At 33.0% G+C, this 72,089-nt stretch overlaps 5 protein-coding genes and 2 non-coding genes across 7 annotated transcripts in view; 3 read left to right on the forward strand and 4 right to left on the reverse strand.

Annotated features, from left to right (window-relative positions):
• Positions 1 to 26,960: 26,960 nt before the first annotated feature.
• Positions 26,961 to 28,384, forward strand: LOC145574898 (uncharacterized protein At5g01610-like). Its single transcript, XM_081632779.1, has 2 exons — positions 26,961 to 27,517; positions 28,116 to 28,384. Exons 1-2 carry the CDS (start codon positions 27,076 to 27,078, stop codon positions 28,166 to 28,168), a joined length of 495 nt encoding a protein of 164 aa, XP_081488905.1. The 5' UTR covers positions 26,961 to 27,075; the 3' UTR covers positions 28,169 to 28,384.
• Positions 28,385 to 33,070: 4,686 nt separating this feature from the next.
• Positions 33,071 to 38,555, reverse strand: LOC145576823 (uncharacterized). Its single transcript, XM_081634529.1, has 4 exons — positions 38,003 to 38,555; positions 36,312 to 36,459; positions 33,762 to 33,855; positions 33,071 to 33,652 (listed from the first exon to the last, which is right to left on the reverse strand). Exons 1-4 carry the CDS (start codon positions 38,350 to 38,352, stop codon positions 33,351 to 33,353), a joined length of 894 nt encoding a protein of 297 aa, XP_081490655.1. The 5' UTR covers positions 38,353 to 38,555; the 3' UTR covers positions 33,071 to 33,350.
• A 6,924-nt stretch (positions 38,556 to 45,479) lies between these two features.
• On the reverse strand, positions 45,480 to 45,586 carry LOC145577203 (small nucleolar RNA R71). Its single transcript, XR_014098674.1, has one exon. It is a non-coding gene; the product is annotated as a small nucleolar RNA R71 (small nucleolar RNA).
• A 7,868-nt stretch (positions 45,587 to 53,454) lies between these two features.
• Positions 53,455 to 59,897, reverse strand: LOC145576824 (mRNA cap guanine-N(7) methyltransferase 1-like). The gene is made up of 13 exons (XM_081634530.1): positions 59,661 to 59,897; positions 58,839 to 58,978; positions 58,689 to 58,757; positions 58,525 to 58,596; positions 58,315 to 58,416; positions 58,083 to 58,139; positions 57,660 to 57,798; positions 55,897 to 55,961; positions 55,713 to 55,763; positions 55,212 to 55,274; positions 54,493 to 54,613; positions 54,213 to 54,274; positions 53,455 to 53,875 (listed from the first exon to the last, which is right to left on the reverse strand). The coding sequence occupies exons 1-13, from the start codon at positions 59,725 to 59,727 to the stop codon at positions 53,780 to 53,782; spliced, it is 1,104 nt and encodes a 367-aa protein (XP_081490656.1). The 5' UTR covers positions 59,728 to 59,897; the 3' UTR covers positions 53,455 to 53,779.
• Positions 59,898 to 61,024: 1,127 nt separating this feature from the next.
• On the forward strand, positions 61,025 to 61,097 carry TRNAA-UGC (transfer RNA alanine (anticodon UGC)). Its single transcript has one exon. It is a non-coding gene; the product is annotated as a tRNA-Ala (tRNA).
• Positions 61,098 to 61,721: 624 nt separating this feature from the next.
• LOC145576825 (putative beta-glucosidase 41) lies at positions 61,722 to 66,417 on the reverse strand. The gene is made up of 13 exons (XM_081634531.1): positions 66,092 to 66,417; positions 65,921 to 65,987; positions 65,684 to 65,742; positions 64,465 to 64,540; positions 64,189 to 64,260; positions 63,905 to 63,992; positions 63,535 to 63,790; positions 63,144 to 63,259; positions 62,835 to 63,058; positions 62,706 to 62,737; positions 62,502 to 62,604; positions 62,282 to 62,390; positions 61,722 to 62,198 (listed from the first exon to the last, which is right to left on the reverse strand). Exons 1-13 carry the CDS (start codon positions 66,233 to 66,235, stop codon positions 62,000 to 62,002), a joined length of 1,545 nt encoding a protein of 514 aa, XP_081490657.1. The 5' UTR covers positions 66,236 to 66,417; the 3' UTR covers positions 61,722 to 61,999.
• A 3,862-nt stretch (positions 66,418 to 70,279) lies between these two features.
• Positions 70,280 to 72,089, forward strand: part of LOC145576826 (organelle RRM domain-containing protein 2, mitochondrial-like) — a 7,857-nt gene continuing 6,047 nt past the window's right edge. Inside the window, exon 1 of the mRNA XM_081634532.1 lies at positions 70,280 to 70,530. Within this exon, the coding sequence (XP_081490658.1) occupies positions 70,386 to 70,530 (145 nt within the window). The 5' untranslated portion in view covers positions 70,280 to 70,385. The remainder of the gene's footprint in view (positions 70,531 to 72,089) is intronic.

Consider the following 72,089-nt stretch of genomic DNA (forward strand, 5'->3'; position numbering starts at 1 on the left):
ACTCTAGCTACGTCTAAACAAGTGAGAATTTTTTTATTAATCTTAGATGTGTTAGATTAAGACCTAGAGAAAATTATATACGTAGTAATACTCCCAAAAATTTAACAAAACCTCGCATTGGATCATTCGTAAAAGACAATTGGACAAAACATATTCAATAACTAGAGGACTGGGTCACTTCACATGATTCAAATTAATTATATTGATTCAAATCAAAAAATTAATAAGAGTATAAAAATTTAATTATTTGTTTGGTTAAGAAAATTATACTCTCTCCATTACATATTACTCGTAATAAAATTGTATAATTTTTGAGACATAAAATATTCCTTTGTAGCGAGTAATATGTGACCGAGGGAGTAACATGAAAATCAAAGTAAAGAATGGCTTTACTTCACCAGACCACCTTGTTAAAACATCAATGTTGATTGCGATATTTGGGCCCATCAAGTTGGGCTTACTGACGCCTTGTTGATGGCCCAACATGAAACAATGTAAAATTTCCTCACGTGCGGAGAAGAATATTTAAAGGGGGTGTAACGGTCAAAGGCAAATCCAACTCAGAAGTCACACGTGTTTGTGTTAAGTCATGTCATTGTGGGAGCTGCATGAAAATGAACCATAGCTTTCAATTGAATAGAAATTACGTATTCGATCTTCATAAAAATAATGAAACATGGGGGGAACGGATAGGGAAAACACAGTTGTTACGAAAGTGAATATGAAAGTGAATCCGACACATATATTACTCCGTACGTGAATTGCTACCCAGTATCCACACATTAATCCGAGACATATATATATATATATATATATATATATATATATATATATATATATATATATATATATATATATATATATATATATATATTTGGTTCGCACAAGATAAACAAAATGAAACCTAGAAAAGAAAAAAAAATAACACTGGTTCATCCGAACTATTTGGTTATTATGTTATTGAATTGAACTTAACTATATACTTAACAAATTTCTTTGAGATTGTTAGGTTTAATGTATATTATTTTCGTTAGTATTCTATTGGATAGTTGTATTTGGTGAAAATTCAGGTTTAATTTACTAGTTTAAAGGGTATTGAGTGAGTTAATTACAAATTACAGTAGCACATCATGAATCATCAAAACTACATTTATAACTCATTAGAAATCCCTTTTAAATTAAAGATTGAAATTTTGTTAGCATATTCGCACAAATACAATAATGGAGAATGGGTGGAAATGTGACAAATGTTATAAAACATATAGTGTTACTATAAATCCGATAAATATTAGAAGGGACATAATGGTTCCTTTATCTAATTTGTTCTTTATAAATATTCAATAAATTAGTCATAATACGTAAGAAGGAGAGTTTGGCCCTATGTAAACTCAATAAATTATAATCTCTAAATATATCCTTCCTAAATGAGGTATTTTAATTGATAATTTGTATTACTTCTTTGATAATCTGGATTATGTAAGAATGTACGTATCAATGTCATAATTTAAATGTAAGCCCGGTTCTTTAGAGCTATTATGAAGCTCAAAAGAACAGAATTGTATTCCACTTTGAAAAACACAACAATGTTGACTGAAGACTGTTGATGATAAAGAGTCATGGGCCCAAATTGGGCCAAGCGGCCCAGTTGAGGAGCCCGACAGGGAACCAAAGCAAATGATCCTCACGTGCGGGGTGAGCAGATAGAGCTTAATCCTTATTCATTAATGGTCGTCAGAGTCAATCCAAAAACACCTCAGGAGCCACACGTGTTAGTGTTATGTCTTGTCAGTGTTCGAGCCACTTGTAACCTTCTAAGTGACTTACCATATAGTGTCCCTTTTTCAATAAAAGTTTTCAAAAAAATCCAAAATATTTTCACCGTGTTTTAAGTTGCATCAATTTTATAATTACGGTCTTCTTTACAATTTTTTAAGTAGAGAGAAAGAGTGAAAAAAAATACTACTTTTATTTTATATTATTTACAACGATTTGACATAAAAGTAAGTTTAGCCCCAAGACTTGAATGTGACATTATTTTTTGTGGTTCCCATTGAAAATAATGTCATCAAATTCTTGTTAAAACTCACTAAAACTTGTCCAAATTTATCACTTTAGCCGTAAGACTCAAATATATGACATATTTTTTTTTTATCTCTTTATATATTCTATATAATAACAACATTAATGAATAAAGTGTAAAAAAAAAAAAAAGGATAATAAAAATAAAATTGAGGTGGGTCCCAATCTCAAGTCTTAAGTTGAGTCTTGGTATTTCAAGACTCAACTTGAGACGACTTGCTTGAGATTTAAGAAGTAGGGGAAGTCTTAAACATAAGTCTTAAAATTCAAGATGATGATGTCACCCCAAGTCTTAAGACTTAAGACTTGAGGCTAAACTTGAGGAAAAATATATAATCGTTGCAAATAATATGAAACGGAGGTAGTATAAAAAATCTCATGTAATAGGAGAGATTGAGAAGATTTATTAACTACAAGGGAGTTTGATGCATCTAAATTAAAATTTTTATTTTTAAAATGTAATACATCTAATAAAAAAATAGAGGAAGTTTTTGACGTTGTTTAAACAAAAATCATATGGAGTACAATAAAAACTTACCTTAAACTGATTGGAGCAAATAACTTATGTTAATTCTTAGTCTTTGTTTACTCTTTGGTTTTGCCTCATTTGAATAAAAAGAAAAAATACCCCTTAAACTGATTGAATCAAGTAAATTAAGAGTTTAAGACATTCACAAATTAAAAGTGATATTAGTGTGCAAATTTCCTTTCTTTAAGATTAATACTTGTCAATGTTGACCAAGTCACTAGTATACACTATACACTTCTTCCGTCCCTTTTTGTTCTTTATGTTTAGAATTTAGACTGTCAATAATTTATTACACCAATTACTCGTGAATTGTCAATAAATTTCAAACTTATTAATACAGTCATAGAGGCTGTGTACAACATTACCCGTAATTTAATATAATGAGAGAATATTCTAAATTACTCTCAATATATACAACATAAAATGTTGGGAATTATTTGATTTGTCTCAATAAGTACATAGTTTATTAATTTTCCATTGTGATATTTTTATATTAATGTGCAACTCACGTATGATTAAATTAAAGTAATGTATTGACATATGCGCAGTTAAGAAGAGAAGAACTTTTAGGAATTCTATTTACGAAATGGGACAACACTAATGAGTAAAATATTGGGTAAAAAAAAAATCATTGGTTGTACATCGAAATTTTTTACAAATACATACCTTTAACTTTTTTAGGTGAATTATAAATTAAACGACTTACTATAATTTTAATGTAAATAGGCTATATAAGTATAAGTTTTATAGAAAGGATGAGAAGATATATTGTGTGAATCCTTTGAGGTTTTCTCATTGTGTACGTTTTGTCGTTCCGCTAGCATAGTGTCATTTAGAGGTGTCAAAATCGAATCGACTCGAAAAAAATTACCCGTTTCGAATTGTAACCGATCCGATTTGATTTGAGAAAATCAAGACCCAAACTCGATGTGTAACCGAACCGAACTCGACCCGAATCCGAACTTGACCCGATCTGAACTTAACCCGACACCGATTTGATCCAAACTGAACACAACCCGAATCTGATTTGACCCGACCTGAACTTAAATCGAACCGATTTTACCCGACCCGAGCTCAACCCGATCCGAAATTGACCCGAAAAATAACCGATTTAATCCGATCTGTTTTGACTCGAACTGATATCAACCTGACCCGATTTTAACTCGATTACCCGATTCGAATTTAACCTGACCACAATTAATTATTGACTTTTTTTATTCCAGTTCTTATACTACTATATTTACTAATTATTAATAAGTTCACTTATTTTACTACAAATAAATAATCCGGAGTAACAAGTTTACTTCATGTACATACCAATTACTACGTATATAAAATTACTCTCAAAGCTTTATATTCGTCTCATCTAAAATATGACATTGAAGATTGTACAATTGAAGATTTATAATAACCTTAAAAAGATGACATTCTTATTTGTATGCTATATACCACCATATGTAACTATCATTTGTCAATATATCACTAGCTCATTATTTATCGTTTCACTTATATAGGTATGATAAGTCATCGATAATTATTCAATTTTAATTTGCCTCAAAGATAAAAATTACACATAACTTGATCAAATGAGAAAACTAAAATTTCGTAATTCGTAATTAAAAATCAAACGATAAAAATATATGATACGACTTGATATTAACCCAATAATAAGGCAATAACTCAATAATAACTCTAGCTTAAAAATAACCTTGTTTGGATATGAATTTGGTCAACTCGACCAAAATCCAGCCAAACACAACAAAGGAATTGAATTGAAATTGAACAATAATGAATCAACGGTACGGATCAACCTTATCTTAATCAAACCGAACTTGACCGAATTGAAATCATCCGAACCGAAATCGACCTAACCCAAACCCATCGGACCCAAAATAACCCGGTTAAACCCGTTTTGAACCCGATCTGAATTTATCCGAATCGAAAGTGAACCGATCTGCAGTTGACCCGACCCATATTCGACCCGGAACCGATTGACCATGACCCGGAATCGATTGACCATGACCCGAATTTGACCCGACCCGACCCGATCTGAATTAAAAGAATAATTTTGACCCGAATATATCCGATTCGAACAGATGCGACCCGAATAGACCCAACCCAAATTCCATCCGGTGATCCGAATTGATACCTCTAGTGCCATTATAGTAGGTATTGATGGTTTGGTTGTAGCCTTGCATGGTTTTTGTAACTTTAATTTTTGTTGAATTGATTGGATTTGAGGTATAGGCTAGAGTGCGAATATGGAAATGGAGCAATATTTGTTGGGATAACGTTGCCATTTATTAGAGCCTGATATGAGGTTCAAATTCATATTAGTCATTGTCTAGCTAGTAGGCTTTATTAATGGGTGAATTTTGGATTTATCAATACCTGAACTTCAAGTCTCTACATTTTTCTTGGTTCTTGCAATTGTATGAACTCCGAAATCTGTACGTAAGAGTTTATTAAGTTGTAACAATACTTAGGAAACCTTACATACGTAGTACTCTCTCTGTCCCTAAATTACATGAGAAGTAGGAATGTAATTTAGAGCAACTCCAATGGTTGTAGCTAGGGATTTGCTTGCAATTTCAATAATTCCCTAACTACTAGCTTGACCATTGGAGCTAAAAAATTCAATTAGCTTGGCTAAGCATATTAGCTTTGCCAAGCTAATTTGCTTGGTAAATAAACTTGCCAAAATATAATGCGCATTGCACCAATTAAACTCTTTCCATGTATTTTCTATCCAACAACTAGTACTAAGCTAATAGCTAACCATTGGAGCAAAAAGTAGCTAAAATGATAATTAGATTAAAAGTTTATGTGGCATGGCAAGTTAATTTGACAATTAGCTTACTATTGGAGTTGCTCTTAGGGACGGAGGGAGTACATAACATGGAAACTATCGTAGAGAACATTATCAATATACATGCATGCTTTACATATCAGTCAAAAAAAAAAAAGTTGTCAATGTATCCCTATCGTGAAAGTCATTGAATAGCCCAGAGAAGGCATAAAGAACACGAACTTATTAAGTGTACTACAATTTTCTCACGAATAAACTGCATCTTGTATGTGAGTATGTCCACTTCACATGTTATTCACGTTGATGGTGCATTTAATTTGGTGCATTTAAAGATAACATAGAAAAATCAGCTAATTTAGCATAGAAAACACATACAAGAGTATTATAACATATAAGTGACCAAGTTTTTTAACAGCCAGTCTCTTTGATTTTAACAAAAATTAGCAAGAGAACTGGTCTGGTGGTTGATGTGGCTCGATTTATCTATATATCTAAGAGACTTGTTGTATGCTACAAGATCGAGGTACACAACAAGTCTCATTGTTACCATTTTTTTTTTTGGCGGAATTGTACCCCTATATACCCTTAGATTTGCCACTGCAATATAGTACAAGTAGGGATGCTCAATGACTAATCTGAACCAAACAAATTGGATTGAACGACGAAACAATTGATCTGATTTTCATGTCGAATAATGTATTCTTTTGATCTCTAGCTAGTTCTTTTGGTCCAAAATCCTTTGAGTGGACTAGATCGACGTTTTACTTCAAAATGCTAGGAGCCTAGGAACATTTACAAGTATATTATAACCCATCTTATGCTATGCTTTTAAACAAGGGTTCAAAAAATTAGTTTTCAATTCTTTTTTCCTTTATTTTACAAAAATAGATTTCAAAATATAATAAGTGTATATTCGCAGATTGACTTGATGTGAAATGATATACCAATGGTCTAAATTATGTCTTTGTTCGTTTCCTTACTTTAAATAAAATAAAAAATTTAAAAAAAAATCACAACACTTCTTATTCTACTCCTATTCTTTTCTTATACTTCCTCTGTTTCTTTTTAGTTGACACGTTTCTTTAGTCATGTTTGTCAATGCACAAATTCAATCATTAATACGAGTATCTTAAATACCGATAAACAAAAATTATAAAAAGTTGATATTTTAAAAATATACATTGTGACGAATCTAACAAGATCTTAGTTGACCATATTTTTCTTCACATATAAATCACAAAACAAGGTCGAAAAGAGGTGTGTGAATAGTGCTAAAGTCAAAACGTGTCAACTGATAAAAAATTGAGGTACTCACAAAACGCGTCATTTCCATATCAATTTGGCATTTTATTGATGTTTAAATTATAAATTCCTCTTATAATTTGGAATTTAGTGTAAATTACTTGGGTAGTTACTAATAGTTAGAGTGATGCACACGGTTTAAATTATATAAATAAATAAGTTATGTAGTTGCATATGGTTATCCTTGTCTTATTTGTTAAATACATTGATGTTGGATTGATGACTTGTTATACGTGTTGATAATTGCTACAAGAGTCCCTATATTAGGATTATTAAGTTTGTCGATGGAAAAAAAAAAAAGTTTAAGATCATATGATTTGTATCACATATATTAAGAAGATAATTCTTTTTTGAGTATGCAACAGAATATATATATTCTCTATTAAAAAATCACACAAAATCAGAAGACAAATAAATTAATTTAGTACGAGTATAAAAACTAAAATATACTTCTTTTTTATTTTTTGGGAAATTCTCAATGGTAGCTATTTACTTTTGCACATTCTCATTGGTAACAAAATATTTGGCTAATTCTCTCAAATAGCATTATTTTTTATTAGTTTCTCTGAATTGACAATATTTTTACATTAAGTAACTAATTAGCTTAATTATATGATTTTTTAAAAAAAAATTAAAAAAGTTGTGCAATACTCTTCACCAGCCATCCCACACCACCGACTATCCACCGGAACCCATCACCACCAAGCTCGCCTAAACCCCTCCGAACCCACCCCCACGCCGCGACTAGCCACCAGAATCCATCACCACCAAGCTCGCCTCAAAGAACCCTGCGAACCCTCCACCAAGCTCGCCTAAACGGACCTGCGAACCCACCCCATGCCGCCGAATAGCCACCAAAGTCCACCACCAGAAAGATCGCCTAAACCCCTACGAACCCACCCACGCCGCCGATTGTCCACCAGAATCCACCACCACCAATTGCACCTGATGAAGATTGTCAATTGGGGAAAAATCGAAAACCCTTAAAATTTGAAATAAAAATTTCTAGGCTAATGAGGAATCAATTCAGCAGAGGAAAGGGGAAAGGAAAATGAAGGAAAGGGTGGGAGGTTCAGGCGAGTACAGTTGTATGAATATCGAAGGTGATGGTGGGTTCTGTTGGGTTAGCGGCGACGTGGGGTGGCTGGTAAAGAGGGGTCTGTACATTTTTTTTTACAAGATTGTTAATTAACTGTTAATTATTGTTTAATTAAGCTAATTAGTTACTAATTATAAAAAAAATGTCATAATAGAGAAACTAATAAATAATAATGCTATTTGGGAGAATTTGTGAAATATTTTGTTACCATTGAGAATGTGCAAAAGTTTATAGCTACCATTGAGAATTTCCTTTATTTTTTTAATATGGAGTATAATTATGAATGAAAATATAATATAGAAGAAAATTGACAAAGGAGATGAGATCTTAACTAAGAATTTAATTACGAGTACATAATATGAATTTCACAATAAGAATGAACTTCGAGAATCGAGAAGGCTCCTCAAAATTAAAGGAATACTCCTAGCTTTCTAGCAACAAGATGTACGAGAGTAATATACTTTGAATTTACCAATTACATACTCGCATCTTTTTTTAAGAAAGGTATTATTTTTAATATTAATTTTTTTTTTCCCCGTAAAAAAAATATACTAACTTTTTTTTTCAAACATAAAAAAATAATATTGTATAGGAAAAATTAATGTTATATTATATTGATTACTTAAAAAAAAAAATGTTATGGAGTAGTATTAAAGGTGTTTTCTTTTCCCTCTTGATGAGAATCATAAGATTGTTTAAATATCCAACGAATTGTCACTGATTAGTCTCGTTTCGAACCTTTAGTCCAAAAAAAAAAAAAAAAAAAAAAAATCCTTCATTTCGAACATTAGGGTTAAGTCAACAAAATAAATAAGCTAAGGTAAGGCTTCAATTAAAAAAACAATATATATCACTCGTTTAAAGATAATTTCAACTTAAAACTTAGAATTAAGTAATTTCAACTCAAAACCTTAAAAATTATAAAGTTAACTATAAAAGAATTAATGAGAGTGAGGGAATGAGGGATAGCTCAAGTGGTTAAAAATTCCCTTTTGATTTTAGGAAATCCTGTGATCAATTCTCATCATCAGTCTTTGTGGCTTTCTAACCAAAAAAAAAAAAAAAAAAAAAAAAAAAAAAAAACCCAAATATATGTTTAATAATTCGTACTTCCTATTTGGCATTTTGGTTGATCACAATATTTTTTTTATGTACATATTTTAACAATTTTTGTAATTTTTTTTGAGCATTAACAATTTTTTTTTTTTTTTTTAATTATAACATATAAGAAGCTATAAAAGGAACTATTGAATAAAAATTAACATTAATTATACTGATCTATGCGTGATTTTATTGAATCCCAACTTAATTCCATTTTAGGAAATATATTTAATGTTTATACATAACCTAAGACCTACATATATATTATCGATTGCAACAGTTTAACTAGCACATGTACTATTGCACAACTTTGCCTTTCAATTTCTGCAATTGTATATTAATAAGGGGAAAAAAAACTGATTTAATAAAATTATACATAAAGACTAATTTTAAAACATATTATATTGACAATAATTTTTGTCAGATAATATAAACTCCTTCATTAGAGTGATTTCCATTGATCAATATTTATAGGGTTACAATGAGAAACCTAATCATATTAGGTAACTATAAGATATGTACAGATATCAAAGATAATCTTATACAAAATATATCCTAAACCTAAGATGATAATATTCTATGGATATTCTCTATCACACCCCCGCAGTCAGAGCGGGAGAAAATCGGATGCTCAGACTGGATCTGAATCACGCATCGAGCGGTAAGGATAATATGGTAATCCATGATCAAAAGAGAAGTAGTAGACATGTGCCGGTGATGACGATGAGAAGCAACAGCCACGACCTACATACAGTAGAGATAAGCACTGCTAGGCCGGAGGAGAAGGAGAAGAGCCGCACACAGACTTGGGCTAAGTTGCAGATCCAGAGAAGAAGAAGCTAAGGGATCAAACCATCATCAGGGAGAAGACACAACACTACTACGTGAAATCACAGTTGAATAAAAACAAATAAAATAGCGCAAGAAAAGATTAAATTTCACCGCTTGAAATTAATCTCAAAAGAGAAACCCAGGTAGCAAGAATCAATACTCCACAAAGATTCCAAGTGCTGCAACAATAAGAGGAGCCAACTTGATAGCAAAAGAGATCTGCAAAAGTAGTTGACCTTATTATGATATACGACCACCAAAACAAAATCTATGTGATTATGTGTAGAAAAACCAATGGGGCAATGTAAGAATCATTATTGTTGGTCATGAGGAGGTGGAAATAGAGTGCGGCACATGGAGAAGGTTAGCAGATGCGGTTACTGCCAGTAGTGGGAGGCGGTAGTGTATGCGATTGCCACCAATGATGGAGGCGGCTTTCGCGGTTGCTACTGTCGGTGGGAGGCGCAAGGTTACATAAAGATTCTAAAAAAAAACTTTGAGAAAAGGAAAAAAAAAATTTATATGTGTGTGTTTGCGGAAGCATAAAAAATTTGTGTATATTCCGCCGGTGGGTTTAATTTTCCAACCCACCGGCAGGGTGAGAATTTTTATATATGATCCCAAGATCTCACCTAAGCTGTGATACCATGTCAGATAATATAAACTCCTTCATTAGAGTGATTTCCATTGATCAATATTTATAGGGTTACAATGAGAAACCTAATCATATTAGGTAACTATAAGATATGTACAGATATCAAAGATAATCTTATACAAAATATATCCTAAACCTAAGATGATAATATTCTATGGATATTCTCTTATCAATTTTTTTACAATATATACAGATTAACATGTAAACAAAGTAAGCATGTGAAATTATTTATAATGTAAAGTCAAATTATTGTGATTAATATTAACCATAGATGGTAATTGTTTTGGTGCTAACAATGCAATATGCATATGTACTTTAAATATCGACATAAACAATTATGTTTTTTTTGTTGATGTTGTTTGTTTGCAAACTCAAACAAACAAAACATCATAATCAAGCTTAAAACTAAAGCGCGTACAATTAATGTAAAGTTCCAAAAGTTCACGTGGAAACGTAACATATTTGGAATTTTATGAATATAAATTTGGATTTTATATAGTATGAATATAAATTTGGATTTCTTGTCCCAAAATAAATAAATAAATAAAAATAAAAATATAAATAAGATTTTATGAAATAGTTGGTCTTTAATTAGTGTAATATACTTTGTATGTAACATCACTTGACATATACCTTCTATTCTTCAAAGTTTGCTCCATTTGCTTTTTAAAAATTAAAATTAAAATTAAAAATTTGACCACATTAGTAGTGCAACTTAACTCACACTAAGGCCCTGTTCACTTTACTTTAAATAAATAATATTAGTAAAATCATTTAAATTCGGTAAAAATAAGTTTAGTTTAGTAAAAATAAGTTTAGTGCAATAAAAATCAGTAACTTTAAGAAAAGAAATATAACAGAGAATCAGTAAAAATAATTTCAGTTCAGCAAAAATAATTTTAGTTAAGTAAAAATAATTTTAGTTTAGCAAAAATATGCCAGTTCAGTAAAAATAATTTCAGTTTAGCAAAAATAAGGTGAAATGAACGGGGCCTAACACCCAACCAACTCTATATTCCAAGTTTCTAATCAGTTCTTATCCCTTCCCTACCTTATAAAAACTAGGAGATTGTTCTTATGAATAGTGCACGAACTATTATACCCCTCGAAATGTTTGTTTACCTTCTTAGCCCCATGTGTAATTTTGTAATTTTTCTTAAGACCCATCAATTAGTTAGAAATTAAATGGAAAATGGAATAATAAAGTTTAAAATTTCTATATTTAATTTAATGGGGGTTATGGTTTAATTACATAAGAACATTTAGTCACTAAACAACGAAAGGTTGTTGCTTTATGTGGGAGTTTTTTTTCTTTATTTTGTGAAAGTCAAAATTAACGACTTACACATAATTGTGTTTAAAGGACATTGAAACTATTGAAATTAATCTATGATTGTACCAAAATAGATGTAATAGGAAGAAAGGAAACCAAACTGACTAGGAAGAAAGTAAGAAGGGATTCGGTGGAATTATCAAGGGAATTATTGGGATGCGTATAGCTTATTTTATTGCAAAACGAAATTGTTATAAGCATTTTGTCCGAGTTTATTTATTTATTTATTTTTTATTATCTGTTAACTTTTGAGCATTGTGTAATCATGTTCTCTAAATACTATTATATATTTATGCCACTACTATGCATTGTGATTTACCCTGTATTGATATATGTTGTACCTTGTTGTTTCCAATTAGGTCAATGAGTGCAAAGATATATTAGCATCATAAATTCCCATATAAAGTGTTAGCACGTTATTTTTTTCACTACTTAAATAAGGTGCAGCTTATTGTATTAGATTTCCCAAAATATCCTTCAACATCAACGACAAAAGCCATCGACAGCGGACGATTAACTCCATGTGAAGTGCAAACACAAGCCAAGAAAAATTAAGGCTAAGCAATAAAGAAATATTCCTTTATTCGTCCATTAATTTCATGTCAAGTGCAAACACAAGCCAAAAAAAATTAAGCCAAAAGGGTTACCCACCCTGCGCGCAACGCGCGCTTTTTCTGCCCTAATTATATCCAAATGATTGAACATTTATTGTACCAAATTAAAGCAACCTAAATCAAAGTACATATCTGATTTTTGAAGCCGACCTTGTATCGTTTGCCCATAACCAAAATAAACATAATAACATCCCTAAAAACTGGAGTTATTATTCCCATTACAATAAGTTGAAATGATTAGTTAAGTTTAAAATGGGTATAGTTGTTGTCTTACTTGAAAGACAATTTTTTTTAACCAGTAAGTGTATTCCTAAAAGAAATACAAATAAGCTAAGGTAACCAATATAACCTTGCAATATGTCCATATTACTCTTAATGACAAAATTTTTTAAGTAATTATGGAGTAGTACTATATTATATTGTGGATGATGAAGACGTAAAAGGTAATTATGACCATTAATCCAATTTGTTGCTATACTTTGAAATTGAGAGGGTATAAGTATGGACTATTGTAATATACTCTCTCTATTTCTTTTTATTCCTTACATTTTGACTTTTATTATGGTCATCTTTGTAAGGCTTTAATTATAAATCTTCATATTATAAACATCAAAACTATATTATATGGAAACTTGTCAGTTTTAACTTTTGAAAATGTATTTTGTATCAATTTTTTTCTTTTTTTTTTTTTTGAATTTTTACTCATATTATGTTGAATATATAATCTCTTTTAAAAAAAATGTTGAATATATATATTCTTACCATCTTACCTGATTAAAGATGCGCATAGGAGATCATAACATATAAAGTGCAAAATATGAAAAAGAAACCCAGAGAATATAAGGTGGCCATAAATGAAGTTGAAAATAAAAGTGTTTTTTTTTTTTTTTAATAAAAGAAATTATTATCTTATATTCTTTTCTACTTGTACATGAATTTTTCCAAAAAAAAAAAAACAAAGATCTTATAATTATTTTCTATAAGAAACTAGTTGGATCGCCGCGTGCTACACACGCGTCAACGCGTCAACCAACTTTTAAAATAAAACAAATAATATTTACTCTCTTTATTCTATTATTAAGTGTATGTATTCGTATTTCAGTATAAAAAATCACTTTTATAAATGCGCTATTCAAATATTACGTGTATAAATTATTTTGAATAATTTACATTGCTTAATTTATTCCTTAAAATATGTGCAAAGAAGATATGTTGCATTTAAAAAAAAACAGAGGAATTATAAAGTAAATAATATAGATTAAAATGATTATATATACATACGAAATACAGTATAGTTGTCAATACATATATTTAACTATTAATATATCTAATGATGTTATATATATATATATATATATATATATATATATATATATATATATATATATATATATATATATATATATATATATATATATATATATATATATATATATATATATATATATATATATATATATGTAAACAAAATTATAAGTACGGAAGGAACTAACTTGCTTTATAATTCAAGAGTGGTTTTATGTTTTCATCATAAAAACTTCCTCAGGGACTGTTCTCCTCGGCATAATTTCAGTTCAGTTCATTTCAACTCCTAATTTCCTTATCTCATAAAATATTCATTTCAGCTCAGTTTAGTTCAGCTCCAATCAATTCATTTCAGCTCATTTCAATAAATGTGAGCAGGCCGTTAGTGGACCCTTTTTCCATATAATTCTTACAATTATCATCTTATAGTAGTATGATTTTGTTATTATTACTATGGAGTATTATTTATTTATCAGTTTACGATTTGATGAGGCTTTTCAACTATTATGAATATTCTTTTCATTAATGGTTACATATTTGTACGATACATGTGGTGTATAATAAAAGTTTGGATAGCATACATATTTAAACAATTATGAATTTTAAGTATTTGTATATGTAAAATTAAATTAGTACATTAAATTGAAAATACCTGAGACAATTACAAATGCATAAAAAAAAAAAAATTATATAGTAATGCAATAAGTTCATGTTATATATACATACAACATTAAATTATATGTCTATTTAACCAATCAAATTTGTCATGCTTTTAATTAATTCCTTTATTGTTATGGTTTATCATCTACTACCTACAAAGTTAAACCCAAGTAATTGAATTCTTTTACTTTATGCCTTTTTTTTCTATAAAGTAAATCTACTATAATATGAGTGATCTCGTTTTCACCTTTATTTCCTTTTTTGTTACTACATAACTACATATATATATATATATATATATATATATATATATATATATATATATATATATATATATATATATATTGGCACTCGCGAAAAAAATGGATTATTACATACCCACTTACAATTGCATGCATAAAATATATTGGCATAAATAATTTATATTAGTAATAGTATGTGTAAATATATTCATCGTGACACTTCACACAAAATGTTAATAATTTATTTAAATGCTAAGTATATCATATAGTTGTCTCATATTCATAAATCATCTTGATTTGATTCAATAAATTAACTTAGTAAATAATTCAAGAGTGCATCGAAAAAGTTTCCATTGTGCCCCTTTTTGCCAAATGATTGATTTTGTACAATGATCATCTTATAGTAGTCTAACATTGCTATTTTTATTATTGGTCATTTATCTATTTATAATTTAATAGTTTCACTTATTTTTCAACTATTATATTTGAAAATTCATTCATTAATTGTTACTTTCTCTTCTAAGATACATGTGTTGTCATAATTTTTTTTTTTATAATAAAGGATATATCACTAAATTAAACAATCTTAGAATATATGTATTAGTATATGCAATATTAATTTTATATATTAATACGAAGATATATGCGACAAATATATACATTATTAGGGTGGTGTGCTCTAAAAGATAACGTAAATAAAGTCAACATGTGTCAATTATTATGGATATAGGGCATTACAAAATACTCATTAGTAATCGTAAAATACTTCGTATCTAACATCACATAAAAAAAAAAAAAAAAGACAAGTACAAAACTTTCAAGTGCTTATCTCAAACACGGATAAAAAATTGTGTTCACTAACTTGCGATTAATTTTACAGAGTATTATTATGTAATACATCATAATATAAAGATGGGAGAGGATACGAAGGATAAGCATTATCGAAATCAAAAGATTTATAAGAGTTTAAAAGATAGAGATGAAGAGTAGGGGGGGAGGACATGGAGGGTGTTATCCTAAAAGGTTGCACTGTGACATAAATTTCTTTTGACGACATGTACGAGTATAATGGATATTAAGTATCTAAAAAATGATACTCCCTCCGTACTTAAACAAGTGAATTGAAACGTTTTAAATATTTCATCTAATTCACTTTGACTTATATTTGTGATTTATACATAAGAATAAATATAATATTGTAGGTACTTGTTAGAATCGTCTCATTGAATAGGTTATTAATATGCAATTGTTATATTTTTACTTAATTAGTTAAATTTTTGCATTAACATACATGCAAAATAGAATCGTTTCACTTACTTATTTACGGAGAGCGAAACTTCATAAAAGCCTATCTCCTCCTTCCTTGCTCTAAACCCTAGCCTCCATTGTTGAATTTTGAAGGGCTTCCATGGGTTTTAACCGGTGGAAAGCCTCAATCCTTGTTTCTTTAAAGTTTTTTTTAGGTTTATAATAATGCGTCTTCCTTTAGGAGGAAATTTTCTCCCTCGAAAGAAAGGGTTTCTGGTCTCCTTCGAAAGACAAGGATTTATCGACCTCCTTCGAAAGACAAGGTTTATCTCCTCTTTTCAGGGGAGAAATTTCTTAATTTTAAATCCATGATATTAGATCTAATGGATTATCGTGAAATTATTTCGTTGGTGAAAAAATTATCAAGTTTTCGAATACAGACAGATGAATCAGAAGGAAAACATCCTCGCGACTTCAAAGGATCATTAGATTGTCTCTCCAATAAGGCTGTATTTTCTAGCGATATAAGCGAGAGATGTTCTACAGTGCAAGATCTACTCGACGATCGTAGTTTTTATGAAGGAAAATTTTATTTGATTCAATATCTTATGTATTTGTTAACGTTGAATCTCTATTGTAGATGTCGTATGACTTTTAATTAATGAAATATTTTTGCTATTCAAAAAAAAATACGGAGAAAGTAGTGTAAGGTTAATTCAAAAAAAAAATTACAAAATGGTACTCCATCCGTTTCGTAATAATCGCAACACTTTTCTTTTACATCCGTTTCATAATAATTGCAAAACTTCTAATTTGGTAAGGGTCTACCACTATTTTATTATTTTTCTCTTCCACTAACTCCCACTTGGATAAATATTTTATTATTTCTCTCTCCTACTAACCCAACTTACACTACTTTTTAACGATTAATGTATCTAATAATCAACATGTAAAAATACTAATAAATTGTTTATATTAGTAATAAAATTAACATTGAGACATTTTGACAACATGTATATAATTGATATTGGTAAATTAAAAATGATAATATAGTGTTTCTTTTTAAAAGTAATTTTTCTAATGTTAAATTAAAGATATTTGCATCCATTAAACATAAATGAGAAAATAATTGTGAAATAAGGGAAGTAGTATTTATCTCCCTATCAATATCCAATTTTAATTATCTTTGTTGACATGAAATTAGAGATATTTACATTAATAAATGTAAACGGGAAAATAATTGTGAGTCAACACGACAATTTTTCGGGTTTGGTCAGGAGGGACAAAAGAGAGATGCTTTCCATCAGTCAAAAGCGGCGACATGAAACCAATCTGAAAGCGACTTATTTAGATAAAGTAGTCAAATTATGTTTATCTTACATGTACTTAGTTTTGATAGATTTAGTGAACAACAAGAAATTGACATGAGACCAAACGAGAACATGACATAAATTTTTGTCAGTCGTACTCAAAAGCAAAAGGTTAATTTTTTCTTAAGATAACAAAACATAAAAAAAAAATACGTTATTTTTGATAAAATTAGAGAGCAATACGAAATTGACACGAGACCAAATACGAACATGTTAAGAATTTTTGCTAGCCTAACTCAAAAACAAAAGGTTAATATAAGAAAAATGGCAAAAAAGATGAAGTTAAAAAAAAAAAGTTGATGCAGTTAAATACTACGTAAATAAGAATCCAAAACAAGCAAATTGGCATGGGGTGTCAGGTATGGCTCTATTTCTCACCCACCAAACTAAACAAAAAATACAAAAAAAAAAAAAAAAAAAAAGAAAAAAAAAAGGAAAGGGAGTATGAGAATTGGGATATGGAGGGGAATTATATGAAAATAAATTACTGTAGCAATACCCTTTAAGTCCAAGGCATGTTTTCTCTTTTTAGAATGTTATAGATTTTGCCTAATTATGACAATAGTGTTAAATAGTTGGATCAATTTATCTTCTATGCAAAATGGCCCAACTATAAATGACAATGAGTAGAGAACTAATAAGGCTAAAGCATGAAAAATGGCCCAAGGGTGACTATTGAAGATTTGAAGTCAATTAGTGTACATGGACCTGGACCTGAATACAGGGGCGCTTGGCCCAATTTTCAAATGCGGCCCAACTTGAAAACCCAACCTAGCCCAAACTAAAGTTCAGCGTTAAAATAAAAGATTTGGAATCTTCAAGTTCATTCTAACTGAAAATTCATGATCAATTGGATTAAAGCTAGGAGAATAGGAAATCACCAAAAAAAAAAAAAAAAAAAAAACATATGTATTAATTTGAGAATGAATTACAAATGTATTGGTCCTATATGTGCTCCCGTCTTCATACAATCAGATTTGAAATAATGTTTTACTAGTCTAGGGCCTATGCAAATGCACAAACTCATAATGGTAAGATCGCATCAAAAAAATAATAATAAGATTGATTAAGGGTCTGTTATCTTCAGCTTAATTTCAGTTCAGTTCAGTTCAGCTCCAATTACTTAAGTTCCTGATTTCCATTTTTTTTTTTTTTTTAATAAATAATTTCAATAATTTTTTTTTTATACAAATTCATTTTAAAAAAATAGTATTTTGGTAGAAAATTTTTTCATAAATATATGTCAAGTGTCTTATTTGGTGATTATTTTAGTATATAGTATAGATAGATAGATATTTACTTTGTTTGAATGAAAAATTTCAAGTTATTGATATGTTAAATTGAAAGATCACTTGTCAAATTAGTAAGGTTAATATTTTTTTGTTGTGATGTATACGTGTTGTCGTTCAAATAACTACGTACGCATCATTTGCGTTTAGGGAGGACTTGAACTTGCACTTTCAAACTATCGAAGCGGCCGCGCCATTAACCAAATGAAACTCCTAGAGTCCAAGTCTTTCACAACTAGACGAAGTTAGCCTTTTGTTTACTTAATTTGTTAATATCAGAAATGGCCCAGTAGTGAGTTAGTGATTTTACTAATATGTTGTGGATCTTTAAATGATATATAGGAAAGTCCATAAATCATTGAGTTTGTCAAATGCTTATTGTAGAAATGTAGAGTTTGATGTACTTCTCGATGCCTATCATCTTAGCCCAGCCCTATACGAGATTAAGAGTTTTATAAAAAAAAAAACAGTCCCTACAGTATTCTCCTTCCTTTTTCTTCAATATTTTTTTACATGGAATGCATATGATGTATAAAAATCTTAATAAAAATGAAGTATATAGGATATATTATGTCGTCTTTTATACAAGTATAATTTACATTAAAAAAAAAAAAAAAAAAAAAAAATTATTGTCTTTGCTGATGTATTTCCTCTTGTTATACATTTTATAATTGTCATCAACTGTTACATGTAAAATATAGCTATAGATCAGGTCAGATGGTTAGAACTTTCCTTCTTATTCCAATTCTGGGATTGATTGTCATCATCCCTATGGCTCTCTAAACACCAAAATAAATGTCCAAATTGTTTTTTAAAAAGAAAAAAAAAATGTCCAAATTCGCTAAATTGGGATGGTCTTTTTGGAGCTAGGCTTGGAATTTTGGATATTAAGTGTATGAATAGACTGTCCAAATTTGCACTTTTTTCGTTCATAAAAAGTAAGTTTTGAAATGTTTAACAGGGAAATGGGGTGTAAATATTTTAATTTCAACATAAAAATGATGTTGAAAAAGGTATTAAGACGATGGGTTGCTCTTAAGTATTGAGCACTACTACGGCCCACTATCGATTGTTGGGAAGATGGAGACCTAAGCCCTTTTTTATCCAATTTGTATTTCATTGAGCCACGAAGGTTGATTTTTGCCACTGAGGCTGCGCAAAAGCTGCATGACTCTATTTATGTATTTAATGATTGGCAATTTGGCATATAGGGCCTACATTAAAAGTGGTAACTAAATACATAAAGGGAAAAAGTAGTAATTAGGATATCTACTTATTTTTAAAAAAATTAGAGACACATTGATTTGTTGTAAAAATTGTTACAAACACTCAACTACACCTAGTTTATGGACCATTAATATTAGAAATATTATGATTGTAAATTAATATAAAAAAGTGGTCACTGTATTAAAATAAAGGTTATTATGTTAAAACAAAAGTTGTGTTATTATAAATATGGGTGAGCATAACAGGGTACCATGTTAAAATTCCTAGAATTGAAATCGGAATCGAAACCTATTGAACAGGTTTCTGGAAATTGAGAACCCTGTCTTATAATATATTTAATATTTTTTTGCAGATTTTCGTATCGTATAAAAAAACTAGATGGTTACCAATTTATAATGTTTATAACTCGCAAATAAAACAAACTAATAGTAATTGTTGAAAACATTTAATACATATATTTATAATTGTAATTTTGATATTTATTAATTAAAAAAAATAGTATAGAATTGGTGTAAATTTGAATTTAAGTGATATTTTTATCAGATTACAGGGTACCCTACACGTTCCAGTTCCAAAAAATTGAGAACTTGAACCGGAACCTGTTACAACAGGTTCCCCATTTTGCTACCCGGAACCGAACCTCTTGTAAAGGTTCCAGTTTCGGAACCTGCGGTTCCTAACAGGTTTCGGTTTCGAATCAGGGTAGCCTAATTTTTTGCTCACCCCTAATTATAAAGGTCATAAGAGGTTAGATTTTTTTTTTTATAATCGCTATGTTAAAATGAGGGTCACTATATTCAACATAACGTCGTATTTCAGATTCACAATAATATTTAAAAATATACAAGTTTTAATAGAGATTATCACGTTAAAATTAAAGTTACTATGGTTAAAATTAGGGTCACTATATTCAATACAAAGTCAGTTATGTGCGTATAGACCTTGGATCCTCAGTAATACTACTGTGAACCACGCACAGTCGTCCACACAAGTTTTTTTTTGCGAAAATTGTTTATAGGACTAGGTATTCACAAAATCTGGTTATAGAAAAACTACATTCGGACACAATTACTAGTTTTTTTAGCGTTTCTTTGATGTTTAATAAAGGCTAGGGTGTTAATATTAGCTGCAAAATAGTTACTCAAAAGCGCTCTTATTTAGTTATTTTCATCTTCTCTATTTTCTTGTTAGCTAACCATTGCGCCCACCCAACCTCACATAATAAGCCAGGATCTTAACCACAACCGCATGCTATCCCTGGCCCATTGCTCCCCCCTTAGCCCCCATCACCACTTGAGCAACATTGTCACCTAACCACCTCTGATCCATGGCAACCAACACCACAAGTTTCCACCATGCTACATGATCATCAATATAACACCATCACTTATCCACTCCTACGTGGCAAAAAAAAAAAAAAAAAAAAAGAGGAAAAACACCTGGCCAAAAGGTGGTGGCATTATTCGTGAATCCCACTGGCACTATAGTGAAGGTGTTTGTATATTACCTCTCTATCTTATGTCAATGTTGACTTGAAATACTTAATCTCTTTTAAATCCACGTAATTATATTTGACTTGAAACTTCGCCTTACATCTTATATAATACGAATACAAATAATATATATTTATATAATCTATTTTGTTAATAGACACGGAGCAATTGATACATTACTACAAGCAATAAGGGTTTGTTCAACTTAGTAGTTCACAAAGATAAGTTTAAAAAGTTTACTTCATAACTAAACAAATTTTAGATAAGACTCTATGGATAAGTTTACAAAAGTTAAGCTAATTCAAGCAAAACTCAACGCCATTACGTATGGATCGGAGATATATTACAATAGTTGACTTTATTTTAGGTTAGAAAATCAAAAGTTCGTATAATCTACGTTAAATAATCATACATAATTTATAAAGTCGATCGGTAAATGATCACTTTAAATAATAGCAAGAAATGTATTAAGTTGTTTAAAGAGTACGCATACTACTCACATTCAAGTGTTTAACTATTGACTAAAGAGAAACATCAATCAAAGTGTAGGCAGGCCAACCAAAAAAATATGTACCTATTGCAAACATAATAAAGCAAAGTAATTTCTACTTAAAACAATATTCTTTCATACTCCTTATTAATAAGGACAAAATCATGTCTAATTATTTAACTACTGGTGCCATATCTCAGATCCCTAAAATCATGCAATTAACCAAATTATATAATGCCTTCCTTTCCCATAATCAAGGGCCCCTAACGATAATCAATCTACTTATCTACGTATGCTTCTTCATTTTAATTAAATCACCTCAACAACTCCTTAAATTGAAGTTGTGATGAGTATGACTCGTGTCATTGCACTGTGCATGTTGTAACGTCAACATTCAAGATAAGTTGTCCGATATTCAAATTTTGGGATCAATTCATATCCATGCACACGAATCAGTACTTGTATATTTGATATGAATCCGGATATAAAGCTAAACAATTAATATCACACTTCTGATTATTTGATTAGGGTTTTGATTGCTTAAGATTACTCTTTTAATCTAAACAATCAATAAATCAATCAACCAAAGCCTTAATCCCATAAAGCATTCAAGCAATAATCCTACTAAATCAATCCTAAAAATATCTATTAGATTTAAAACAAACCCAACTTATATTACTACCTGCACCTAAAAGGTAATAGAAAAACTTTTGATTTAAATGCAAGATTGTAACACATGGCTACTTAGTAAGCCAAGTGATACAACCTAAAAACTCTATCCTAGATGCATATAAATTAAAGACAATGAGTCAAGAATGACAACTTTAACACATGGTGGATTTGATTTCACATTTTTGAATAGATTTATTAAAAATAATTAATTGGTATGATTTATTTAATTAAATATAGTTTATTTACATGTTAAAATGACATCTTCCATTAGACACCAAAATAATTTATTAGTGTACTAAATGACATATAATAACTATTAGCGTTAAAATCATGTTAATAATTCATTATAATTATTTTTGTCCATCTAAATGAATAGTTCAAATTAATCCAATAACAAATTAAATAGAGTAGGTTAAAAAAATTTCAAGTCGTAAAATGGGTTAAGCCAAACCAAACAAGTTCAACCAAGATGTTTACCTTTCTTATACATACATTTTTTGTTTTTCAGAGGATTCATAATTCATTATTATCAAAATCTCATACAACTCTATCGGAGTTATGTCCTCGTTCAGGTGCATTCAAACATAAATTGTTGATCAAATAGTTTGATGTTTATTATGAGATTATATTATTGCATAGGGTTTACAACCATATTTTGGATTCGCAAAATCATTTTATTTGTTTGTTTTTCTACCTATTATGAGTTTGGTGATAAAGATGTTAATTTTTGTATCAGGTTTATAAGTTTGTTTCTTGATTGATATTAATTTATTTCATTTTTCATGAGTACATTTTATTCTTATATAATTATAAGAATATCACCCAAAATTCTAATCATACAATTCTAAGCTATCCCTTCAAAATTCTGATTATCTAAGAGTGTGTCGAGCGAAATCCCAAATTGTAATTACTTATCTAATGATAAATATTTGATGCAATAAGTACTTGCTGACATTTGAATAAATTCTTAAGAGATTTAGGGAACAAATAACCTAAATTAATACGATTTCAACATTAAATTAATCAGTGTTGTTGTATTGAAATAGTGGTGAAGTTCCCATGTCATTTGAATAGTCACATGTTCAATTGATTGCAACAATTGTTGCTAGTTAGTTTAATACTTCGATACTCAAATTCTATAGCTATTGTTCAATTATAAGTAACACTAGTAGAAAAACATATTTTGGCACCGAGTTATTGGCATCGGTTCTTAAAAACCGATGGAAAAAAAATTAAGCGGGATTTAGTATAATAGAATTGGCACCGGTTCAAACCAAACCGGTGCCAAATTAGTGAAATGCCACCGGTTTGAATCAGTGGGAATTCTAAAAATTAAAAAACCCCTTTAATTTATCATTTCACATATAAACCAAACCCTAGCCTCTTCCTCTTCTTTCTCCTCTCTCCTTCTAATCTCGTTCTCTGATCTGCTCTCTCGTTTCTGCTCTCTCTCGTTCCTCTTCTCTCTCGTTCTTCTCCTCTTTCGTTCTTCTTCTCTTTCATCTTCTCCTTCTCTCCTCTTCTTTCCCCTCATTCGACCACCTTATATCTCCCACCACCACCATCGCCACTAACCATCGCCGCAACAACACCACCACCAAGACCGACATCAACAACAACACCACTTTCTTTCTCCTCGTGATGAAACCATCAAAGGTTTTTAGGTCAAATTCGACCATGAAAACTCTAGATCTAGAGTTTTCATGGTTGAATTTGTTCTCGTAAACCCAATTTCAAGGTTTTGTGTGGTCGAATGAAGGTATATATGTGTCTTTTTTATTTTATTTTGTTGTTTTATCAGAATTTTTTGGATATATATGGTTGTGGTGGTTGTTGGAGTTCGGGTTTTGGAGGTTGGGTTGAGATTTTAATTTATTTTTTTTTGTTAATTTTTGGGTTGTGATTTGCGGAGGTGGTGGTTTTAGGTGGGTGGTGGGGTGGTTTGCTTTGGTTTGGCCGAATTTGTTAGAGGTAGGGTTGTAAATCTGGGTTCATTTGGATTATAGGTTAGATTTAGGTGGGGTAGGGGTTCTGGTGGAGGTTGGGTAGTGGGTGGTGGTACGGGTTAGAAGGGCTGGTGTGGGTTGGTAGTGGGGGGTGGTGGTGTGGGCTGGTGGTGGGGGTGGTGGTGTGGGCTGGTGGTACGGGTTAGAAGGGCACTTGGAGATAAATTCCAAGTGAAAAAGGCAAAAAAAAAAAAAAAAAAAAAAAAGAGAGGATATTAAGGGCACCGGTTAACTGGTGCTAATAACCAAATATGGGCACCGGTTAACCGGTGCTATTGCGCACTTTTCCCACCGGTTTTGAACCAGTAAAAAATATCCGATTTTGGCATCCTCAAATAAGCACCGGTTCAAAACCGGTGGGATAAGCCGATTTTGAACCAGTGCGAAAATGCTATTTTCTACTAGTGTAACTTTTATATACAAGTCTCGAAAAACCTCACTTCGATATTCAAATTCTATAGATACTTACCTTATTTACAATCAAACTTGTTCAATTGATTGTGAGTTAGTTTAATAATAATGATTAGATAATTTTAAGTTTCTTCATTAACTATTGGCCTCTTTCAAATGACAAATGTTAATAAATTCGGCTATTTCACCAAATACCACAAATTACTTTAATAATTCACCAAATGCCATTAAGATTTTCAAAATTCACCAAATGCCACCAAGTGCCATTAATGACTAACGGCCGTTTACTCCGTTAGTCATTAGGGCTTAATCATGACACATGTCATGATATGATTGGTTCATTTCAATCATTTATTTTAATTAATAAAAATAACTTTTTTTTCTCAATTTTCATGACGAAAATTGTTCGGGTAAAGTTATGGAGTTTATTTTGATCCTTTATGGATTCAAATTAAGCTTGGATTGGCAAAAAATAACATAAATGCCCCTTTTTATGTGTTGTAAAATATCTCGATTAGCGAGTCATTATTTTTTAATCGTGAAAATTAATTGGGTAAGATTTTGGAGGTTATTTTGACTCTTTATGGTATTAAATTAAGCTCAAAATTAGCAAAATAATAACGTTAATGCCCCATTTTGTGTAAAGAAATATCTCAATTAGTATTATTTTTTTTTGTAACCATTAAATTAACCAATGAAGGTTTTGGGGTCATTTTAACCCTTTAAGGATTTAATTTGAGCTCACACTTAGCAAAAAATTAATGTAAATGCCCCGTTTTGCAATTACAATAAAAAATTACGATCTTAACACGCAAAACAGGGCATTTATATTATTTTTTTGGCAATTTCGAGCTTATTTTTGACCCATGAATGAGCCAAATGTCTGCCAAAACCTTACCTTGACAATTTACATAGTTAAAAAAACCGACACGCAAATTGAGATATATCTCGACACACAAAACGGGGCATTTACATTATTTTTTTTGCCAATTCCGAGCTTAGTTTGCGATCATAAAGGATTAAAATGACCTCCAAAACCTTACCTGATCAATTTTCATGGTTTAAAAATAATGACTCGCTAATCGAGATATTTCTCGACACACAAAACGGGGCATTTACAATATTTTTTTTGCCAATTTCGAGCTTAATTTGAACCCTATTAAAGATCAAAATAATCTCCAAAACTTTACCTGAATAATTTTCGTCACGAAAATCGAGAAAAAAAAATTATTTTTAATAATTAAAATAAATGATTGAAATGAATCAATCATATCATGACATGTGTCATAATTAAACCTTAATAACTAACGGAGTTAACGGTCGTTAGTCATTAATGGCACTCGGTGAATTTTTTAAAAACTCGGTGATATTTGGTGAATTTTAAAAACCTTGATGGCATTTAGTAGTAGTATTAAAGTACTCAGTGACATTGGTGAAATGGCCGTAATAAATTTAGATAAATTTATGAGTAAAGATGTACTTTATTCGACCTATGAAAATGAAGTTAGTAGAATATGGTCTAATTAGATTATAATTGGCCACGCACAAGACTTTTTTTTTTTTTATCTTATTACTACAAAGTTGATATTAATAAAATTTACATTGATACAAGTCAAATAAGATTTCAAGTGACTATATTTTATCGTAGAAATAACAAAAATACATAGTAGAAATAGTTTCAATCTTTTTATACTTTTAAAAAATACAATATTACATGCAAGATACTCGACTTAATATTGTCAAACATTTACATTAGCTGTTTAGCATACTCTAAGGGCCTGTTCATATTTACTAAACTGAGCTGAACTGAACTGAACTGAACTGATTGGAGCTGAACTGAACTGAACTGAACTGATTGGAGCTGAAATGAATATTTTATGTGAGGGAAATTAAGAGCTGAACTGAACTGAACTGATTGGAACTGAACTGAAGTGAACTGATTGGAGCTGAACTGAACTGAAATTAAGTAAATGTGAACAGGCCCTAAGTCTCTGATTAATGTTGCAAGTATTTAGAAACGAAAAGAACAAAAGATGGGAAGAGCCAATCATGGCATCATCTAAATTATTAGACACCCTTCTCCTACAGTCCCTCATCAATCTTCCCAATTGTACCTCAAATCTCATCCACCGTAAAAGGGCAATTACGTAATCTCACAATAAACATCAAACACCCATTTAAGCTTTCCCATTTCTCAACCTCTTTTCCCCAAATATCTCCTTCTTTCTCTCTCTTTGTTAACAAACACATTAATAAAACTCAAAATCAAAACCCAAAAAACTTCATCTTTCTTCCTCCCAAAAAAGAAAAATGGCAACTCTGCTACAAAAACTCACAATTCTAACAATCCTCTGTTTCACACTTTCTCTCTCTTCCACGTCATCATCTACCATGACAGTCCACGACCTTCTGAAGAAGAAAGGTTTACCAGCCGGTTTACTCCCAAAAGAAGTTAAATCATACGAATTCAACGATGAAACCGGACTTCTAGAAGTTTATATTGACGGTCCATGTTTAACAAAATTCGAAAACAGGGTTCTTTTTGAAAGTGTTGTAAAAGCTAATCTTACTTATGGTGAACTTATGGGTGTTGAAGGATTATCACAAGAAGAGCTTTTTATTTGGTTACCTGTTAAAGAAATTACTGTTTTTGATCCTAAATCTGGGATTATTTTGTTTGATATTGGTATGGCTCAAAAACAACTTTCTTTGTCACTTTTTGAAGATCCTCCTAGTTGCAGACCTCAAGAAGGTAATTTTTTGTCATTTAATTTTTTTGGGTTGTTTGATTTTTAGTTCAATTTATCACTTTTAGGGTTTAATAATTTTGTAATTTTTTGAATTTTTTTATCTGGGTGTTTTAATTGATTTGGGTATTTTTTGAATTTCGTGCAAATAACTCTGAAATCGAATTTGTCAAATTAGATGTGTAATTGATCTGGGTTTAGCTTGAATTTGTCTAATTAGGTGTTTAATTGATTTGGGTTTAGCTTGAATATCTCTAATTAAGTGTTTAATTGATTTGGGTTTAGCTTGAATTTGCCTAATAAGGTGTTTAATTGATATTTAATCAAATTATTAGGGGTGTAATTGATGTGGGTGTACAAAATTTCTTGCTAAATCAAAAGATTCTGGACCTCCAATTTGTTAGTTTTGGTACAAAACTTTATTGGGTGCTAATCTTATTTAATTGATGATGGAGTGTGCTTTAGTTTAAGTTAGTTTTTGTTTACGTTACGCTTAATCTACGTGAATGTACTATTTAGTGGTTATATAAGTTTAATTAAACTTTGATAAAAATGAGTGTTTTTTTCTTCTTTTTTGTAATTTTACTTCGATTTTTTTTACAGGATTAATAAATTATAGTGGAAGGAAAGACAAAGGATTTGGAGCAGAAAGATGAAGAATAAGATTTGATGAAACTATGTTATGAAAATGTTCCCCTTTCTCTCACTGTGTGGTTTGATTGATGATGATAAATTTGTGAGTTAAGATGATCTTGAATAGTTGTGTGAAATGGGGTTTGTTAGATAACTTGTATAGATCCGAAATTTTGGTGTCAAATTTTGAATGTATCAGATTCCTTCTTACTAGAAATTTTGTTTTTCTTTTATTTTTTCACCATTTCTTGCCATTCGTAGTTTAAAAACTTTGTCAAATCGAAGGTAAAAGTACAAGTTTCGAGTCGAGAATCCTATCATACGAGAAAGTCCGCCAGTTAGTTTTGATCATTCGTCATGAATCTGTTAGTCTATTACAGTATATTCTGAAAAAAGAATGGAGAGTAGATACTGCTTAGTTGTTACATGAAAGTTTAAGCGAAATTCGACGAATTAAGAGTTAAGAGTTTTCAAAAAAAAAAAAAAAAGAGTTAAGAGTTAAGCATTTTATGCTAAACGCTTCAATGGCATTCATTTTGAATGAAAGGAAAAGAAATTAAACATGAATGTAACAATAAGGACTCTGAATAGTTAGATAATGAAAAGGATGAGTTATTAGAGGATTAATTGAAGTATTATTAATTACTATTGAAATTTCAAAGGGTTGGTATTCTTGCAGATTGGCCATTGTAATGTTCCAAAATTAACATAAACATAGTATTATTCTTTTATGACATGTAACTTTAACTTCATGAAGGCATATCAAATGTGTCAGTCGAGTCAATCTTAGATAATCAATTAAATTTTTTGGGTTTGAAGTTCATTGAAAGATTGTCAGTTTTTTTTTTTTTTTTTTTAATTTTTTTTATAGAGTTGGGTTCTCGAGTTATATGCATATTTAAGGTATTTTAGGTTATGTTTGGCTAGGTTTGTCATTGTTAGGGCTTGTTCTTGTTGGATTAATTTCAGTTTAGTTCAGTTCAGTTCAGCTCTAATAAGTTTAGTTCAGTTCAGTTCAGTTCATGTCTAATGATATTGCTAATGATATAAAACCAAATCTCATACTTTTAAGCTTATATTACAACAACGACAATAATAATACTACCTCCGTTACATATTAGTTGCAACTTTGGGTAATATTTGTGAGAGATAAAATATTCTAAAGTTGCAATTAATATGTAATAATAATAATAATAATAATAATAATAATAATAATAATAATAATAATAATAATAATAATAATAATAATCTAAAGTTGCAATTAATATGCAACTTTGGGTAATATTTCTTCGCTTGGGGAATTAGAGAAAGAGGTTGTTGCGTTACTGAAGCGAATTCAGAGGTTCTCGACGATGCAAGACATTGGGGCTCGTGCTGCAGCTCATATCTCCACTAGGGTAGGATTTGCAATAGCTAGAGGAGTGGGGGCCCAGATTGTATCTCGGCTTCCCACTAATTTATTGTAGGTTGTATGCCTTTTGTTTTTGAGATATAATAATAATAATAATAATAATAATAATAATAATAATAATAATAATAATAATAATAATAATGACTATTATACGGTTATATCATATTTCACTTAATGACTATTATACCATATTTCATTATTTAACGAGTTAGGAGTAAAAATAGGATCAAGTTAGTTTTTAAAAAAGACCGGCCCAACTCTCTCTGTTTTTTTTCATTTTGAGAATTTTTTAAAAAGTGTTTTGTGTTCTTTTGTCATTTTAATATTTTGGGGTTCCATGTTTTTAATATATTTTTCATAAATATTTTAATTATATAGTATATTTTTCTTAAACATTTAAATATGTATATTTGTATATACACATATATAATAATAAATAATCAAAAATCATTAATCCGTAGTTAAAAATCACTAATTAATAAGTCAATTAATAAGTTCAGTTCAGTTCAGCTCTAATAAGTTCAATTTAGTTTAATTTAACTCATTTCAATCAATGAGAATAGATCCTTAATCTATACATTTGAAAAAACATACTTAAATTAACATTCACGGACTATTTAGATAACAGGTTAATTTCAATCGATTTTTTCTCGATCAAGTTTAGATGGAGTCTATGTTTGAAACTCTGAATGTTTGATATGCTTATTAATAGTATAACGTGAATTATGTGAAAGATGAATCATTAAAAACATGATTTTAAACAGCACTAAATACAGAATTATGATTATATATAATACGTATGTGTTTGAGATGTGTCGGTATGAACTCGTACTAGTAAAGAGTAGTAGTAATCCATCTACTATCACACTCTTGTGCACATTCTCACATGAATTTTGCTTTACCTATAACATTTTCTTCCTTTTGTGTTTCTACCCATTACGAGGAAAGTGTTTGAGAGCATGATAATATAAGTTCTCTTTTTAGAAAGCTTTATATCAATCCAACTTTTACTAGTTAAAATTTCATACAACCATTGAAAAAAATATCAACATTTTCCCACAAAGAAAGAAAATTTCTATATATAGCATTAAATAAATTTCAAACATGTGACCAAAATTTATCAAAAAAATTGATTAAAATTTTGATCATAATCAATAGTATTTGATCATAGGATCCCTCTTAAAAATCAATAATTGCAAATTAGCAACAAACATTGCATGCTAGAGCGGGAAAGGTGGGTCCAAGCTAGAATAATTATTTATAGTAATTGAGAAAATGGGACCCAAATGACAACGTATAATTAGCTTTTTTTGGTGAACAAAATGGTGGTACCCACTAATGCAAATTGGTGATTTGACTGGCAAATGGAAGACAGCAAGCTGTACGTTAATTGATTTGATAGAGGGGTATAATTGCAAATATTCAAGTTTGTTCTCCAGTTATTGGACTTTAGCATATTTTTTGGGGGCTACATATCAACTGGGTTTTATCTAGCTACGTTTGTTTTATTTTTGACTAGTTGTGTATTTGTATCATTATTATATTCAGTACATTTTAGATGCTTCAGACAAATGTGACTATAAATAACGAGCATGTGAGACTCGGGCCCCCTGCCACGCTCGTTACTCGTATCCTTCTAACTGCCTCATCTACTTTTTTGGGTCGATTTTACTTCCTTGGTTTTAGTTTTTAGATTAAATGAGAATATTTCTCGTATCTAGAGTCTGTTCTTATTTAGTGAACTAAGTTAAACTGAACTGAATTGAATTATTCATGAGAGCAGGAAATTAGAAACTCACTGAACTGGTTGAAGTTGAACTGAACTGAAATTAAACTGAAGAGAACAGATCTTCAGTTTAACAACTCCATAATTTAGCAAGTTAGTTATAGATGAGAATTGTTCTGAGAATGAAACTCAAAAAGATGGGATCATATTAAATTAATTAAGAATTTGGACCTTTTAGAGCATACAAGTATCATTCATACTTTGGATCAAAATTTTCCTACTTTCAATTTTTTTTTTTCCCCTATTAGTCAACCAATTAGAAGGCACACTGTGTAATAGGGGGAGGGGTAAATGAGTATGTGTCACTGAATTTACCCCAATGATTATCAGCTCCCACCGTCTTCTATCTTGGCCACACCACTAAGGTTATTACTGGTAATTTCTTATAACAAATGGTATTTTCTTATAGCAAACATCTTGGCTTAAAAATTCATTTCACAACTAAAAAAAACAGAGAAAGTACATGTCAATACACGTTTTTGACTTAGAAGTTGTATAGATCACATTCTTTTTATGTATGATTATTATCTTTGGTAACTTAAATCATTTTGAATATTGCTAAATTTGTACATTATCAGTCCGCATTTTTACCATTACTGAAATTCCGAATGTAATGGCCTAGTAGAAGATCTTACATACAAACATTGTATAGTAAATTCGTAAGTATGGAGTATAAAATTAACTCAGTTATTCCAAATCAAAATCACCGCTCTCAACATGTATGTGATTTGAGGTGATTAAACCTACTTCTATTATATAATCCGTAGTATGTACTATGTGAGTTTTGTCTTCAACCAAAAACTTTTTACGTGAAGAACAATTATTCACCTGCTATATAGAAGTAATCATGGAAGACAATAGAGCATAATTAATTTAGGAGTAATCATACTTATCATAATCAAAAGAAGTATTTTAATAAAGCGATTAGTCCACTAAATTAATTAAATTTGAAATAAAAAAAAATGCTAAATAATCATAGCATATGTCGTTTTTCTCTCTCTTTCCACTTTGATTAAATTAGCTGGACAACAAATTCAGTTGGCAGTAAGGAGCTGTTTGTCTTCAACAATTAAGACAACCCATGCAGTTTCCCTTGTTATTTCATATGTTGTCTTTCTTTGCCAATTATACTTTCAAGTAAATGTTACAGTTTTATGAGTAATTAATTAATTGAAAACCACCAAAATAGAAATAATTTACCCATCACTGACACTCTAAAAACGCTGTCTTAATGCACATACAAGACACAACATAACCTCCATCTCACTTGCAACCTGTAGTTTCAGGGGATGGTGACAATATGTCCTGAAGGTGCCCAGACTAATTTTATCATTATTGTCGATTCCGAATTTTATAGGATCATGTTTGGTGTCCATTCCAAGTTTCTAACCCTTTCGTCCCTAAACAACAGGCCACATAAACAACAGGCCACATGTATGGGAACCAATTTGAAATAATTACCCCCATAGTCGAAGATCATCACAAGTCAAAGCAGATGAGAGAGATAAAATGTTTGGGCCTATCCACAGTGGCGACTATCGGTTCGACCTGCTGTTATAGGCTATAGGGTGGGTTTATGTGGACGACAAATCCTTCAGATGGAGAGCAGAAGTATAAAACATAACAGCCCATGGAAAAAACTAATGTGGGTGGTAATGTGGTAAACCTTGCTATTACAGATTATCATCATAGACTCTTATATCAAGCTCAACTAGGTAATAAATAAAGTTTAGAAATAAAGCACAGAAAATTCCTTTATATACCAATTAAAGAGTCTTCTGATTATTCTTCACGAACTTAACTGTACAAGGACGTCTTCCGATGATTACTAACATTTCTCAGAAAGCCATATACGTACCGAAATGAGAAATGTACTAACATAACATGTACCATGCATTGATACTTGATATCACTCAAATAAAACCTGAACTCTGTTATAGTTCTTTGCAAGCAAAAAACGACTAGATGTTGAAGGATCGACAAATTAGACAGCTGAGGAATTTCAAGTCTAACCTCGCTTCATCACTACCACCATGATCACCATCATGGCAAGTGCCATGAATGAACCTCTGGCCAAGTAAGTCCTGGAGTTATCATCAGTACATCCAGCTCTTTTATCCGCCTCTGGGACGGCAAACCAGCTCTGTACCATTTCAGTCAAGTTTTGAACCATGTCGACTACTGTAAGCTTTACATTTTCTAGCAAAGCCATCAGACCATCAGGCTTTTCATTATCATCGTAATCAGGAGAATTTACTGAGCTCTTTGTAGACTCTTGATTCTCCAACTCAGGACTCTCAAATAAAGTAGCTGTAAGTTTTGTACTTCGTGATCAGACTTCAAATGTATATACATATTTAATTAAACATAGGGAATAACTCTAATTAGAATTTAAGTATGGGTTTAAAGAGTTTCTTACCTTTTTTCTCTGATTCGAGATACTCCACAAGAATGGGGTTTTGCATAACAGCAGTCCACACATTAGGATCACAAGCAATTGAAGCAACTACAGTCTGCCAAGAGAAGAGAATAACAGGGAAAAACAATCAAAGTTAGATAATTAAACTCAAAAAAATATCACATATATAACACACAGTTTCATCCAAACTAACAAGAATCCGAGCATCTTGACATTTTCTTAAAATGGAAAGTCCGGTGTAAACTAACAAGTTGCAAGTACTCAATTCAAATGTATTTTGCAGTCATAGCAATCAAAAAACCAAGAACAAAAGCAGAAAAGGCATTATATACTGTAGTCCTTTCTAACCCTTGTCAAACATTAGGACAATGCCTCAATTCTTCATTGTCCCCATTTATTCTATTGAACTTTGCAAGCAGTTTTTAAATTTGATGACAGAAACACTCGAATAAAAGATATCACTTTGAGCTGCAAACAGTAATAAATAAGTTAATAACTAAAAGCTACACAAAGGCAATCCTATTTTCCAGCAAGGATTATGCTCACATAGAGAATCTCACATCTTAAACCTATGCCTTGTTTCTCTTCACCTTCAGAGAAATTTTAATAAAAATCAGTTTTAATCAGTATATGGTAATGGCTATATGCAAGTTTTTCTACGTAAAATGAGTTCTAATCAGTTAAAATCAACAAATTCATAAACAGATTCAACAGCAAATCAAATCAGTAAAATCAATTTCAGTCAATAAATTCTGGTATGATCAATAATTAGTCAATAGTCAATAAAATTATTTTCAGTTCCATAAAATTAAGGAAAAATTAAAAATAATAATCCCAACTTTCATCAATTTTGCTACAACAATCCCAACTTCTGATTATTCTGGAATAATCCGAATCCGAACTCTGGGGGTCTTTTTATTCTTCAATCCCAAATCGGTCAACAAAAGTCAATGACCTATTATATCAGGTCACTTGACACGTGTCAAGCCTAATTGGTCCAAAAAAAATTTAAATTTTTTTTTAAAAAAAATAAAAAAATAAAAAAAGCCAAAAATCACCAACCACCAATCAGCCTCTCCTTCACCCACCGGCCCACCCTAACAACCACCTCACTGCCGGCGTGCCGCCCCTTAGTCGCCGGCCATCCGCGTGAAGCAACCTCCACCGCGTCGCCGTCGTCCTCCCTCCCCGAAACACCCCCCATTCCCCACGAAACCACCACCCTGAAAACCCGAACCACCACCCCAAAACCCCAAATCCACCAACGAAACCCCTCTCCACTGCCAAAAACCCCCAATCGTTCCTCCCACCACCCCGAAATCCTAAGCGGCTAGGGTTTTCGACGGTGGGGAGGAGTGTCTCGGGGTTTTCGGGAGTGGGAGAGGTAAACAGCGAGGAGATCAGCGAGTAAGGAGTGGGAAAGCACAGCAGGGGGAGGGGGGAGGGGGAAGGGGAAAGCGGCGAGTGGGAAATCGTAGCGGGGGGAGGGGGAAGGGGAAAGCGGAAAGCGGCGAGTGGGAAATCGTAGTAGGGGTAGGGGGAGGGGGAGGGGGAAAGCGGAAAGCGGCGAGTGGGAAATCATAGCAGGGGGAGGGGGAAACCGGCGCAGGGGGAGGGGAATTAGCGCCGCCGTTTAGGGTTAGAGTGGTGGTTGTTGGGGTTGGCCGGTGGTTTTTGTGGTTGGCTGGTGGGTGGGATTTTGGGGTTTGGTTGTTTTTTTTAATAAATTGTTTTAGCTAATTCAGTTGTGACACGTCACTTTAAAAAAAAATTAACCCATTCAATCGGTCACCGGTTTTTGGGATTGAAGAAAAAGAGGAACCCCCAAAGTTCGGATTATTCCAGTATAATCCAAATCCAAAGTTGGGATTATTATTTCTAAGTTTTCCTAAAATTAATTAATTATGTTGAGAGAACAAGGCCATATCAGGATACGAGAAATGCCAATATTCAAAGAAATTCACATTTCAACCACAAAGTTCAATATACCCTTGATCACATTACCCAAACAAATATAATCAAGAAAATATCCATCCAAGTTTCAACTTTGAAGAGAGTAGCCTAGAATAGACATTTCTCCTCCATTAACAGCTTCTAGACTCTCATTGTCAGTACAGCAGTAATTAATAACAAGGAAACTAGTTCTGATAGTTGCTGTCAGTTTTATTGGATCAGTATGTAGTCAGATGTTTGATAAAATCTTTAATAACTAATACTATACACATAGCCCAATACTATTAAGGGCCTGTTCATATTTACTGAATTGAGCTGAGCTGAACTGAACTGATTGGAGCTGAACTGAACTGAACTGATTGGAACTGAACTGAACTGAATTGAGCTGAAATGAATATTTTATGTGAGAGGGAAATTAAGAGCTGAACTGAATTGAACTGAACTGATTGGAACTGAACTGAACTGATTGGAGCTGAACTGAACTGAACTGAAATTAAGTAAATGTGAACAGGCCCTAAGTAGAGCTCCATGTACAAAATTTAGCTAATGAGCATTGCCATGAGTGACAAGATAAACAGATGAATGACAAATCAATACCTGGGCAGCAGGGCTTTCTTTGAGCAACCTAAACGCCTGCATTGCACTTTTTGGCACACGTGACTCCTGAGTGATGCAAGCTTTAGTCTCATGGAAAGCTGGGAATGAGTCCACGCTTCCAGAAGATTTTGGTGAAGAGAGATATACCCTGCAAATAAGTACCATTCATATAAATAACCCAGCACTAACACAATGTTGTCATATAATAGATAGATATAAGCTATACGATGAAAGGAGCAAAAAAAAAAAAAAAAAAAAAAAAAAAAAAAAGAGCCTGATACTTTCTAGAGAGTTAAATACTGTGCCAACTGCTAAGGGTACACGGGAGCCACTGAGCCAGTTTATCGATCAATTTGCAAAGGCCAAAGTAATTCTCTTTACCAAATCCAAATTCAGGATGATTAAGGGGAATAATGTTTCAGTTATTACTCAAATTACATATAAAAAAATTCCATCCCTTAAGAACGGCAATCCTAAATTTCCTACAGAAGTTTTCAGCAACAATCACCATTCTGATGAAGCTAAGTAGCTAACACAATAGTAAGAGTGCAGATGAAAAACGGGTGTCAGAAAGAGAGATTCCTAAAATATATTAAAAATAAAAAAGCATAGTAACTACGAGTAACATAACAAATGAGGATCAAAAGTTCAAAGCACAACCCCAGCTAGGCAGCTATTTGGGATCGAGTAGCCTCTTTAAGAGTCAAAATGAAGTATCTAAAGGCCTGGCAGCAAATGAAAACTATGAGGAATTTGTACTTTATAAATTCAAATTAACCAGCAGCAAATTATTTGGTATCACCATGTAACTAGTGGTGTGGCAGGCCTGGCAGCTATCTAGGGATGGACATAAGGAATTGTCCGGTTGCCCCATACGGCCATATCTACAAATAGCAAAGGAGCTCACTAGAAAGCTAGAATGAACTAGAAAACAAAACCACAAAGGTGTTGACAAGCCCAAAAGTAGAGCACAGGACAGCAGATTACAGTAACACTAACGACTTTTCCCACTCATAGCAGTTAATTACACTTGCATTTTGCAAAGATTGAGCTAATAATCAGAATTTTCAGAACTCCGGCAGTTATTCAAAATTCAGAAATATAACTGAGATAAGACTCCCGACATGAGCACCATTCTACAATGGGACACTAGAAAGAGGCATTTGCATCACAAAATCATCCAAAGACAAAATCTTTTCAACCTAATTTGACAAGATTATCCAAGGATTCCTAATCAACAACCAGCTTCTTATGCAGACAAAAAACCTATTGTCTCAAATTTCCAATAATTAATCATTAGTTCACAAACCAAATTCAAAACTAATAATTACATTCTTTCCCCTTTAAAAAAAAGTAACAGTCTTTCCTTTCCTTTTTCCCATATCAAAACAAACTTTAATTAACAATTAGAAAATCACTAAAATTCAAATAACTCCAATACAGTACTGACAACTACTCCAAATAAATTTCGCATTTTATACATGATGTAGAATTGTAGACGAGATTCGATCACGAGCAATGACGAAATTTGGTGCCATTTCCACAATTATACCCCACAAATCATTTAAGTCAACAATAAATCGATATAATGCTTTAAAAAAAAAACTCAACAATATAAAATCCCAAATCATTTTAAAAAAAAAAAAAAAACATAAATCCAATAAAATAAAAGGAAGAAATAGAAAAATTACTGATCAAGAGCATCTTTAAGTTCAGAAGTAGCTTCCTTAGTTTCTTCAAGAGTAGGAACAGGTCCAAAAACCAATCTGGGTTGACCCGAATCAACCCGGTCAACAACGAATTCATCTTCAACACCAGCAAATTCCCAATCATCAATCTCCCAAGCCGGTTTCTGAACCGTTTCTTCAACCGTCAATCCACCGGTCGAAGATGCTAACCCAGAAGAAACCGGTCGGACCGTTTTCCGAGCCGCTAAATTCACCTGAGATTCAGCCGCTCCACTCGCCGCGCGAAATCCGCCGGTCATTGCTCCGAGTCCGGCGACTTTCGCCGCCGCTCTCATGGCTCCGCCGCCTCCCATGGTGAATTTGATTGATTGATTGAATTTTTTAGGGTTTATGGAATTTGGGGGAAATTGGAGGATGGATATATTTTATTATGAGAAAATAATGGGAATTTGATTGAGTGAAGTAAAGATGGAATAATAAAGAGAGATATTTTCGGGAATTTTTTCGATTTTTAGAACGGAAATGGAAGTGGCTAAGACTTGTTAACATACGCCACGTGTGAAATGAGTCTATCTTATTTAATTTTTTAATAAGTGTTCTTGATATCTTGCTTAGGGAGAAGGACTTCCCTTTTAAGGATTTGATTTTATAAATAAATAAATAAAAAAAAAAGAAAAAGAGCAATTAATTTTTGAAGGGTTGAGAATTTAAATTCTTTGGAGGTTTTGACGATGTTGGTTTGTTTTGGGAAATAGAAAATTATAGTACTCTGTAATTTGTTTGTGAAAATTTGACTTAAATTGATTTTTGTGTACTTATCAAGGTGTATCTTATTTTCTCCCCCTTTTTATAGTTCTCATTTAGAATTAAGGGAGTTAAGCCCACAAAAAGGTACGGAGTACTATGTTTTTACATTTTTCACCGGTTAAGTACTCATGTTTTTATTTTCACCGTTTGAATACTCAACGGTGAAATCCGGTCAAAAGTAAATAATTATCACCAAAAACTTAGTACCTTGGGTTAGAAAACATAGTACCCTTAGTTAACATTAAATGAAGGTATTTTTTTAAAAGGAAAAAGGAAGTAGTATATTGGTATTAAATAATGTATGAGTACATTGCATATGGGTATAGGAGATGCATTTACTTATTATAAAAATAAAAATAATAAAAAAATTTACTTTTGTAGCTTCCTCGAAACGAGTTGGACCACAAACATTAATTCAATTTCTACTGCTCCTTTATTTTTCACATTGGTTTTCTTCAAAAAATAAAAAATAAAACTTTCACATTGGTTCATGTGATGCCATTTTCATCCAAAAGCTTGCCGTTGTTTTCTAGCTCAAAGAGGAAAGGAAATCACATTATTAATTGTGTTTGCACGAGGTATGGATTTCATCTATTTTTTTTTATTTGTATATTATTTTTGAATTATGGTTTTTCATACTCGTATTTATCTACCGTATTTTTTTTTAATGATGATGATTGTGTGTGAAATCAATAATTTGTAAGTAAATTGGACTAATTTGTAGTGTATTATGATCACTTAATTGGTGGTGAAAACATGTGTGTGATTTTGTAATTGTTGTAATTAATGGATTTGTGGTTGAGTTTTTAAAAAAAAAATCAAGTTGATTATTCTGGGAAAAAAAAGAAGAAAGGGAATTTTTCTTTTTTGTTGTTGTTGTTTTTATCTGTTTTATTGAACAATTGTGATTAGTTTACAATGTGTACATTTGCATTGTAGATGGAAGATATACCTATGTCTGTTATTGTGCATTATGGAGGTTCTTGGAAATACACACCAGCATTAGCATATATGGGTGGGAGTACAAAGATTTTTGATGAGTTGCCTTTAGACATGAATGCTGCGTATTTCGGAAAATGATTGAATCTTCAGGATATGAGGACATAGTTAAATTACACTACTGCGATCCTTCGAAAACATTTGATGTAGGAGTGAGGTTTCTTTCTTATGATGATGCAACATTTGTGAAGTTCATAAGCTTACTCCACATATACACAGTGGTGGATGTTTTTATCGAGCATGAGTTAGACTCAGAGGATGAGGTTAATGGTGTTAGGAGGGGAACCTTTTCTGCTTTGTTAGGGGGGACAATTGAGTTACAACCTACCTACCATGATGAAGAAACTAACATAGAGTATGATGACGAGGGGACCGATAATGATGATGTTGAGGTGTTAGAGGCAAGGAAGCACACACTTGATGACAAAGAAGGCCGAGAGGGAGTTGGTTGATGAAACTGAGTTAATTGTTAGACTTAAAGGCAGAAGTAGTCAGCATAATTTAGGGGAAGAAAACTATGAGTCAGATAGTGATGATAGTGATGAGTGTCCAGAGAGTCCACAAGGATCAGAGGAAGAAGACTTTGGTAATCTAGTCTGTAGTCCAAAAAAAAAAAAAAAAAAAAAGGAGCAAACTCTATAAAATCTGGTCAAATGCTGAATGAAAGCAGAAGATAACCATAACTTTTTCCTAGGCCAACAATTTGAGGATGTAAAGGAATTTAGGAAAGCAATCACTAATTTTTGTGTGAGCAATGGAAGGGATGTGGTGTTCACTAGAAATGACAAAACTAGGGTAGGGGCAAGATGTAAGGAACATGAGAGAGGGTGTCCTTGGTACATTTGGGTTTCTACAAAGAGGGAGAAAGAAAGTGTCATAGTGAAGACCTTAGTTCCACACCACAAATGTGGCAGACAGCCAAAGGTTCTTAAGGTAAGGGCATCTTGGATAGCTAAGACCTACCATTCTAAGTTCAAAGTGAACTTTATCTCAAGTGCCAGGAAATAGTTGACACCATTTGGAGTGAGTTTGGCTTAAAAGTGAGTCTAAGGCTTGCCCTCAAAGCTAGAAGGAAAGCACAATAGTTGATCGTTGGTGAGTACAAGGAGCAGTACTCCCTTCTACATAGATATGCTGCTGAGATTAAGAGATCTAATAATTTGAACACAATTAAGTTCAAGATGGTGAATAATGTGTTTAAGAGGTTATATATTTGTTTTGAATCTATAAAAAAGGGTTTCATTGCTAGGTGCAGGCCTTTTTTTGGTGTTGATGGTTGCTTTTTAAAGGGACCATTTGGTGGCCAATTACTAGTTGCTGTAGGTAGGGATGGAAACAATCAGATGTTTCCAATTGCTTGGGCACTTGTGGAAACAGAAGACACTGACAGTTGGGGGTGGTTTTTACAACTCCTTGCTGATGACCTAGGTACATATGATGGAATTGGGTACACTATAATGTCCGACCAGAAAGGACTTCTTAAAGCTGTCAAAAGTGTGGTCTAGGGCAGAAACAAGGTGTTGTGCAAGGCATGTTTACTGCAACTTCAGAAGTAAGTTTGGAGGTGGGTTGTTGTATAGAGGAGGTTTTTGGAGAGTGGCTAAGAGTACAACTGAGAATGAATTTAAGGAAAACATGGACAACTTCAAGGCTCTAAATGCTGATGCAGGGAATGATTTGATGAACAGAAACTACAAAAAATGGGTGAGGGCTTTCTACACTAGTCAATCACAATGTGATAGTGTAGACAATAACATAAATGAGGTTTTCAATGCTTACATCCTCTCATCAAGGCACAAACCCATTATAACCATGCTTGAAGACATTAGGGAGGGTCTTATGGAGAGAATACATAAAAAAAGAGGTTTCATGATGAAGAAAGAAACAAACATATGCCCTAGAATACAAAAGAGGCTTGACAGGGCAAAGATTGATGCTAGAAGATGGGTGGCATTTTGGGATGGCAACTTCTCCTATGGAGTCAGAGAAGGGGGGGGGGACTCAAACCAGGTACGTTGTGAGCTTGCTAGATAGAACACGTAGCTGCAATGCATGGCAGCTTAGTGGGGTTCCATGCCACCATGCAGTGACAGCAATATGGAAATCCAATGAGCTCCCTAAATCATATGTTTCCCATTGGTTTAGTAAGGAAACATACTTGAAAGCTTATGAGTTTCCATTAGAGCCCTTAAATGGACCTAATGACTGGCCACAGTTAACGCAAACACCCATAGAACCCCCTGTAATGAAAGTTCTGAAGAATAGGAGAGCTACAAAGAGAAGGCCATCTGTTGGGGAAGTAGAGGGTATTAAAGTCACAAGGGCAGGACAACCTCACAAATGCAGTATGTGTGGACAAACAGGTCACAACAAAAAAACATGTAGAATGTCGGGTAGTGTACAAAGGCATCATCAAGCACCCTCGTCTGAAGGACAGTCCAGCAATCACACCAGCACATACTACCCTATGCAATAATCTGAAAGCAATGTACCAATGCATCACAGAGGTGTAGCAGTATACACCTATCCTAATGGCCATCAAAGATAAGCACAGGTACATAACTACACTCACCATTTTAATATATAATTAGACAATATTATTATTAATTATAATTTATTTTTATTTTTTGTTTCAGCCAATACATGTTCAAGGTAGGAACACTTGTGAGATGACTGCTGCAAGACCATTTCAAAACAATTAGTGAAGATTGCAAAAGAATTTAGAATAAAAAGTGTAGAATTTCCTCTATATATATTCAAGTTGCTTGCTGTGCCTTATTTTTTTGGTCAAAGGATGATGTATTAAATTTTTTAAGGCAACAGTAGTCATTTAGAAATTGAAGTACATTGTGTATTTGTGCTAAGTTATAAACAAACGGCTATTTTCTATAACTGAAGGTAAGTTGCATTTAATAATTTCTGCATTTTTTTTAATTATTATTATGTGTGGTTAACGGTGGGTTAGATCATGGTTAGTTGGCCGGATTTTTGACCTTAGTACCTAAAGGGTGAAAAAAAAACATGAGTACCTAAAGGGTGAAAAATGTGAAAACTTAGTACTCTTTTATATGCTTAACTCAGATTTAAGGCTTGTTCTAATTTATTGAATTGAACCGAACTGAATTGAGCTGAGCTGATTGGAGCTGAACAGAACTGAACTAGATATTTTATGAGAGAAGGAAATTAGGAATTGAATTGAACCGAACCGAACTGAACTGAAGATAAGCTGAAGAGAACAGACCCTTAGATTTGCACGTTTGCCAATGTAACACTTTGACCATAAATGTCGTTAGTTGCTTAATAGTAAAAAATATAACAATTGAATATTAATAATATATTTATCGAGACGAATCAAATAAGACCCAACATTACTATGTTATGTCTTATATATTAAGAATCATTTAGAAGATTCCCTCACATCATGAATAATATCAAGATTTTAAATGGGAACTATAAAAAAGGTCGAGAGAGTATTATCAAAGGTATTGATATATTATAGTTATAAAATACGAATTGTGATTAGTTAATGTATATGAAGCATATGAAGTATGATATGTCTAGTTTATGTAGTATTTTACCCCCGTCCCTTGGTCATTATTAGTAGTGTTTTTGGCTCTTTAGAGCCATTTTTATTACTAATATGTGTTTTCTAGTGTTTTCGTAGTTTTGGTTGAGTTTTGTAGGGAATTGCACCTTTGGAGTACTTTCCCGGGATTTTATGGAGCAACTACGAGCATTGGTGGAGCACGGCCATCTTTTGTAGCCCAAGATTGGTTAGAGTAATCAAACCGGTGAATAAGGGCTCGACTTGTGTGAAGACGAGGCATTTGGACCGAATGATTAAAGCCCCAAAGAGGATATTTGGTTTGGGCCAAGTTACGAGCCTAAACGAGGAGTCCAAGCGGCCCAAGGGTGTCCGCCCGATGGTCCGCCCGATGGTTCGCCCGATGGTCCGCCCGATGGCGCGCCCGATCGGGCAAAGAAGACTTATATCGCAGAAGCCCTTCGCCCGATCAAAAAGGCGCGCCCGGTCGGGCGCGTGTCTCTGATAGATCTTTTAAGCATCGTTTAGTTTGTTTTAGTTTAGGATTCTTGCTTATTATAAATATGTTTTCGTTAAGCAAGTTTAGGATTCCTTTTTGACACTTCCTTATTCTCTCTTTACTTTTGTAATTCTTTCTCTTAGATTTTCTCTCTCTACTTAAGCTTATTTTCTCTCTCTACACTATATACTTTGTTGTTTACTCAACTCTTTATTCTGATTACTTTGGTAACGATTTCTTTTCTCTTAATCTCAGTTATTCATTTTATTCCTTCTATCATGTTTTATTTTATTGCTTTGATTAGTTTAGATTTAATTATGTGTGAGTAGTTCTCTTTCTAGGGTTTATGGGGATCCATACATAATATGAAGGGGTAATTTATTGTTGTTAATTATCAATGCTATATTAATTTCCTATTGATTGATTTAATGCTCTGTGACTAGATTAGGCCTGATCTTTTATGCATGAGTTTGACAATATTGATTCGAGATTTGAGAGATGAGAATTGATGTTTAGGTCTAGTTTCAATAGGCAGGTTGATCTATAAATGGTTAAGTCGAGATTCAAGAGATGAGATTTAATACCGGTAGATTAATTCTGTGATTGTAATACGTAGCGAAAGCCCTTTATTATCTGGTTAATTGATGCATTGATGATTGGTTATTATGTTTTACCCTGGAATATTATTTATTGGTGAACCTATGCCCTAGGTCTTTAATTCATTGATTCCTCTTATTTTATTCTCCCTACTTATATTCTTCGTAGTATAATCTTTAAATCACAACAAATTGTTACTAATAATTTAGATTGCTATTAATTAATTAGGAATAGAAAGACTAGTTTCCCTGTGGATTCGACCCTACTTCCCTATCTACTTTAGTTAGAGGACTTAGGTAATTACTTTTGATTAGGCGATACGACTTTAGCCTGTCAAAATTTGGCGCCGTTGCCGGGGAAACGGTTATATTTTTTATTTCTAATTGTTTTTGTAGTCTAGATTATTTTCCTTCGTCCCGGAGAACATAAGTTTTTTGGGACAGTTCTCATATCTGTTGTCTAGTTCTTTGTTTATGCCCAGGTGTTCCAGATCAGGCTACATTCCTTTCGATCCTGAGATCGAGCGCTCTTTCCATAGGCAAAAGAATTTATACAAGCAAATACTGGCGAGTTCTGGTGGTGAAATTCCTAGAGACCCTTCATCTGATTCTAGTGATCCAGACACTTCTTCAGAATCAGAATTAGAGATGGGAGAAAATCCACCTAAAAAGCTCAGCGACTATTCTCAGCCATCTTTGGCGCATTTTCCCCACCTTTCTCCTACGCCAGATCTCGAGGGAGTTCAATTCGAGATCAAGCCCCAGTTCATCACGATGATAGAAAGGAAGCAATTTAGTGGAGCTAAGGGTGAAGACCCTAATCTACACATTGCCGACTACTGTCAATATTGTAACACTATAAGGCAAGTTGGGGTCACGCAAGACCAAATAAGGGAGATTCTCTTCCCTTTCTCTTTATGTGGAAAAGCTAAACTGTGGTTTAATGGTTTAAATAGAACTGCACTTGGCATTACTAATTGGGAGACTCTTGTTTTGAATTTTTATAACAAGTATTACCCTGCAGAGAAAACAGCTCTATTGAGAAGCGCAATTCAAAATTTCGCCCAAGAGCCAGATGAGTCACTATATGAAGCTTGGGAGAGATTCAAAGACCTGCAGAGAGAGTGCCCTCATCATAACTTAGCACAGTGGCAGTTGATACAAGCTTTCTACAATGGGATCGGAAATTCTTCTAGAGCAATTTTGGATTCTGCAGCTAATGGGAGGTTTATGAACCTCAATGTTGATGATGCAGGTCAGGTTATTGAAGATATGGCGATCCATAATTCCCAATATGGGAATCCTAGAGGTTTTGCAAACAAGGGAAAACACCACGTCGATTCTGTATCCTTTTTGCAATCTCAATTAACCTCAATTTGTCAGAAATTGGATAACCTTACTACTGCTAATTCTAAAATAACTAATGTTTCTATAATTGATAATAATGCTAATGATGCTTTCTGTGAAAATTGTGGAATTGTAGGTCATTGGGAACATGAGTGTAGGAGTTCCATGGAGCAGGTTAACGCTTTTCAGTCCATCAAGCAAAATAACCCATACTCCAACACCTATAATCCCGGGTATCGGAACCATCCTTATCTTTCCTACAGGAGCAGTAATGTGCAAAATCCCACACCTCCACCTCCACAACAACCAGCACCACCACCTCAGCAGAAATATTACCATCCCAATGTTGCCCAGAAAAACCAACCACAAACTCCTCCACCACCTTCTGACCCAGCTTTATCAGAAATTAGAGCGATGTTAACTAGTATGCAAAAGCATATGGAGAGTAGAGACTCACAAATTGACTCGATTGTAGCCCACAATAAAGTCATAGATACTCAAATTGCACAGTTAGCCGCTGTCCTCCAGGTTCGCCAGCAGGGAGCCCTACCATCGCAACCAGTACAACCCACAGATCAGGCGTTTGTAATTACCCTCAGGAGTGGTTCACACTATGATGGGCCTCCTATGCCCAAAGAAGATGAACCTGTTTCAACAGAAATTGCTAATCCTGATTCCTTTATACTAAGGGATATTAATCCTAGCCCTGTAGGGCTAAAGGGTAGTACTAATATTTCTGATGTTACATTGCAGGGTAAAACTCCAGGGAAGGTTGTAACTCAAGACAGGAGTAATGATGTGCAACAACCAATTATCAAACTACCATTCCCAAATCGACATTTGAAAACCAAGGTGGATAAGCAGTTTGGTAAGTTCCTTGACATGGTGAAGGATTCGCAGGCAACAGTTCCCTTTACAGAATTAATCACGCAAATACCTGCATATGCAAAATTCATGAAAGAAATATTGACTAAGAAAAGGTCTATTAGTGAGGTAGAGACTGTCGCTTTTACTGCTGAATGCAGTGCCGTACTACAAAATAAATCTCCACCCAAACTAAAAGATCCCGGTAGTTTTTCTATCCCTTGTCATATTGGCAATTTAATGATTGATAATGCATTGTGTGATTTGGGCGCTAGTGTTAGTGTCATGCCATTATCCGTGTGTTTAAAGCTAAAAATGGGTAAATTAAAGTCTACTAATATTACTCTGTAAATGGCCGATCGTTCTTCTAAATACCCCATAGGCGTATTAGAAGACGTCCCTGTTAGAGTAGGTAAATTTTATATACCTGTGGATTTTGTTGTTCTTGATATGTCTGAGGATTTGCAAACCCCAATCATTTTGGGTAGACCCTTCCTTAATACTGCAGGAGCAATTATTGATGTAAAATGTGGTAAATTGACACTATCAGTAGGGGATGATAAAATTGTTTTTAATTTGAATAATACCCCTAAAAGCCCCATGCTAGAGGAGAAGTGTTATAAAATTGATGTGGTTGGTAATTGTTCTAATAAGCCCCAAGCTTTTGTTAAAGATCCTTTGGAGGCGGTATCGTGTGTTGCATCTTCTACAGGTACAACTAACCGATGGATAGAGGAAGTGGACGCAATAGAGAGAGCCTTATACTGTGAAGGTCTTGGTTTTGAAGATGAGAAGGTGGAAATAAGTACACAAGTTGCGGAAACTGAGCCTATAGTGAGAGTTCCACCAGATCGTGTTGTAATAGCTTAACAAAGTGATAAATCGAGGCAACCAACGGTCAAAAAGGGTTCTCAATCGAACAAAAGTAAAGACCCACCAGTTCAAGCCAATGAGGATCCACCCAATAGGGTGAATTGGCGCCTTACAGGGCGTGTTAGGAAGTCGAGTCGTGGTTTAAAAATCGCTCAACCGGGTGAAGAACCACCCGACCAGGCGATAGGCCAAGGGGCTTAACTTCCCGACATGTGGTAAGAGGGTCGTGCGGGACCTAAATAAGCCAGCGCTTTGCGGGAGGCAACCCGTATTTTTCTTGTTTTTTTTAGTCTTCTTTCTATTTCTTGTGAGAGGAGAGAGGAGAGAGTTTAATGAGTTTATTGAGTTGTACAGGTTAGAAAGAAAAGAGTTAGTCAAATTTGGAAAAAAGAGAAGGAGTCTCTCGTACCAAACATTGCCTCGGGCCCTACCGGACGAAGGACCGCCCGACCGGGCGCGAGAGAAAGAGTGAATAATTGACAATTTTTGCCCGACCGGGTGAAGGACCGCCCGACCGGGCGCGAGAGTTGACGAGTACGGACTTTTTGACCGCTCGACCGGGCGCGAGAGCAAGGGTGAAAAATTGACAATTTTCGCCCGACCGGGCGAAGGACCGCCCGACCGGGCGCGAGAACGAAGAGAATTTAAAGGGTTTATACCGCCCTACCGGGCGGTGTGGCGCCCGACCGGGCGCGAGAGCGGATCAGCAAAACTGCTCAACTTCGACAGGCCATAACTTTTGCGTTTCTTATCGGATTTGGGCGTGTGACCTATCGTTGGAAAGATCTTTAAGTCTACTTTCCAATGCAATTGGAATCACTGCATTATAATTTATATATCAAAAGTTATGATCAGATTAGTGCACCTGACTCAATTTTTATCTTTTTTCCACTAACACTTTGTTTCTTTCTTGCCCAATTTTGTTCCAAAGAGATGCATTGCAATCCTGAGGCTTTGGTGACATTGATGTGGTGATGATGAAGAGTAGTCACCTTGAATACTTGCTTCCCCTTAAGACAATGAGGACATTGTCTGATTTAGCTTGGGGGGAGGTTCTCGTGTTCATATGGTATATCTTTCACTCTCTCTCTTTTTATTGGTATGCTTAGTATAGTTTTACTGCTTTCCTAGTGTAGTTTTATTGCTTTCCTATAAGAAAAATACAAAAAAATTGAAAAAATAAAAAAATCCAAAAATACGTTCCAATGAATTGTAAATCATGCTTCCCTGTGCCCCATACTTGAGAAAATTTGTTTTGATTCTTGGTTATTGATGATGAGCATTGTGGATTTTTTGGTCATGATTTGAAGTTTGATTGTTTGGATTCCTTAACATGCGTCAATTTTGTCCAACTACTTGTGAATATAGTGCTTGACTAGTTGATTTGGTTAGGAATGTGTGTTTAGTTTCTGGTATGTCAATGAATTTGAGTATTGGTTTGCAACTATGAGTAGTATTTCATGACTCACCTATTATGCACATGAGGAGGACGAAGGCGTTCATTTTTTTAGGTAGCCTTCAGACGATATTAGATACATTTGTTCCCTTCTTGCTACCCATGTTGTTGCTTGTGCCCTTTTATTGTTTATTTAGCCACATTACAAGCCTTTTTAGCCCCATTGGTTACTAGTCCCAAGCTTGGCTTGGGGGAGCTATAGTTAGTGAGGTGAGGGAGTTGTAGTGTGCACATTATTTGCATAATGTGGAGGTATAAGAAGAGTAATTTGTTCTTTGATTTTTGAGATTGGAAAAAAATAAGAATTTGTGTTTCAAAGTTGAAATTTCCAATGTGGAATAAAAAGAAAAAAAAAAAGCAAAAGAAAAAAAATTGTTATATGTTCAAATTATCTATATGAAAGTTGCCCAAGAAAAATTCAAAGAAAAAAAGTATCAAGTTTGAAAAAAAGAATGAGTTCAAAGTTTGTTTATTCACTCAAGTTCTACATTGTCATATTTTTATGAGTGAAATTGTAAGTGTTGGGATTGTTTATGTTGTTTGGAGTAGTATTTGGTGGATTCTTGTTGGAGTTAGTTATGTTGGAGATGTTGATCATTATTTATTTTGATCATTGGTTTTATTAGGATTTGGCTCCCTTTAAGCATGGCTTTTCTCTCACATATTCCCAAATATTTCCTACCCTTTACCCTAGCCTTACATTACAAGCTTTAAAGACCTTCTGACCTTGTGCATAGAGTTGTGTAGATGTGAAAGTGTTGTTTATCAATGCAAATTATGAATTGACATATTCCGAGTCGACTATTAGGTTGAGTGCTTATCTTTTTAAACACACGAGTGTGTGAGTTTGGAAGGGCATTGTTCACATAAAAGGGTGGTTGGAGAGCGATCGAGTACATCTTTTACTCGCCACATAAATGAGAGTTGAGTGTGTGAGCACTAGTCTTGAATTCTATATGCTCGTGTGGTTTGCTCTATTTGACAATTGTTGGGGAGGAAGAGTGATTGGATGAATGAGATTGATTGATATTGAAGCATGCTCATTAGATTTGCCTTGAATCGTCTGTGCTTGATTTGATTACTGGGGTGAGGCATGTTTTATATGTTCATTGATGAGCTCTTTGCTTAGGGACAAGCAAAGATTTGGCTTGGGGGAGTTTGATATGTCTAGTTTATGTAGTATTTTACCCCCGTCCCTTGGTCATTATTAGTAGTGTTTTTGGCTCTTTAGAGCCACTTTTATTACTAATATGTGTTTTCTAGTGTTTTCGTAGTTTTGGTTGAGTTTTGTAGGGAATTGCACCTTTGGAGTACTTTCCCGGGATTTTATGGAGCAACTACGAGCATTGGAGGAGCACGGCCATCTTTCGTAGCCCAAGATTGGTTAGAGTAATCAAACCGGTGAATAAGGGCTCGACTTGTGTGAAGACGAGGCATTTGGACCGAATGATTAAAGCCCCAAAGAGGATATTTGGTTTGGGCCAAGTTACGAGCCTAAACGAGGAGTCCAAGCGGCCCAAGGGTGTCCGCCCGATGGTCCTCCCGGTGGTCCGCCCGATGGTTCGCCCGATGGTCTGCCCGATGGCGCGCCCGATCGGGCAAAGAAGACTTATATCGCAGCAGCCCTTCGCCCGATCAAAAAGGCGCGCCCGGTCGGGCGCGTGTCTCTGATAGATCTTTTAAGCATCGTTTAGTTTGTTTTAGTTTAGGATTCTTGCTTATTATAAATATGTTTTCGTTAAGCAAGTTTAGGATTCCTTTTTGACACTTCCTTATTCTCTCTTTACTTTTGTAATTCTTTCTCTTAGATTTTCTCTCTCTACTTAAGCTTATTTTCTCTCTCTACACTATATACTTTGTTGTTTACTCAACTCTTTATTCTGATTACTTTGGTAACGATTTCTTTTCTCTTAATCTCAGTTATTCATTTTATTCCTTCTATCATGTTTTATTTTATTGCTTTGATTAGTTTAGATTTAATTATGTGTGAGTAGTTCTCTTTCTAGGGTTTATGGGGATCCATACATAATATGAAGGGGTAATTTATTGTTGTTAATTATCAATGCTATATTAATTTCCTATTGATTGATTTAATGCTCTGTGACTAGATTAGGCCTGATCTTTTATGCATGAGTTTGACAATATTGATTCGAGATTTGAGAGATGAGAATTGATGTTTAGGTCTAGTTTCAATAGGCAGGTTGATCTATAAATGGTTAAGTCGAGATTCGAGAGATGAGATTTAATACCGGTAGATTAATTCTGTGATTGTAATACGTAGCGAAAGCCCTTTATTATCTGGTTAATTGATGCATTGATGATTGGTTATTATGTTTTACCCTGGAATATTATTTATTGGTGAACCTATGCCCTAGGTCTTTAATTCATTGATTCCTCTTATTTTATTCTCCCTACTTATATTCTTCGTAGTATAATCTTTAAATCACAACAAATTGTTACTAATAATTTAGATTGCTATTAATTAATTAGGAATAGAAAGACTAGTTTCCCTGTGGATTCGACCCTACTTCCCTATCTACTTTAGTTAGAGGACTTAGGTAATTACTTTTGATTAGGCGATACGACTTTAGCCTGTCAAAGTACTCTCTCCGTTTTCAAATACTTGCTCCATTTCTCCATGCGCAGATTTTTAAATACGTTTGCCAATCTTAAAACTCCGCGCATGGAGAAATTGGAAAAAGTTGTAAAAAGCAAAATTACTTGAGAGAATTAGAGGAGATAGAACATAAAGTTAGGGCTATGTATAAGCATTAAAAACACTTTTGAAAATTGTATAAAATTAGGAATTCGTGACAAAAACACGCGTAGAACAGTGTGATTAGTGTGTTTTTGCCATGATTTTCTAAATTTAAACAGCTTTCAAGAGAGTTTTTAATGCTTATATGTAGCCCTAAGGGCTAGTGGGGTTAGTAGAAGGTAAATTGGAGGAGAGATAATCTAAAAGTAATAAAATTGGGTCCCACAAATTGAGAGAAATGAATTAAATATTATAAAAGTTTTCCAAATAAGGAAATGGAGCAAGTATTTAAAAACGGCCGCAAAAGAAAAGTGGAGCAAGTATTTAAAAATGGAGGGAGTATGATTTATGTTGGGTCTACTAGTTAAGAAAAATGAATTGAATATTGTAAAAGCTTTTCAAATAAAGAAATGGAGTAAGTATTTACAAATGGTTGAAAATGAAAAGTAGAGCTAATATTTAAAAACGGAGGGAGTATATGCTAATGTATATTAACATAGTATTTTTTAAAAAAATATGAAGCATTTGCTAATGTATATTTACAAGTATTTTTTTTCTCTGTGTATGACGCTTTTGATGGGGAGATGATAGGATGAGTTGGTGATCAAGTCACACTTTAAACTGAAAAAAGGAAGTGATTAGATAGTGTATTAGTGTAAGTTGTACTTTGGTAGATTAATTGAGATAACCCCTTCAGCTTTCTCTTTCCACGTACTTGAACTGAACTTCATATGATGCTATTTGGATTCATTCAACTTCTGTAAAAGTGTTTTGGAATTTAAAGATAATTGATTGATTTTTACTTTAAAGGTACAAATAAATCAATTCACATTAATAATTTGAATTTTGAGCAGTTTGATTACAACATGATTCAGCTTTTCATTTTTTTTTTTTTTTATTTTTTATTTTTTATTAATAATCATAAATTTATTGCCTACTAAACTTTATTTATTTATTTATTACTTTTATCATAAGAATTTTTTTTTAAATTTTTAATTATTATTTTTATTTATTTATTATTATTTTTATTTATTTATTATTATTTTTTTTATATATCAAAAGTAATATTAAATTCAAATTGTGATATGATAACTTTATGTGGTGGGTTATATAATTGAAAATTCATCCTTTATATATGCCCTATCATAAAGTGGGAACTGGTAAGAAGAACTTCTTAAAATGGAAATAATATAAGTAACATAGCACGTTTACGTTGTGTAAACAACCTGTTGTGTATTCCGTAGTAGACAAGAATTATGGGCAACTGGCATGAGCTTAAGCAAAACAAGAAAACATCCTCATAATTGTGTTTTAATCCTTTGTCATGAAAAGAAGATCCTCTAACATTAGCTAGTACCCATACGACTGTACGAGTAGCTGCTTTCCAGGGACTTGCACTTGCTTCTTTTAAAGAAGGCTTGGCTATGCTATTTCTATCTAATGGCCTGGTTACGCAATAAGGACTAACTGTTATAACCGAGAAAGTGCTTATGTTGGCACTAGCAAGTGACTCACCAACTCGGAAGTAAGGAAAGATACTAAAGGGGGGTATGGCAACCAAGCTACCTGAGTACCTGACTGTTAGCAAATCAGCTATTCTAAAGGATTACTCTATGTTTTTTAAGCTCCAACCCAAAACACTCTTATGATTATGTTTTATTACCTAAAAATTAATCAGATTATCAGAGCTACATTATCACCAATATTCCAGCTTTCGAATAAAAGAGCCATGAGATCAATGTTGTGGATTATAGTTTATTGTCTTCTTGTAATTCGTAATTTACAGACATATAAACCTGACTAGTTTTGCCTCAGGGAGAACTGCATTTTGTCAAGTCCTGCTCTGCTGCCTCCGCAAGATGCTCATGATACTAAACTGGACAGAGCTTATAAGTAATCTCTGATTAGCAAGGCGTGCAACTGAAGCACACCCCAAGTTTCAGGTCTGAACTACTGCGAGTAATTTGGCATCTTGACTAGGACCTGGCCCAATTGCTGTCGCAGTTGAATTTAAGCCGAAATGGTATCCTGTTATAATCAACTAGTAATGTACATGATGTCCTCCTTTTGAATGGGCTTATCGTTGTCGCCCTTTCTCACAATTCGCTTTTGCTTTTGGTCTGGTTGGCCTCGCTGAGATGAAACAGAAAAAGAATCTCAGAATATTACTAAATACGTCACTTGATTAATCACAGAGTAGTAGTAGTAGCATTTCATAGTACAAGATTAAAGCAGATGCATAGATTAGACCAAACAAAGATAAATCGACAATTGGAGTATGGCTGCCTGGCCAATTATGAAGTATTTGGAGTATGAAGTAAAATTAGTAGTACCACTCCCCAGTTTCCTTAAAGTGGATAGAAAGTTAAGAAACATGTACTTTACGCTAGAGTAGAGAGTCTAATAGCAATTTATCTGATAGATATTTCATAGTATGATAGTAATGCTGAATCAACACAACATGGTTTACCTTTTTTAGCACAAAAGCCAAATATAAGTAAGCTACTTCCCACTCGTCTGGTGACAATGTGCCTGAAATTTAAGACAGCTAGAGAAATCAATACTATGGAAAGTGACAAACGTAAAAGAAGACATTTAGTTACCAAATTTGTTCATCATAGGAGACGCATGCCAAAAAGAATTCATTTGATGTCCAACAAGAATTTTGTTTCAATTTCTTTGTTGCAATCTTACAAGTTACTACTACTGAGTGGGCGGGAGGGAAGATGATCACGAAGTACAGAACTCACTATTATCATGGGAATCACCCAAAGCACCCAGCCTCCTCATAAGTTCAACAAATTCAGGCTTCTTCAAATATTCTTCAACAAATTGATGATTGTTTTTTGCGAACACTAGTTCAAAGTCATACTGCAAATAGAACCAGTAGCATCAATGAAACTTGTTCCTCCACCAAAAAGCAAGATGTATATTTCAAGATCAAGCATTCTAACAGTATCAAAATCTTCAAAATGGGGATAAAAATTGAAGAAAAATAAGGTAGTGTCAATAAGATAATAAGATAGCATCCATGGAGGATATATTCTAATGCATTAAAGGGGTGAGATTGGGTTCTTCTCCACTTTTAGTGACGGTTTTAGAAAGAGTTCCATGCTCAATTGTTCAGAAAGTTTGACAATGGAAAAAGTTTTAAAACCTTGAATGAAAAAAATGACATGAGAGCAAGTGAATATCATTCCATTCAATGTTTATTTGGAGCTTATCCTACATGCTAAGAATTTTATTTTGTTTTTTTTATTTTTTATTTTTTTCCCCTACAATTTACATCATATCTTTTACACCTTTGTTTATTCAATTCTGAGAGGTCGGCAAACAAAGCTACTGGGTAGACCATAGATGATTATCAAAAATAAACTGTTCAAACAGGCAAGCTTGCTATTGGTCTAACAACCCAGCACATTTCTAATTCTGAACCAATGGCTAGAAGGAGACATAATGTAATCCATACCTCTTCTGCCAGTGACTTGAAGACGGGGAAAGGGACAACCCATTCAGGACAATCAACAGCATCCTGCAAAGGGATATTAGGAATTCCATAAGACACACTTCTAAGAAAGGCAAGAAAATAGATAATGGTTGTGACAAAACCTTGAAACCTGTAGGTTTCTACAAAACCCAAACCCAGAGAAAAGCACTTCTTTTTCTTAACTTACAAAGCCTAGATAATTACACTGTTCTTATTTGGGCAAATTTTGGATAGATTAAGATCTAAAATTATTTCATGAGGTCAAAGATAGGTTTCCCAAGAACCCCAACAAATTTTGCAGCAGACCAGTCATTTAGAATGCTCAAACCTTGGTCAGATAGAGGCCACCTATCTCTGAAATAGTATTAATTGTGAACTGATGAATCGGAATACATATGGATCGTTGCCTGAACAGAGTACATAATCATGCAAATAGAGTTCTCAGATAGCAATGTCAAAATAAAAAAACTGACAAAGCAATACCTCTAAGTGAAACTTGTATCGGATACCAAAAGGACTGGTTGCTTTGAATTTCTGAAGCCAAAAAAATGTTATTAGTCATATAAAGAGACAATTTCAAGGAATCATTAATTCATTATAGAAGAATCATGAAAATAGAGCATTGGCAATAGGAAAGCAAAAAAGAGAGAGAGAGAGAGAGAAGCACCTTATCAGCATAATCCTCATCAAAACGTATCCAGTAGACACTATTTCCAAATTGTAAACCTTCCGCTGCATGTTGTTATTCAAGAAAAATTAGGATCTCCTGAAGCTAGAGTAATAATTTGGGACGCACTCTTTAAACAAAGACACCTCGTCCTAAAATACTACAACACTGCCAACAATAACTTCGTCTTTCAGCTGTGTACAACTATTCTAAATTATCCATTACAAGTTGGATTGTTATACTTCAATTCAGTGCAAAATTATCCACCACAACAGCATGAAGGACGGCTGAAAGCTATAAGTCAAAGAATAGAGACCAAATCAGCATATGATCACACACGTATGCAGATATAGTAGATCCCCAAAAGCCTAGGAATTGTATCATGACCACATGAAAACCATTATATGATCGATTATTAATAATCAAGAAATGCAAATATTAAATTAGCAGAGACCATGGAGATGATTTCGTCTTTTAACTATAATATAAACTCCATGTCATACTACTCATAACTTTGCCCAAGTACTAGAAAAATGTCACGGAGTAGACAATTTTGGACATCTTTTGCTATGATATATCATCATAAATACATCTGACAATATATCGGATAAATTAGGACATCAAAACATAAAAGCATCCAGGTCAAGCTTGTCACAATACGGTAAGCAAAATTGTTCATCAGACCTTTTAAAACCACTGATTTTGAGAAATGCAAAAACATTAATCTCAATTTTAAAACATAAAACTTCAAGAAAGGAGCTACTACCAGCCTATTCAAATACATTTATGTAAATTATAAACTTAAAAACCTTAAACAAAATAGTTAAGAAATTTGATAACAGTAATTAGATTATGCATACCAAAACTCAAACAGTGTAAACTTAAAACACTGTCATTGGTATTCAGTTAAGATCTAAGGCAGTAAAGAAAATATACTCCTGAGAGCCAGGAAAAGGTGGATAATGATAATGCCACATACAAAAGTTTGTAGGAAGCGAAGATGTTTGCTAGTCTACACAAGAAAGAGTCCATGCTCAATCTTTGAGCTCTCGGTGAAATTTGGTTGCCTTTATATGATCCTAAGTGGTTGTTTGGTTTAACATAGGAACTTGTTTTTCCAATGTTCCAATTCCTAGGAGGTGAAAAAAGTTGTTTAGTTGATCATGGGAAGTAAACTTCACATATAAAGTTTAACTTCCCAGATAAAGTTCAACTTACTTAGGGAGGACCAAGTGAGAAATATCCTTCATTTAGTGGGAACTAGAACTTCCTATATTTTACTCAACCAAACAACTCCGCAATTTTTCAATTTCCATGAACTTCAACTTCCCATGCACTTTAGTATCAATCAAGCAAAAAGTTAATAGAGTAGTGGCAGTAGTACAGAAAATTGATAGCCTCACCCATCAGCAAATATATTCATTACACCAACTTCCATCAAAAAATAGTATCACAGTCAGTCTATTTGTCGGTTCATGTAAGCAAACAATTGTTCAGGCAAAGCAAGAATTATGGAAGTTTTGTGAGTTACAGACAGTAATAGAAGGGTACAAGGATCACTTTTACGTATGATTTCAGCTTCAGAAATGCTAAAAAGCACTGCACAGTATTATCTTATCTTGGAATATAAGATCACCTTTGCGTGTGATGTTTAGTCTGAGAAATGCTAAAGTTTTGTAAAACAAGACATTTGCTTGAAATTTCACTACTTCCCACGAACACAAAGTCACAAACAGAAGAAAAAATTAATAGAAAGAAGAAACCTTCTCTGAACTTCTTGACAATAACATTGGCATCAGGCATTGTTCCAATTAAGATGCCACCTGGTCGAAGCAATGCTGAAATATTAGCCAAAGCTCGCCGTGCACGTGCCTCAGTGGACCATGAATAATGCAAGGCAAACTGCAGATACCAAAGAGTTGCAATACAAGGAGTTCAGTTTACCAATACAAAAGCATCTTCAATAAATTTGAACATAAGTACTCATGATCAAAGAGCAAAAAGGAACAGACTCTAAATCTAAGGTATATGCAATTTACTGTCAAAAAGTTCAGGAACCAATCTGCCAGCAGGTCCAATCAATAGCGATAATCGGTGACAGACTAACAAAGAAAACCCTTGGACTGATGAAGTCTAAATTTGACAAGATAAAATAAACTGTGAGTCAGCTGTGTAATATAACCCACCTGACAACTGCAAAGGTCAAAAGGGCCATCCTCTGCCAATACTCTGTCCAGCCGAACCTGAAATTATCAGCATATAAAAAGAAGCATAATTAGCTATGTTCATTAAAGATTCAGTAGTTGATGATATCATGAGCTAACAGACACATTAAAGTTAGATAAATACGGAGTATAACTTAAATATAACTTGCAATCAAACAGAACTTCACAATTAAAAATTGCCAGTCAAAACTACCTCAAAGCAATCACCACATAAGAGGCGAGCAGGGAACTTAAACTTTTTACGACGTGAATTCTTATCTGCATCACCATTATACCTTGTACGGCAATCTTCAATCTGCACAGTCTCTAAATGTAAGCTACATTGCAATTCATTGAAAAAGTGCTTGAGCATAGTTGTCAGACTAGTTAGTGATCACAGAAGAAGTAAGAGTTTATGACATACTGAGCCTTCAGCAATATCAATTCCAACGTAATATCCAATCTTTGCCTTGTCCCATTTTATAAGATCACCACCCTAACACACGGTGAGGTAGAGAAACAATTAGAACTTTGCTGAACGATCACACGATTAAATTTTAATCACTAATCAGATAAAGCCAATGTTACCTTTCCACATGCAAGATCAAGAACAGCATTCCCAGGACGAGCATAAAGTTGAATTAACACACTTTTTATCTGCCAATCAGAACAAATGTAAGAAACTTTCATTACAAACACTATAGAAAAACTCATTTATACATTCTTTACAATGAGTACCCAGTTGTTAAGTTTCTTCAAATGGATAATTGGGCTCGCTTCTCGTTCCTCCAATGTCTGGTTAGTCCTTGAACTGTAATGATCAGCTACATTCCGAGCAGAAATTCTTGTACTCTCATCCTCAAGGAATTCCCCATCTCCTAGAATACAACTAACAAGATATTATTCCATGGACCAATATATAAAGCCTTTCCATGTACAAGTATTAGATCACACTATTTCTCACTATGTTACTCGCACTTGGGTACCTAAGTACGTGTCTAAATGTCCAACTCGGCTATTTTGTGAAAATTTTCCATCATTTTGAACTAAAAATAAAGTGACCAAGTGTCTTACCCAGGTCTTAAGAGGGTCCGACGCAGGTACTTTAGGTAAAACATACATAGCCTTCTCATCTAGAGGAAGTAAAATCATACCCAGTGTAGGATGAAATTGGCCACACAAAACGAATTGTTCCCTCAAAACAAAAAACCACAATAATTCTAATTTCCAGAAATTCTAATACACCTTATAGTTCTAACATTATACCCGGGTGTATAATCGAAATTGCGTACAAAAGCAAAACCTTTCTGTTAAAAAATAAAAATTAAAAGACGCAGTTGTAATTTCCAACTTCTGGAATATTCTAGTACGATTATACTCAACACTTTGCTAACCAAGTGTAGCAGAGATAACATTCAACCAATTGTAAAGCATGACAACAAGAACAACAAAATTAATCAAAAGAATTTAATCATAAGATAAATAACCCTAAAATTAAAATTAAAAAAACAATCAAATAACCAAAAATCAAAACTTTGTTACAGAAAATGCAAGAATTACCTTGTGGGTTGTGTTTAAATCGCGATTGAGAAGGGCCAGAAGATGAACCTTCGTACCCACGTTTCATGATGACAAGAATAAAGAAAGGGTATTTAATTTAATTTAATTCAATTTAAATTGAATGTGGGAAATTGAGAATAATATAAACCCTGGAATAATTAAGCTCAGGTGTGTGTGACAGAGAGAGAAAGAGAAAGGGTGTTTAGTTGGAGCCTTGGAGGGAAACAACAAACAATATAGAGAGAGAAAAAAACTGATTTTTATGGAGTACTCGTACTATGTGTTTTTGTGGAGCAATCTACGGTTACGAATTAGAAATTCAAAGAAACTTGATTTTTCCACTTAACAATTTTATTACTCGTAGAACCAGAGCGTAATAACTAGCTATTTACGGAAATCTCTTTTGATTTAGTCTTATGTTATAAACTTTAATTACAAATCAAATTCTAATTTTTATTTTTTAATTTTTGAAAATCGAATTAAAAATGATGTGTTTTAGTTTTAGAGGTGATCATTTGCGGGCTTGGGCGGGTAGCGGGCCGGACTTATGCTTATTTTTTTGTCTAACGGGCTTCATGTATCAAGCCCGAGCCCTTTTATGCGGGCTTGATACTTTGTCCATGCCCGCTTACTAAACGGGTCGGGCTTGCCCGCGGGCTAACGGGCCTTAAATTTTTTTATTTATTTTATAACACTAATTAATCTATTTATTATTTAAATGTGTTAAAATAATTTTGGTAGAGTTCGTTGTCTTAAATTATTTTATCCACAAATAATGATAATATAAATTAAAAACACACAAAGTATGTCATAATATAAAATTAAAATAAATAATTGTAACAAATGAAAGCTTATAGTTCATTATAGTCTCTTTGTATTTATTATTTTATTTTCTTAAATACACAAAGTATTATTTTTATTATTAAATATAACACTAACTAAATTAAATTATTAAAATATTATTATTATTATTATAAACGGGCCGGACGGGCTAGCCCACGACACATATTTTCTTGTCCATACCCGCCCATTTATATTAACGGGCCGGACCTAGCCCGCCCAAAAATCCAATTTTTTAAAAAAGGTTGTCCAAGCCCGCCTTTTTTGCGGGCCGGGTTGGGAGGGCTTAGCGGGGCGTCCCGCCCATGAACAGCTCTATTTAGTTTGGACCGAAAAGTAATACGATAAGGTATGATTTGAAAAATCTCAATTCGAATTAATATGGTTTGGTTTGGTTTTGACTTCGGCTATAAACCACACCACAATACTTTCAACCTTATTTAAGAATCGTGGTTTTTAGAATTGAAGTTTTCTAACAGAAATCTGGATATAATTGCTGCTTATTTGAATATACATTATCAATTGGGGATGTAGCTCAAATGGTAGAGCGCTCGCTTTGCATGCGAGAGGCACGGGGTTCGATCCCCCGCATCTCCATTTTTGTACGTTTTGTACGTTTATTCAGTTTATTTTCCTGCTCACACTCCTTATCAGTAATTGTAGTAGAACAATTATATTCATTATTTTGCATATATAGAGAAAATGTTTGGCACTTAGTATAATTTTGTCTAAAATCTTCTTCATGCATCTTGAAAATTAAAAATTGATGTATGCAAAGAACAAAGAATGTCATTTAGTTAATTAAGCTGTTATTGTTTCAGTTGTGCTGGCAGAATTATCTTGTAAAACACCATTTTTACCCAACTGTTTGTATGTCAGCATTTGTACACTGATATACTTGTTTGAGTGTCAGTTTGAGTATTGACAGAGAACCTTATAGAAGAACAAAAAGGCCAAAATCAATACTAGCTAGTATTGACTTTTTTCGATTTTTTGGAATACAATTGATTATCAAGTACAAGTGTTCGTTTGATTGACAACACAAAACCCGGGAAGTCCATACCCCTCAAAGCAAAAATTCCTCTAGAGTTTTTGCTTCGAGGGGTATGGACTGACATCTGCTTCGAAACTAAAATACAGAAATGCCTATTGATCATGAATCACTGCCTGTTACAAAGGGCTTCTCCTACCCAAATATGAATTTAAGTAAAGTCTGATGGCTTTCTTTCAAGTGTATAGTACATGTACATAATTTGTTACAACTTCAAAATGATAGGTTTTGTAATTACAATCACATATATAATTCATGAAGAGATCAACTGTCAATGGCATCTTAATTATGACCCTAAAATTGGTACCAATCTCGACCACTTGACAGTTTCTTTCTTCTTCCTCTCAGTATTCTCTATGTCCTGTCATGTACATTGAGCCAATGTATATACAAGTTCAATCAAAAACGAATGATGTACATAATGGAAGAAGAAACGAAGCAAATTAAGTTAGAAATCTTTGTGCAGACTATTATCATCAAGCCTCAGGAAATTTTTGAACCATTTGACAGAATGCTTAGGTATTCTTGTTAGATTGTTCTTGTAATCCACATAGTAAAGTCCAAACCGATGTGTATAACCAAGATTCCACTCCCAATTATCTAGCAAAGACCATACAAAGTATCCTCGTACATCACAGTCATCTTGCCTGGACATTTATATCAAATTAGCACATCTTCTACATAAATAGAAATTATATAAAAGAAGCATAGAACTAAATTTCGCGTATACCTTATTGCAGCAGAGAGATTTGAGAGGTAGTCTCTATGAAAACTTATTCTTTTATCATCTTGCAAGGCATCGTTTAAGGCTACATGTGGCCCATCCTGTTCATCCATGCCTAGCACAATTCAAACTTTTATTAGTCTAATTGTTGACAGTAAACATGAAACATGAAAAGATTGAGGCTATACTATGAGCTAATTTAAAACTAGAGTAGCAGAAAATATACCATTTTCAGTAATGAACATTGGTAGGTTGTTATACCTATCCCGCACATACTTTGTCAATGAACGCAGTCCCCATGGCACGATGGCTAGCCACCTTGAAGCAGCCTACGAGAAGAACATAACAGTGTAAATTGCCAAAACCATTGGTAAAGATTATGATAGGAAAATAATGCAGTACATGTGCCAGAAATATGTAGGGAGATTACCCTTTCTCCGATTGGTACACCAAACCTATAATCTGCATCCAAAGGTAGCAATTAATTAGTCATATTCAAAAATATAGTTAGCAACTTAGCATCATTAGCAATAGATGATAAAGGGGGTCACTCTCTTACGAGAAGTAATGACTGCAGAATCAGTTGAGGCATCTTGAAGCACAAATTTCCTGAATCGGGTTCTGTCATTTCGAGCATACAATGTCGTGTAATGGTTAATGCCAACAAAATCCAATGACTTAGTCAGTAGTTTGGATATCTCAGGTGTGATCTCAGGAAGCCTGCTTCCCACAAGCTCCTGCATCGATTTTGGATAGTGACCAAAGAACAGTGGATCAAGGAACCTGATCATTTTACAATTTTAGTGTTATAAAGTTTACAGCAGAGCAATCTTACTAAAAAACCAATGTACAGAGTTGAAGTAATCACCATCCAAGCGAGAAATCCATTGCCCGTCGTGCAGCATCTGTGTCTTCTTTTTTACTTGTTATTGGCTCATACCATTTTGCATCTAATGCAATTCCAATTAACCCTCGTTGCTTTTCCTAGCAAAACAAACAGCATTTTGTTTCATCATGTCTTTGCCTCATGAATCCTAACTAATGAGACGCATACTGCATAATTACTCCCCCGGTCATATTTTAATCTATACATCAAGAATTTGCATGGAAACTAGGAGAGTGAAACAGGAAGATAAAAAGTTAAATGGGATTATGGCTCAAAACTTAAAAGAATAGTAGGCCAAATAAAGCTGATTTCAATAGAAAAATTTAGAAAGGAAGAACTTACTATGAAGAGAATGTATAAAGTAAGTGATTACCTTGAATTTGTTTTGATAAGTATGGTAGACAACAGCATGAGAAAGGAGGATATTGTGAGCTGCCACATAAGGCTCAACGGATGATTTCCCCTTCTTACAAACCAAATGACCAAGAAATGAGCATCTTCCAGGAGCTTGTACACCGGAATCATAGCCACTGATTGAGAAACCATGAGGCTCATTGAAGGTGATCCAATGTTTCACTCTATCCCCAAAAGCTTCAAAGCATGTTGAAGCAAAATTCTCGAAGTCTTTACTGGAGAAGCAAGTTGATTGGATTCCATCAAGCACATTAGTCGTGATTCTAATACCATTCGATTACAACTAAATTACTAGTACAAAAATTACTTCTTAGATTTATGTTACTCACATTACTTGCTTGTCCAACCATCCTTCATAACGGTCTTCAAGAGCCTGTGGAAGATCCCAATGGTACAAGGTTACATAGGGCTGAATTCCTGATTGACAGATATATATATTTTGTTAAGGCCATTTTCGTTATAGAGTAATAACTTTTTATAGAATCTACTACTATGTATTATCTCTGTCCGGATTTAGCTATCACAAGCTAGTTTAGATTAGACTACAAATTTGACCATTATTTCCAAACGGAGAAAGGGAGAAAGTACAAGCTCATTATTATAACTTAGTCACCTTTCTCAAGCAAAGTATCAATAAGATTGTTGTAGTAATTTATTCCTTCCGGGTTTGGTTCTCCTGTACCATCTGCGATGTAAACGGAAGAATATAGTTAATAATTTTGCTGTTTGTAGTTGTCACAATTTATTTCTTAATACTTCAGAAAATATTTGACTAACTATCAAAATCATCAACAAAATATATAGAATGAAGAAGAGAAAGGTGAAGTATGATGATTGACTCTTAAACCATAATTTTATTTTTTGGTTTAGACTTTTACAGAAATCTTACTGGGAAAAATTCTTGGCCATGAAATCGAAAATCTGTAAGAATCCATTCCCAAATCCTTCATCAACTCTACATCGCTCTGTTTATTATTATAAGCCCATTAACAGGGAATTAAAACAAAGAAAAAGATGTTAATAATTTTGAACTGTACTTATTCATTTTAATTTTGTTTAACGAGTACAGCATATATGAAAAGAAAACACATGAATTTTATTCAACAAAAGGACTATTACATTTTAATATTTATTTTATATTATTATGAAACAAACCACTACTTGACTATTATACAAATTTATTAATCATAAAGCCTTATGATTAACATGAATTCATTTAGAAATCATTCAAATTAGGTAGCCAATATTATACATTATCATGGATGGGGGAATGAATGTGCTAATTCAACTTATTCTTGCTAAGCACAAGTTCTAAATACATTAAAAAAGAGTTTTTTTTTTTTTTTTAAAAAAAAAATAATAATTTCTTTGAATTATTTTGTTGTAAGGCAACATTTAGCGAAGGCTATCTACCAAAAAATAACATACTTTTGCATTCTCTTTTATGGACTCTAGTTATGCGACTTATGTCTATTGAGAATTAAATTGAGTAGCAGATCATATTTATATGCACCATGATATTGATCGTTGATAATAAACTTTCTTATATCTTATTTTAATAAGTTATGTTACTATCTCGAGAAAAGACTAGCTAACATTTCCTTCCAAAAATCACAATCAACGCAGAGTAAGTACAAATAAGAATGTCAAGTAATTGGACTTCTTGATAAATCCTCATAAAACCATCAATCCTATCATTATAATAATTGTTCTCTCTTTAACGTCACTAATAATATCCACACAGAGTCTACCATCAAAACAAAGACACTTTTTTTTCTTGATATTTCCAATTTAGTTGTAAAGTTGCATCAAAATATCAAATTGGAATACTTATAAGTTACGGAGTACTACGCAGAGTATAAGATTCGCCTTTAACACTACTCCCTCGTTTCTGTGTTTGACATTCTCATTTTGACTGTACATGTTTGTTTACGATTAATACAAACAAATCAAAGTAACACCTACTTCACTACTTTTTCCTATACTCATATAAAAAAATAATTTAGAACATAAAAAAATAAATAAATGAAGCAATTAGAGCACATAAACATTTGACCTTTATAAATATTTTTTAAAAAAAAACCCTACCCAACTTTGACAAAAATTACCTTAAATCTATGGTATTGATCAACAGCTACATCTGCATTACTGAAATCCAAAATCCTCCCTAACAAATAAATGAAGCAATTAGAGCACATAAACATAATGCTCATTAATTCGTAATGCAATCATCGTCAATATAACAAGAAATTCTTAATATAAATTGAGTGATTAACAAGTTAGCTAGAAATTTAGAACTAATTAAATTTGAAAATTACTGAAATAGAAATTAATTAAAAAAAAACCTGGGAGCCTTGAGAAAGTGTCCCATATACTCTGCCCTCGATTTCCTTCATTTACAGCTCCTTCAAACTGCAGAAAAAACGTACCAAAAATTAAATAAAAAAGATTTTAAAAGGTCAACTGAATATTGAAAAAAAATATAAAAGGAAATCATAAAAAGGAAAATTAAAAACCTGGAAAGCTGAAGAAGCGGTGCCAAAAATAAACCCATCTGGAAAATCAGCTCTACTAATAATTTGAGAATTAATTGGAATTACACAGAAGAAAAATAAGCAATTTGCCGCAAAAAACAGAGCAAATTTTAATGAGGGCGTCATTTTCTAAGTATTAATTAAATGATATTTTCATAAATCCTAAAATATGTAACTATATTAGAAATTAATGTGTTTTTCCTTATTTATTGTCTTAGCTTTAAAGATGAGAAAAAATAAAATAAAATGAAAAGGGACTAGAGTTTGGAAATTAATTTGTGGGTTGCTTGAAAAATTATATAAAATGGGGGTTGAGGTTGGAGGTAAAGCTAATGTTTGAAAACGTGGACATGTGGTTTTTATATACGTATGTGTGAAGAGGTGTGCTTTGAGTACACGTTACTAAAGTTGTGGTCTATCTTTACGGAGGTGCAACATGGATGGGAAGAATGGAAAGAGGGTCAGAACTCGAATGGTTCGAGTTAATTTTAAAGTGAACTAAATTGATTGGAGCTTAACTAAACTGATTGGAGCTGAATTGAACTGAATAGAGGTGAAAGGAATATTTTATGAGAGAAGGAAATTAGGAGCTGAAGTGGATTGATTGGAGCTGAACTGAACTGAAATAAAGCTGAAGGGAACAGACCCTAAGACCTAATTGAACCTAAGCAAAAATTAGAAATTTTAATTTCAAGATTTGAGATCGAATCGATTAAGCTAGGATTAGATCTGGACCGAACAAGAAAATTGGTCCAAAACCGAACTAGATTGGTTTTAGATTTTTTTTTTGAAAAAAATTAAAATCTTTCAATAATATTTTTTAAAAAAAAATGGGACTAACATAAAGAAAAACAATATGTAAGTCTAATACGAATTAAAAAAACTTATAAAATTAAAATTATTCTAACTTGTCAATGATAATCTTAACCTTTTTAAAAAGTTCTAATGTATAAATTAATGCAACAAACTGGTCCGATTCGAGACCCATTTCTCGACCGAGAGACTGGACCGATTAATTTGGTCTGGTCCAGTCCATTTTGTTTTGGTAATTTTGAACTCTAAGTTAGTTATGTATGTTTATTTTTTTGTTAATTAGATAGAAAATATCTAACTCAAACTAACAATTATTTTTGTTTGAGCTAAAATTATTTTATTGAATTGAAATTATTTCTGCTAATTCTCTATTATAAGTATTCTTTAAGGTTACTAATTTTATGGATTATTAAAAATTATTTGTACTTAACGAAATAATTTGCTGAATTGACTGAAGTGAAATTAATTTTATTAAACTTTAATTTTTTTTTTTTATATAATTATATCTTAAAGTATTGTTTTAACAAGGTAAATAAATCAATGCCTAAGTATAATTTTTAAAAGGTGGATGGATTTAAAAACAATTTGGATAGAGTTATTGAGTAAAAGCGTGTTCAACAATAGCTTTTGCATACTAGCTTTTAGTGGTTTAATTTGGTCAAATCAATATCCTGTTAAAAACTTCAATGTTTGGCAATGTAGTAATGAAGGTAACTTTTAGTGGTAAAAGCTAATATTATTCTATGGAAAATGCTATACATAGCCCTTAGGGCTACATATAAGCATTAAAAATACTCTTGAAAACTGTTTGAATTTAGAAAATCATGACAAATTCACACTAATTACACTGATCTACGCGTATTTTTGTCATGAATTCCTAATTTTATACAATTTTCAAGAGTGTTTTTAATGCTTATATATAGCCCTAAGGGGTATGTATAGCATTACCCTTATTCTATAGCTTTAATGGAAAAAAATTAGGAAGTATTTATTTTTAGAGGTAATAGCTAACAGTTTATTGATAACTTGCAATTATTACCACGGCTAACAACCTCCTTTTTCTCTTTCTATATAGCTACAAATAAATTGTGTAGTATCTATCTAAATAAACATATAAATATATCATAAAAGTGAAAATAATCCAATGTATCAACAAGTCTTTCAAGCTCTTTAAGATTAATGTTAAAAAAAAAAAAAAACTCTATAAAATTAAAAAAGAAGAGAAAAATAAAATAAAATAACACCCGAAGTGACGACCTCACACACTAATTTAAGACTTTGACTATAAACTAGATAAGAATTCTTCCCTCCATTTCCAAATGACATGTCAAAATCTTGGTTATCACCAAAATAAGTATTCCAATGTTACTTGGTGATAACTCTTGTATACTTGTTTATAAATCGTCATCCTAATCTTCAAAATGATTAGATGAGGTTTGTCTGACTCATCCAACAAGCTAATCAATATCAATTGTGTTAATATCTTTCTTTTCTTATAATTATGTGCTGTCAAAACAGAAAAATAGTGTTAATATCAAGTTGTTTATCTAATTCTCGTATAACTTATACAAGTGCATTAAAAAAATTTGTGTTACAACTCACAAGTATGTTTGTTCGAACCTTTAAAAAACGAAAGTTTAAATCTTCATAACTTCATAAGAGATAATAAGGTGATTGAAGAATTATTTTATAACAAACTTTTTTCTTATAACAAAATTGTATAAAATAATTCCTCATAGGATAAAAGTTCAAGTCTCTCATTTTTCTTCCGCAAACTATTTGGTGCGGACGTCTGCACCCAACAGTTCGTGCGCCCAGAAGGAAACGACAACGGTTTTCACTCCTTTCACTCCTTCCTTTCACAATCTAGATCTACATCCCAAAATCCCCAAATAATACAAAGAAAAAACGAAATCCCCAAAATCAAAACAAATCACAAATTAAAACAAATAAATAACCCTAAGGGCATGCTTGGATTGGGAGAGATATATTACTAGGGTAATAAAAGTCAAACTAAGGAAAATGAATGTGAAAATAGGGAAGAAGGAGATAGTGATGGTATATTGTGAGGTGAATACACTCGTTTTGGGGGTAGTAGTTATACTAAGGGGAGGATGGGTAACTATTAACCTCATTATGAGAGTAATAATTCCTCCATCTCTCAATTTCCCTCATGGCCCAACTACCTTATTTCATTTGTAAACACTATGTCTTGTGCAACAACACCTCTAATTACTTTTGCCTTTTCAAGTTTGACTTTTATTACCCCCTTAATGTACTACCCCCAATCCAAGCATGTCCTAAATAAAAAAAGGGTTTTTCTACATTATAACTCTCTAACTTTCCGTTTTCTACGATGTGCCCACCCTTTTTGAGAAATCCATATTGTAACCCAAAATACATTTAGTTTCTATATTGTAACCTTGCCGTTATCCCGCCGTTAACAAATTCCGTTAGTGGGGCCCACTCTCCACTTAATAATTATATTTTTATTGATTTGCGTGTTAAAAATTGTTCCGTTAAAGGTTTTGGGGCTATTTTCTTCCTTGAGGAACCAAATTGAGCTCAGATTTGGCAAAAAACTGACGCAAATGTCTCGTTTTGCGTATTAAATACGTAAACACGCAAATCGAGACATTTTAATATGCAAAACGAGGCATTTATGTAATTTTTTTGCTAAATCTGAGCTCAATTTGGATCTTTAAAGGTCGAAATAGCCCCCAAAACCTTTAACAGAACCATTTTCAACACGCAAATCGAAAAAAAAATTATTAAGTGGTGAGTGGGCCTCACTAACGGAATTTTTTAACGGTAAGATAACGGCAAGGTTACCGTATAGAAACTAAACGTATTTTGGGCTTACAATGTGGATTTCTCAAAAAAGAGGGGCAAATCGTAGAAAACGAAAAGTTAGAGGGTTATAATGTAGAAAAACCCATAAAAAACAAAAAAAACTTCCAAGCGGAGATCTTAGTGGCGTGGCATCGCATTGGTGTTGGTGGTTGGTGATTTGCGGCTAGTGATGCAGTGGTTGATGGGTTCGGTTGGTGGTGCGGTGGTTGGTGGGTAAGGTAAAATGTCAATAATTACCAGGCCAAAATTAATTAATCGAGAGCGCATTGTGTGCGTGCATGTCTTGGCTGATATATTTACTTGTTGGCTAATATGTTTCATGTGTTGGATGATATGATTTTTTTACACTAAAAATGTCAATAATTACCAGGCCAAAATTAATTAATTGATTCATAAACTCCTAACATTAACCTAATTTTTCGTGTTCGGTTCGTGGTGCGTTGTGGCGTATCGTGTTACCAACGCTAGTACTCCGTATATAATCGAGTGCAAACTGTTTTAGAGCGAGGGATCCAAACTCGAACTCTGTCGCCTCTTTTTGACTCTCATCTGCCAATTGCCACAGAAAAACCTCAAAAATAAAACCTTAAACCCTCCTCCAAACTCGGCAATGGCGATGAGAGCAGCAGTAATGGCGGCGGCGGCTCCTCGAGGGCTAAATCGTCTTTTCGCAACCTCCGCATTCAACTTCACACCTCCGCCTTCCACTCAGAAAGAGCCTGAGGCTGAACCCTCTCCCAACCTCTTCGTCTCCGGTATCTCTTTCTCTCTCTTTAATTTTCCTCTTATTCTATCATTTTATTTCAATTTTTTATTTGTGTTAATTTGGAGAGGTTATAATATACATCCGAGTGTATCGTACCAATGAGTATGTGTTCTAATTTTGATAATATGAAGTGCAAAAATTAAGCTTAGGTTAATTGAGTGTACGGTACACCCGGGTGTTATGTAACAAATTCTAGTTAATTTGTATGGGATTTATTTGTCTTAATCAGTCCAATTCATTAAGAATTAGATGAAGTTCACATCTTTTTGAAGAAATGAAGAGAGATTGGCGTTGGTCAATATGTGATAAAATATGGTGTTAGGAATTAAATTGAAACATGATGAAGGAAAATGGTGCCAATTTTGGATGCTTTTATGGGAATGTTTATATGTTTAGTTTTGGTGGCACCGTTGTTGAGCATTTGAATTAATATTTGTTTAAAATCTGTTTATAATGCTTTTTCGGGCTTTTCTAATAATACTTTTAATTTTTTTGTTTGTTTATGAGGGTGTATTAGCAAATTGAAGTTGCATGATAGCGTTTTTAATTGGGGTCTTCAAAGTTAGAGCCTGGTAATAGTCGTCATACTTTCTTAAAGTATTTAGGCTAGTAGTAAAGTTTAGGTCTTTGATTCTATTTATAGCTGTCTCTTTGCTAGGGTATTGCCACATTTATCATAAACCTCCGTGCATTCAATTTGATAGTTGTGTTGTGATAGGGGAGATTTGATAGAGTTGGGGGTGGTGTGATCCATTTGCATTTGGATGATGCAATAGTAAAAGTTCATCATATGTGCGTGGAGCCTAGTTGGGTTTGAACACCAAGGTAGGGGTTTCTCGGGTTTTGGGGTTGGGTTTGATTTCCTCTCGGCTCCTATCTCTTGAACTAAAATTGAAAAAAAAAAAACATTGTACTACCATACTAGTTGTCTAATTGGATCACTACACTACGTATACTACCTCCACGACTACAATCATTAACACTGCCTCTTTTGATACAATGAGTCTATGACCATTGCAAAGTTCCATTATTACCCACACAAACATCTTGGAGGTTGTATTTGGCCACCACAATTCCAGGCTAAATTATACTACCAATATTCTTTTTGTGCAAATATTTTAATAATGATGAGGGAGATGGCGTCAAAGGAGAGTTGGGGTATGATTCTATGAAGAGATTAAAAACGGGAGTAGGTGTTGACAGCTATGAGTGTTTCATATGAGATAGGAATATGGCAAACACTGGTGTATGCTTTATGGTAGAAGAAGAGACTTGTATAATTAGAATTTGCATGAAGCTATCTAGTTTCTTGAGACTGGCTTTTGGGCGCTTTTAGTATTTTCTCCTTGAATTTTTGTTGAAGTATTGTTTGGTGTGGGTTAGATGACGGCTTGTTATTTGTGAAAAGTGGGAGGGGTGTTTAGAAAAAGGAATATAGTGATGAAATTGTTGTTGTAGAGACTTTGAAGCTGTAGGTTGTAATGATTTAAGTTTTACTCTATGTGGGGCTTAGGAGTGTTGGGATGATTATTTAATGTCTTTTGTGAT

The sequence above is a fragment of the Chenopodium album genome, chromosome 13 (assembly GCF_948465745.1).
Source record: "Chenopodium album chromosome 13, dcCheAlbu1.1, whole genome shotgun sequence".
Classification (NCBI taxonomy): domain Eukaryota; kingdom Viridiplantae; phylum Streptophyta; class Magnoliopsida; order Caryophyllales; family Amaranthaceae; genus Chenopodium; species Chenopodium album.

What these genes read in the sequence shown, in the direction of transcription:
- LOC145574898 (XM_081632779.1), top strand. Translation starts at nt 27,076, where the DNA reads ATGGCAACTCTGCTACAAAAACTCACAATTCTAACAATCCTCTGTTTC. An exon ending in TAGTTGCAGACCTCAAGAAG is followed by an intron (nt 27,518 to 28,115) that starts GTAATTTTTTGT and finishes TTTTTTTTACAG; the next exon opens with GATTAATAAATTATAGTGGA.
- LOC145576823 (XM_081634529.1), bottom strand. Translation starts at nt 38,352, where the DNA reads ATGGGAGGCGGCGGAGCCATGAGAGCGGCGGCGAAAGTCGCCGGACTC. An exon ending in AAGAAAGCCCTGCTGCCCAG is followed by an intron (nt 33,856 to 36,311) that starts GTATTGATTTGT and finishes TTCTCTTGGCAG; the next exon opens with ACTGTAGTTGCTTCAATTGC. An exon ending in TCTCGAATCAGAGAAAAAAG is followed by an intron (nt 33,653 to 33,761) that starts GTAAGAAACTCT and finishes CAAAACTTACAG; the next exon opens with CTACTTTATTTGAGAGTCCT.
- LOC145576824 (XM_081634530.1), bottom strand. Translation starts at nt 59,727, where the DNA reads ATGAAACGTGGGTACGAAGGTTCATCTTCTGGCCCTTCTCAATCGCGA. An exon ending in TTGATATTGCTGAAGGCTCA is followed by an intron (nt 58,417 to 58,524) that starts GTATGTCATAAA and finishes GAGACTGTGCAG; the next exon opens with ATTGAAGATTGCCGTACAAG. An exon ending in TTGACCTTTGCAGTTGTCAG is followed by an intron (nt 57,799 to 58,082) that starts GTGGGTTATATT and finishes TGGTATCTGCAG; the next exon opens with TTTGCCTTGCATTATTCATG.
- LOC145576825 (XM_081634531.1), bottom strand. Translation starts at nt 66,235, where the DNA reads ATGACGCCCTCATTAAAATTTGCTCTGTTTTTTGCGGCAAATTGCTTA. An exon ending in ATGGCCAAGAATTTTTCCCA is followed by an intron (nt 64,261 to 64,464) that starts GTAAGATTTCTG and finishes TTTACATCGCAG; the next exon opens with ATGGTACAGGAGAACCAAAC. An exon ending in ATGGATTTCTCGCTTGGATG is followed by an intron (nt 63,059 to 63,143) that starts GTGATTACTTCA and finishes TAAAATGATCAG; the next exon opens with GTTCCTTGATCCACTGTTCT.